Source organism: Triticum aestivum, chromosome 6A (assembly GCF_018294505.1).
Source record: "Triticum aestivum cultivar Chinese Spring chromosome 6A, IWGSC CS RefSeq v2.1, whole genome shotgun sequence".
In the NCBI taxonomy this organism is placed as follows: domain Eukaryota; kingdom Viridiplantae; phylum Streptophyta; class Magnoliopsida; order Poales; family Poaceae; genus Triticum; species Triticum aestivum.
The window spans coordinates 557824374-557896462 of NC_057809.1; the positions used below are offsets into that span (position 1 = coordinate 557824374).

Genomic DNA, 72089 nt, shown 5'->3' on the forward strand with positions numbered 1-72089 from the left:
GGCACAAAAACTACCTCTCCACCAGCGGTGAAACCCCGGCGTCCTCCATCCACCACCCCATTCCACCCATCAACCGCTGCCATCCTCCATCACGTCGGAGCCCATACCCTGACATCGTCATCCACCGCAACCTCAACCGCAACGCCCTCCACGGCTAGTAGTTGAAGCTGAGGCCGAGCCGTCCGTACCTGAGCCAGTTCAACCACGTCGTCCTGCGCCTCACCGCTGCCGCTCCAACTTCGCCACCCTCCACCGCACCGAAGATGTTCCTGCTACGCCATCCTGTTGGGTTTCGTAGTAATTTCAAAATTTTCCTACGCACACGCAAGATCATGTGATGCATAGCAACGAGAGGGGAGAGTGTTGTCTACATACCCAACGCAGACCGACTGTGGAAGCGCTGACACAACGTAGAGGAAGTAGTCGTACGTCTTCACGATCCAACCGATCAAGCACCGAAACTACGGCACCTCCGAGTTCGAGCACACGTTCAGCTCGATGACGATCCCCGTACTCCGATCCAGCAAAGTGTCGGGGAAGAGTTCCGTCAGCACGACGGCGTGGTGACGATCTTGATGCACTACAGCAGCAGGGCTTCGCCTAAACTCCGCTACAGTATTATCGAGGAATATGGTGGCTGGGGGCACCGCACACGGCTAAGGAATAGATCACGTGGATCAACTTGTGTGTTCTAGGGTGCCTCTACCTCAGTATATAAAGGACCAAAAGGGGGGAGGCTGGCCGGCCACAAGGGGTGCGCCAGGAGAGTCCTACTCCCTCTGGGAGTAGGATTCCCCCCCCCCCAATCCTAGTTGGAATAGGATTCGCGGAGGGGGAAAAGAGAGAGAGGGGGCCGGCCACCTCTCCTAGTCCTAATAGGACTAGGGGAAGGGGGAGGCGCGCAGCCCATGTAGGGATGCCTCTTCTCTTTTCCACTAAGGCCCATCATGGCCCATTTAGCTCCCGGGGGGTTCCGGTAACCTTCCCGGTACTCCGGTAAAATCCCGATTTCACCCGGAACACTTCCGATATCCAAACATAGGCTTCCAATATATCAATCTTTACGTCTCGACCATTTCGAGACTCCTCGTCATGTCCGTGATCACATCCGGGACTCCGAACAACCTTCGGTACATCAAAATGCATAAACTCATAATATAACTATCATCGTAACCTTAAGCGTGCGGACCCTACGGGTTTGAGAACAATGTAGACATGACCAAGACACGTCTCCGGTCAATAACCAATAGCGGGACCTGGATGCCCATATTGGCTCCTACATATTCTACGAAGATCTTTATCGGTCAGACCGCATAACAACATACGTTGTTCCCTTTGTCATCGGTATGTTACTTGCCCGAGATTCGATCGTCGGTATCCAATACCTAGTTCAATCTCGTTACCGGCAAGTCTCTTTACTCATTCCGTAATACATCATCTCACAACTAACATATTAGTTGTAATGCTTGCAAGGCTTATGTGATGTGCATTACCGAGAGGGCCCAGAGATACCTCTCCGACAATCGGAGTGACAAATCCTAATCTCGAAATACGCCAACCCAACATGTACCTTTGGAGACACCTGTAATGCTCCTTTATAAGCACCCAGTTACGTTGTGACGTTTGGTAGCACCCAAAGTGTTCCTCCGGCAAACGGGAGTTGCATAATCTCATAGTTATAGGAACATGTATAAGTTATGAAGAAAGCAATAGCAACATACTAAACGATCGGGTGCTAAGCTAATGGAATGGGTCATGTCAATCAGATCATTCAACTAATGATGTGACCTCATTAATCAAATAACAACTCATTGTTCATGGTTAGGAAACATAACCATCTTTGATTAACGAGCTAGTCAAGTAGAGGCATACTAGTGACACTTTGTTTGTCTATGTATTCACACATGTATTATGTTTCCGGTTAATACAATTCTAGCATGAATAATAAACATTTATCATGATTATAAGGAAATAAATAATAACTTTATTATTGCCTCAAGGGCATATTTCCTTCAGTCTCCCACTTGCACTAGAGTCAATAATCTAGATTACACTGTAATGATTCTAACACCCATGGAGCCTTGGTGCTGATCATGTTTTGCTCGTGGAAGAGGCTTAGTCAATGGGTCTGCAACATTCAGATCCGTATGTATCTTGCAAATCTCTATGTCTCCCACCTGGACTAGATCCCGGATGGAATTGAAGCGTCTCTTGATGTGCTTGGTTCTCTTGTGAAATCTGGATTCTTTTGCCAAGGCAATTGCACCAGTATTGTCACAAAAGATTTTCATTGGACCCGATGCACTAGGTATGACACCTAGATCGGATATGAACTCCTTCATCCAGACTCCTTCATTTGCTGCTTCCGAAGCAGCTATATACTCCGCTTCACATGTAGATCCCGCTATGACGCTTTGTTTAGAACCGCACCAACTGACAGCTCCACCGTTTAATGTAAACACGTATCCAGTTTGCGATTTAGAATCGTCCGGATCAGTGTCAAAGCTTGCATCAACGTAACCTTTTACGAAGAGCTCTTTGTCACCTCCATATACGAGAAGCATATCCTTAGTCCTTTTCAGGTATTTCAGGATGTTCTTGACCGCTGTTCAGTGATCCACTCCTGGATTACTTTGGTACCTCCCTGCTAGACTTATAGCAAGGCACACATCAGGTCTGGTACACAGCATTGCATACATGATAGATCCTATTGCTGATGCATAGGGAACATCTTTCATATTCTCTCTATCTTCTGCAGTGGTCGGGCATTGAGTCTTACTCAATTTCACACCTTGTAACACAGGAAAGAATCCTTTCTTTGCTTGATCCATTTTGAACTTCTTCAAAATTTTGTCAAGGTATGTTGTTTGTGAAAGTCCAATTAAGCGTCTTGATCTATCTCTATAGATCTTTATGCCTAATATGTAAGCAGCTTCACCGAGGTCTTTCATTGAAAAACTCTTATTCAAGTATCCCTTTATGCTATCCAGAAGTTCTATATTATTTCCAATTAACAATATGTCATCCACATATAATCTCAGAAATGCTACAGAGCTCCCACTCACTTTCTTGTAAATAGAGGCTTCTCCGAAAGTCTGTATAAAACAAAATGCTTTTATCACACTATCAAAACGTTTATTCCAACTCCGAGAGGCTTGCACCAGTCCATAAATGGATCGCTGGAGCTTGCACACTTTGTTAGCTCCCTTTGGATCGACAAAACCTTCTGGTGGCATCATATACAACTCTTCTTCCAGAAATCCATTCAGGAATGCAGTTTTGACATCCATCTGCCAAATTTCATAATCATAAAATGCGGCAATTGCTAACATGATTCGGACAGACTTAAGCATCGCTACGGGTGAGAAGGTCTCATCGTAGTCAATCCCTTGAACTTGCCGAAAACCTTTTGCGACAAGTCGAGCTTTGTAGACAGTAACATTACCGTCAGCGTCAGTCTTCTTCTTGAAAATCCATTTATTCTCAATTGCTTGCCGATCATCAGGCAAGTCAACCAAAGTCCACACTTTGTTCTGATACATGGATCCCATCTCAGATTTCATGGCTTCAAGCCACTTTGCGGAATCTGGGCTCATCATCGCTTCTTCATAGTTCGTAGGTTCATCATGATCTAATAACATGACTTCTAGAATAGGATTACCGTACCACTCTGGTGCGGATATTACTCTGGTTGATCTACGAGGTTCAGTAGTATCTTGTTCTGAAGTTTCATGATCATCATCATTAGCTTCCTCACTGACTGGTGTAGGTGTCGCAGAAATAGTTTTCTGTAATGTACTACTTTCTAATAAGGGAGCAGGTACAGTTACCTCGTCAAGTTCTACTTTCCTCCCACTCACTTCTTTCGAGAGAAACTCCTTCTCTAAAAAGTTTCCGAATTTAGCAACAAAAGTCTTGCCTTCGGATCTGTGATAGAAGGTGTATCCAATAGTTTCCTTTGGATATCCTATGAAGACACATTTCTCCGATTTGGGTTCAAGCTTATCAGGTTGAAGTTTTTTCACATAAGCATTGCAGCCCCAAACTTTCAGAAACGACAACTTTGGTTTCTTGCCAAACCATAGTTCATAAGGCGTCGTCTCAACAGATTTTGATGGTGCCCTATTTAACATGAATGCGGCCGTCTCTAGAGCGTATCCCCAAAATGATAGCGGTAAATCAGTAAGAGACATCATAGATCGCACCATATCTAGTAAAGTACGATTACGACGTTCGGACACACCATTACGCTATGGTGTTCCGGGTGGCGTGAGTTGCGAAACTATTCCACAATTTTTCAAATGTACACCAAACTCGTAACTCAAATATTCTCCTCCACGATCAGATCGTAGAAACTTTTATTTTCTTGTTACGATGATTTTCAACTTCACTCTGAAATTCCTTGAACTTTTCAAATGTTTCAGACTTATGTTTCATTAAGTAGATATACCCATATATGCTTAAATCATCTGTGAAGGTGAGAAAATAACGATATCCGCCACGAGCCTCAATATTCATCGGACCACATACATCTGTATGTATGATTTCCAACAAATCTGTTGCTCTCTCCATAGTACCGGAGAATGGTGTTTTGGTCATCTTGCCCATGAGGCACGGTTCGCAAGTACCAAGTGATTCATAATCAAGTGGTTCCAAAAGTCCATCAGAATGGAGTTTCTTCATGCGCTTTACACCGATATGACCTAAACGGCAGTGCCACAAATAAGTTGCACTCTCATTATCAACTCTGCATCTTTTGGCTTCAACATTATGAATATGTGTGTTACTACTATCGAGATTCAACAAGAATAGACCACTCTTCAAGGGTGCATGACCATAAAAGATATTACTCATATAAATAGAACAACCATTATTCTCTGATTTAAATGAATAACCGTCTCGCATCAAACAAGATCCAGATATAATGTTCATGCTTAACGCTGGCACCAAATAACAATTATTTAGGTCTAATACTAATCCCGAAGGTAGATGTAGAGGTAGCGTGCCGACTGCGATCACATCGACTTTGGAACCGTTTCCCACGCGCATCGTCACCTCGTCCTTAACCAATCTTCGCTTGATCCGTAGTCCCTGTTTCGAGTTGCAAATATTAGCAACAGAACCAGTATCAAATACCCAGGTGCTACTGCGAGCATTAGTAAGGTACACATCAATAACATGTATATCACATATACCTTTGTTCACCTTGCCATCCTTCTTATCCGCCAAATACTTGGGGCAGTTCCGCTTCCAGTGACCAGTCTGCTTGCAATAGAAGCACTCAGTTTCAGGCTTAGGTCCAGGTTTGGGTTTCTTCTCTTGAGTAGCAACTTGTTTGCTGTTCTTCTTGAAGTTCCCCTTCTTCTTCCCTTTGCCCTTTTTCTTGAAACTAGTGGTCTTGCTGACCATCAACACTTGATGCTCCTTCTTGATTTCTACCTCCGCAGCTTTTAGCATCGCGAAGAGCTCGGGAATAGTCTTGTTATCCCTTGCATATTATAGTTCATCACGAAGCTCTTGTAGCTTGGTGGCAGTGATTGAAGAATTCTGTCAATGACGCTATCATCTAGAAGATTAACTCCCAATTGAATCAAGTGATTATTATACCCAGACATTTTGAGTATATGCTCACTGACAGAACTGTTCTCCTCCATCTTGCAGCTATAGAACTTATTGGAGACTTCATATCTCTCAATCCGGGCATTTGCTTGAAATATTAACTTCAACTTCCGAAACATCTCATATGCTCCATGACGTTCAAAACGTCGTTGAAGTCCCGATTCTAAGCTGTAAAGCATGGCACACTGAACTATCGAGTAGTCATCAGCTTTGCTCTGCCAGACGTTCATAACATCTGGAGTTGCTCCTGCAGCAGGCCTGGCACCCAGCGGTGCTTCCAGGACGTAATTCTTCTGTGCAGCAATGAGGATAATCCTCAAGTTACGGACCCAGTCCGTGTAATTGCTACCATCATCTTTCAACTTTGCTTTCTCAAGGAACGCATTAAAATTCAACGGAACAACAGCACGAGCCATCTATCTACAATCAAACATAAACAAGCAAGATACTAATCAGGTACTAAGTTTCATGATAAGTTTAAGTTCAGTTAATCAAGTTTAAAGAACTCCCACTTAGATAGACATCCCTCCAATCCTCTAAGTGATTACGTGATCCAAATCAACTAAACCATAACCGATCATCACGTGAGATGGAGTAGTTTTCAATGGTGAACATCGTTATGTTGATCATATCTACTATATGATTCACGCTCGACCTTTCGGTCTCCGTGTTCCGAGGCCATATCTGTATATGCTTGGCTCGTCAAGTATAACCTGAGTATTCCGCGTGTGCAACTGTTTTGCACCCGTTGTATTTGAACGTAGAACCTATCACACCCGATCATCACGTGGTGTCTCAGCACGAAGAACTTTCGCAACGGTGCATACTCAAGGAGAACACTTCTTGATAATTTAGTGAGAGATCATCTTATAATGCTACCGTCAATCAAAGCAAGATAAGATGCATAAAAGGATAAACATCACATGCAATCAATATAAGTGATATGATATGGCCATCATCATCTTGTGCTTGTGATCTCCATCTCCGAAGCACCGTCGTGATCACCATTCTCACCGGCGTGACACCTTGATCTCCATCGTAGCATCGTTGTCGTCTCGCCAAGCTTATGCTTCCACGACTATCACTACCGCTTAGTAATAAAGTAAAGCATTACATCGCGATTTCATTGCATACAATAAAGCGACAACCATATGGCTCCTGCCAGTTGCCGATAACTCGGTTACAAAACATGATCATCTCATACAATAAAATTCAGCATCATGTCTTGACCATATCACATCACAACATGCCCTGCAAAAACAAGTTAGACGTCCTCTACTTTGTTGTTGCAAGTTTTACGTGGCTGCTACGGGCTTAAGCAAGAACCAATCTCACCTACGCATCAAAACCACAACGATAGTTTGTCAAATAGACTCCGTTTTAACCTTCGCAAGGACCGGGTGTAGCCATACTTGGTTCAACTAAAGTTGGAGAGACAGTCGCCCGCAAGCCACCTATGTGCAAAGCACGTCGGGGGAACCGGTCTCGCGTAAGCGTACGCGTAATGTTGGTCCGGGTCGTCTCGTCCAACAATGCCGCCAAACCAAAGTATGACATGCTGGTAGGCAGTATGACTTATATCACCCACAACTCACTTGTGTTCTACTCGTGCATATAACATCAACATAAATAACCTAGGCTCGGATGCCACTGTTGGGTTTCGTAGTAATTTCAAAATTTTCCTACGCACACGCAAGATCATGTGATGCATAGCAACGAGAGGGGAGAGTGTTGTCTACGTACCCAATGCAGACCGACTGCGGAAGCGCTGACACAACATAGAGGAAGTAGTCGTACGTCTTCACGATCCAACCGATCAAGCACCGAAACTACGGCACCTCCGAGTTCGAGCACACGTTCAGCTCGATGACGATCCCCGTACTCCAATCCAGCAAAGTGTCGGGGAAGAGTTCCGTCAGCACGACGGCGTGGTGACGATCTTGATGCACTACAGCAGCAGGGCTTCGCCTAAACTCCGCTACAGTATTATCGAGGAATATGGTGGCTGGGGGCACCGCACACGGCTAAGGAATAGATCACGTGGATCAACTTGTGTGTTCTAGGGTGCCTCTACCTCAGTATATAAAGGACCAAAAGGGGGGAGGCTGGCCGGCCACAAGGGGTGCGCCAGGAGAGTCCTACTCCCTCTGGGAGTAGGATTCCCCCCCCCCCCAATCCTAGTTGGAATAGGATTCGCGGAGGGGGAAAAGAGAGAGAGGGGGCCGGCCACCTCTCCTAGTCCTAAGAGGACTAGGGGAAGGGGGAGGCGCGCAGCCCATGTAGGGCTGCCTCTTCTCTTTTCCACTAAGGCCCATCATGGCCCATTTAGCTCCCGGGGGGTTCCGGTAACCTTCCCGGTACTCCGGTAAAATCCCGATTTCACCCGGAACACTTCCGATATCCAAACATAGGCTTCCAATATATCAATCTTTACGTCTCGACCATTTTGAGACTCCTCGTCATGTCCGTGATCACATCCGGGACTCCGAACAACCTTCGGTACATCAAAATGCATAAACTCATAATATAACTATCATCGTAACCTTAAGCGTGCGGACCCTACGGGTTCGAGAACAATGTAGACATGACCTAGACATGTCTCCGGTCAATAACCAATAGCGGGACCTGGATGTCCATATTGGCTCCTACATATTCTACGAAGATCTTTATCGGTCAGACCGCATAACAACATACGTTGTTCCCTTTGTCATCGGTATGTTACTTGCCCGAGATTGGATCGTCGGTATCCAATACCTAGTTCAATCTCGTTACCGGCAAGTCTCTTTACTCGTTCTGTAATACATCATCCCGCAACTAACTCATTAGTTACAATGCTTGCAAGGCTTAAGTGATGTGTATTACCGAGAGGGCCCAGAGATACCTCTCCGACAATCGGAGTGACAAATCCTAATCTCGAAATACGCCAACCCAACATCTACCTTTGGAGACACCTGTAATGCTCCTTTATAATCACCCAGTTACATTGTGACGTTTGGTAGCACCCAAAGTGTTCCTCCGGCAAACGGGAGTTGCATAATCTCATAGTTATAGGAACATGTATAAGTTATGAAGAAAGCAATAGCAACATTAGTTTCCCCGGCAAAAAGAAGAAGATTGGCGCGACATGTGGAGGAGACCACACCGGCAACCGAAAATGGTACTCCTCTTCCCTTATTCGTGCAAATATTACGTGTCTGCTTGCATGGTATTAATCCCACATAAGACACTAGTTGACTGCTTCTTCTTGATACTAGATGTTCCTAGTAACTCGTGATGCACAAGGTTTCTCCTCGTATACTATTTCACCTTAGCTAGAGGTCCGTCGCCCCCCTGAATTTCAATTCCCGGTCAGTTGATTCCCAATTAACGGAAGCATTCCCCGGCGTAACAGGCGCTAGTCTGCCTATTACGACGGGGAAGCAGCGCCTCGGTGTTTAGGAACAATATCTTGGTCAAAATTATGAACCATTTGACATACTCTATTGAGGATCTGCTTAGTGGTTCACATGTGGCTTGGCACTTGAGTTTTGTTCTGTTTGACATGATGAAGATCTGGAAAGTTCTGCCATCTCTGCAGCCAAAGGTGACATGGTTCTTATCTTCTCAAGTAATTTTACTGGAAGTGGTCGTTGTAATTTCTCCTGTAAGAAAATTGTGCTCCTCCTACGAGAAAGCAGTGTTACTTTGTGTTCATCATGTATTGAAGAAAATTGAGTTATGGCAATGGAGAGCTAGTCCTGGACAATGGGAACTGCACATGTGTGACAGGTTGCATACAATTGTTGTTGTTGAAGGCATCACAAGCAGCATGTTTATTGCAAGCCTACTAGCGCATTTGTCTAGTTATGAGGAGCTAGGATATACCTCTGATGGCCAGTTGTCGAATGTTCCCTATGACCTGGCGCAGATTGGCTTGCTTGCTAGGTTTACTACTTCTACAGTATTCTTGGGAGTTACTTTGCTGAATTTCTATGGGTGTTGTTCGTCAGCGTTGGTAGCTACGACCTATTGTTTACTTTACAATAAGAGGTCCTCTTTTTAGGAGCTGAATTGATTGCCTACTCACACATTTTAGCGTTCAAGAAAGCACATTTCTCCGTGAGACCATGGGATCCCGACATTTTACATTTTCTCTCTCGAACTGAGGTCATAACTATTAGGAAAAGAAATGGGTGTTATTATGGTGGACTAGCACATAGTCAGAAGTCTGGTATTGAGCAAGATTGCAACTTGTTCCATCAGATGCTGGTTAACGTGAGTCCCACAACATGTCCAAGTCTAAGAAGTTTCCATTGCCAATAGGTAGCAATTCTTCTCTATAAAATCTGGTGGAAGCGTATGCAACCTGCAGGGACGCGCTGCGTGTTATAAAGGGCTCAAAGGCCGAGGAGTTTACAGGAGATACGATCTGGACGTAGCTAGCTTGATCTCCATGTTTTACAACAACCTACACAATATTATGTACGATGGAGACCAAGCCGAACTAACCCAGATCAGATTACAACTCACACACGCCAAACACCCTACGTTACATATTTCGACATCCCCTCTCAATCACAACTTATCTAAGTTGAGATTGCACCTGAAAGCTTCTAGCTATTTTACAGACAATGCCTTGGTGAAACCATCTGCAACTTGGTCACCTGTAGGAATAAAACGAATGTGCAACAACTTATTTGCTACTCTTTCTCGTACAAAGTGATAGTCCACTTCTATGTGCTTTGTCCTTGCATGAAACACTGGATTAGCAGAAAAATACGTTGCTCCAAGATTATCACACCATAACGATGCAGCCTTTGGAAGATCCACACCCAATTCTTTTAGCAATGTTTGAACCCAAATTACCTCGGCTGTTGCACTGGCAAGAGACTTGTATTCAGCCTATGTACTAGACCTGGAGACCGTCGCTTGTTTTCTAGCACTCTAAGAAATAAGGTTACACCCAAGGAATACTGCAAAACCACCAGTTGATCGTCTATCATCTAGGCACCCGGCCCAATCAGCATCTGAGAAGGCACTAACAAGTGTGGAGTCTGACTGCACAATCCTTAAGACAAGACTTGAGGAATACTTCAAATATCTAAGAATTCTTTTTACCGCGGTCCAATGAACAGTAGTAGGAGAATGCAAAAACTGACATACTTTGTTCACAGAAAAAGATATATCAGGTCTAGTTAGAGTAAGATACTGTAAGGCTCCAACTATACTCCTGTACCTGGTAGAATCCTCATTTCCAAGTGCATCTCCCTCTGTTAATGACAATTTCTCAGAGGTAGACATGGGAGTTGTAACTGGTTTGCAGTTTTTCATACCAACACGTGTCAATATGTCTCCCACATATTTCTCTTGAGTAAGCAAAACTCCACTTTTCACCTTTTTTACCTCTATACCAAGGAAGTAGTGAAGTTCCCCTAAGTCCTTTAATGCAAAATCTTCTCGAAGATTCCGAAGAAGTGCCTCAACAGCCTTTGGTGAGGAGCTAGTGACAATTATGTCATCAACATAAACAAGCATGAACATGACTATACCACTTTTGCTAAAAAAGAACAATGATGTATCACCCTTTGAAGGAACAAAACCTAAGGACTGCAATTTTTCAGACAACCTAGAGTACCATGCACGTGGAGCTTGTTTCAGTCCATACAAGGCCTTATCCAATCTGCATACATACCCTGGTTTCTCTGGATCTTCATATCCAGGTGGTTGCCTCATAAATACTTTCTCTTCCAGAACACCATGAAGAAACGCGTTCTGCACATCTAACTGTCGCATACACCAGTTTCTTGATACAGCAATAGAAAGAACCAACCTGATAGTTGTAGCTTTGACAACAGGACTAAACGTGTCCTCATAGTCAATTCCATACCGTTGCTTGAATCCTTTTGCTACCAAGCGTGCCTTGTACCTATCAATAGTACCATCGGATTTTTTCTTTACCTTATATACCCATTTGCAATCTATTAAATTACTTCCCCTCTCAAAAGGACCCAAATGCCAAGTTTTGTTTCTGACAAGTGCAGAATATTCTTCATTCATTGCCTCTATCCATCTCGGATCACCCAATGCTTCTTGCACGTTCTCAGGTTCACCTATACTGCAAAAATTGCACCATCGTACTGTACCATTAGTATATTTTTTTGGTAGAGATATACCACTTTGTAGACGTGTACGTCCCCGTGCAAACACAAGAGGCGATGGAGATTGTGGTGGTGTGGCCGCAGGGGATCCGAAATCCATAGAGGATTCGGATGGAGTGGAAATGGCGCCTGACACCGCACCTGACGCAAAGGAGGCCTCAACATCCTCCACGCGTTCGCCAAGTGGAGTGCTGGCGCTGGCTGGGGAACCCTCCCCCACGTCGGCCCATGGGCCGTCATCACGTGGCGAGGCGGGTCTGGGAGAACCGCTCGCCCCGACCAAATCCTGCTGGCGCGTGGATCCCAGCGGGGACTTGTCTCCTGAAACGTCAGCGGCGCGAGATCCCGTGCCAGAAACGGCAGGAGAAACAGCTTCGTGATTGGCACCTTGATTGCCTGTGGTGGAATTGGATCCCTGCATAAAATCATGATTCTGCACACTAATATGCTCCAAATTTTGATCAGTGGCATTAGAAATTGACATATTGTCATTAGGCAGATCACCCCTATGATCAAAAATAGGAGAATTTAATAGGTCTGGTGGTAGAAGAAGAATCTCCACGCGGAGTTGAGCACCGGCATTTGGATGAAGTTCGAAAAAGGGGAAAACGGACTCATCGAAGACAACGTCACGTGAAATATAAACGCGACCAGAAGAGATGTCTAGGCACTTGTAGCCTTTATGCATGGGACTATACCCTATAAACGCACACCGGATAGAGCGAAATTGGAGCTTATGTGTAATGCCCTCGATGTGGCTATATCTCCCACGTGTCGAAGCACGACTTAGAGGCATAACCGCATTGAAAGCAATGTCGCAAGTGAGGTAATCTTCGCAAACAACCCAAGTAATACATAAGGGAAAAGAGATACATAGTTGGCTTACAATCGCCACTTCACACAAATACATGAATAAAGCATTACATCAACCAGATACAATCAAGGTCCGACTACGGAACCAAAATAAAAGAAGAACCCCAAATGCGACAAGGTCCCCGATCGACCCCAACTGGGCTCCACTACTGATCAACTAGAACGAAACAACACAAATGACAAGATCTTCATCGAGCTCCTCCTTGAGCTTGGTTGCATCATCTGCACGATTCAACGGCACCTGCAAGCTGGTTTTGGAAGTATCTGTGAGTCACGGGGACTCAGCAATCTCGCACCCTCGCGATCAAGACTATTTAAGCTTGTAGGTAAGGCAAGGTATATATGTGGAGCTGCTGCAAGCGACTAGCATATATGGTGGCTAACATACGCAAATGAGAGCGAGAAGAGAAGGCAAAGCACGGTCGATAAAAGTATGATCAAGAAGTGATCCTAAATCAACCTACGTCAAGCATAACTCCAACACCGTGTTCACTTCCCGGACTCCGCCGAGAAGAGACCATCACAGTTACACATGCGGTTGATGTATTTTAATTAAGGTCAAATTCAGGTTTTCTACAACCGGATGTTAACAAATTCCCATCTGCCCATAACCGCGGGCACGGCTTTCGAAAGTTCAAATCCCTGCAGGGGTGTCCCAACTTAGCCCATCACAAGCTCTCACGGTCAACGAAGGATATTCCTTCTAGCGGGAAGACCCGATCAGACTCGGAATCCCGGTTACAAGACATTTCGACAATGGTAAAACAAGTCCAGCAACACCGCCCGAATGTGCCGACAAATCCCGATAGGAACTGCACATATCTCGTTCTCAGGGCACACTCAGATGAGATTAGCTACGAGTAAAACCAAACCTCAAGTTGCCCTGAGGTGACCCCGCAGGCAGCTCAGTTTGGACCAACACTCAGAGGAGCACTGGCCCAGGGGGGGGGTTAAAATAAAGATGACCCTCGAGAGAGCGACTCCCAAGGGAAAAGTAGGTGGTGGTGAGGCAAATGGTAAAACCAAGGTTGGGCATTGCTAGAGGAGTTTTATTCAAGGCAAACTGTCAAGGGGTTCCCATTATAGCCCAACCGCGTAAGGAACGCAAAATCCGGGAACATAACACCGACATGACGGAAACTAGGGCGGCAAGAGTGGAACAAAACACCAGGCATAAGGCCGAGCCTTCCACCCTTTACCAAGTATATAGATGCATTAATTGAATAAGAGATATTGTGATATCCCAACAAGTAAACATGTTCCAACCAGGAACAACATCTCCATGTTCCAACAAGGCACAAACTTCAATCTTCACCTGCAACTAACTACGCTATAAGAGGGGCTGAGCAAAGCGGTAACATAGCCAAACAACGGTTTGCTAGGACAAGGTGAGTTAGAGGCTTGGTTCAACAATATAGGAGGCACGATAAGCAAGTGGTAGGTATCGCAGCATAGGCATAGCAGAAGAGCGAGCATCTAGCAAGCAAAGATAGAAGTGATTTCGAGGGTATGGTCATCTTGCCTGAAATCCCGCAAGGAAGAAGAACGAGTCCATGAAGAAGATAAACGGACGTAGTCGAACGGATCCTCACACACACGACGTTATCGGAACCAACCCGAAGAAGCAACACCGGAAAGAAAGCAAACAATATAGTAAACAACCACGACATGAACATGGCATGATGCACAATCAAGTATGATGCATGTCCGGTTTAATGAGGCATGGCATGGCAAAATGCACAAACAATCCTACAAATTAAATGGAGCTCAATATGCAAAGAGTTGCATATTGACGAAACACCACGTTCAAGTTATTTAGTTCGATCTCATTTATGTACCCAACAATATTAAATGTTGTTAAACATGGCAAGTGGGTGAAGCAAAGTAAAACTACCTATCTAGTCAAGGTTAAATGAGGCCGGAAGCAACGAACAACAATTCAGGTAAATCCCCATATGCATATATTAGGTTTGGTACTGTTCTGCCCTAAACACAATTTTAGAGTTGTTAAACATGCAAAGATGAGTGCACCATGGTAAACTAGGCATTTTTCTACCCCATTTACATATAAAGTTTATTAAAATCCGAGTTACGGTTATTTAGTTATGAAATAAATCATTTTACCATGGCATTTATGCAAATTAAATGCAAGCAACATTTTAAACATGGATGCAAGCAACATATTATGAAACTAGATGAAATTCTAAGCATTTTACATATATGGTTCGTTTAGTTTGGATGCATGTATATTTAACTATAGACAATGTAAAACAGTGGCAATTCTATAAATATGCAATGCACTGGAAATTAAACAAATCCACAGGCAGAAAAAAAAACATGCACGGGCCCGAAGCATCAAGGTGCAGCGGCCCGGATGAGGATTCGGCCCAAGTGGCTGGCTGTGTGGTGTGCAAAAGATAAATAAGAGGAAACAGGGGCAAAAATTAGGGTGCCTGGGAATTGAACCCAGCACATCACCGTTGAAAACAGAGCGGGCTGACCAGCTCGCCTGGAAGATGTTTGTGATGGATACTGGGCTTGGCCAAACAGGAACAAGAACAAAGCTTGATCTGGTAAGGCAAAAATTGATGAAAAAGAATGTGGCCGTGGGGATTTGATCTCTGGTTGCCTGGGTGCAAACCTGCTAGCCTAACCAGTAGAACCAAGAGTGCACCTGAGATAATTCGCAGGCAAAATATGACTGAACCAACAGTTCGAGCGAGCCTGACAGAAACAAGGCACAAATTGGGGCACCTGGGAATCGAACCCCAGACCCCTCGGATGGCACAAGGAGGGCTCGGTCCAAGATGAAACAGTTGTGCGTGTGAGCGAATTAACAGAAACAACATAAAACGAAAAAAAGGGGGGCACTGGGCTTGAACCCAGGTCCTTTTGGATGGATGCATCGCTACTAGCCACTGCACTAACTGCTCTGTTTATGACTAAACAGGGAGATCATTTCTTCTGAATAAACAAAAGGCAGGAGCCTTCTTCATGGATCACGGGAGAACTAGGTGACGACGCCGGCGAGCAAGACGGCGACCGTCGCGACCACAGGCCGATGGCGGGGGTGCGGAAAAGGCTTGCGGTGGCCGTGGTGGGATGTGTGCATGTGTGGGTGCAGCAAGGGGCGGCCGTGTGCATGCAAAGACTTGCGCTCGACTCGGGCGCGGCCATGGCAGGAGACGGCGACATGCGCTAGGTGGGTATGGGGAGACTTGGGGCCGAGCTGCAGTGCTGCAGCGCGGCGGATGGCGTGTGTGAAACAACGAGCAGAGCAACGGCATGAACACAAGCACGAACTCGAGGCCGTCCATGGCGGATTTGGAATAGGCGGGCTCGGGAAGACGACTACGGCGACAGAATTGAACCGGGGAGAGGCTGGGAGGAACGGCTGCTCACCGAGGTGGTGCTGCTGGAGTTGAACACGGTCGCGGGTGGCCGGAGACGGTGGGAGGACGTGATGATCGACGGAGCCGCTCGGGTCCGTGAAGCAGAGGAAGACGACGAAGATGACGTCTAGGAACTTGGCGATCCGGGCTCGAGGAGTCGCCGGGAGACGTTGCCGGAGTCATGGGACTTGCTGCGGAGGAAGACAACGCATGGGAGATGATGGCTACGCCGGGCTCGAGCTCAGCTCGGCTGGTCATGGCGATGGCGACGGCAGGGCGTGGGGAACTTACCTCGGCGGCGGGAGGAGGCAGAAGAGGGAAAAACGGAGCGAGCAGGTATCCCTAGGGTTGGGACAGGATTATATAGGAGGAAGGGAGCAGCTCCGGCCGTCAAATCAATCGGACTGCCGACGTGGATGCGCTGGATGTCCTGCCGTACAGTACAGGGAGAAGACGATGAACAGAGGAGGTGCTGGTGGGCTTGGCTGGGCTGAAAGGTGAGTGTAGGTGGGCTAGGGGCCGGGAGGAACAGAGGGATATGGCTCTCTCCTCCTGATATGAAATTCTTTCTCTTCCTTATTTCTTCAACCAGAATTTAGGAGAAAAGAAAGAGGTGCTAGAGGTGGAATATTTCAGAAAAGAAAAAATATCCTTGGAGTCTTGAGAATATGCAAAATTTGAATAAATTGGTTTGGCAATTTTTAGAGGAAGAAAAATAATTCAAGTTTGAATTGACTTCAAACTTGAGCCATTTTTGAACCCAACCAAAACATATTTATATGAGCCGAAAATTGGCAGAGAGCGTGTAGGCAATGAGCAGGATTTATAGGGAAAAATGAACATTTATGGAGGATAGAAAAATGGCACTAGCAAAAATGAAAGGAATAAGAAGTAAGAAGGAGGTGTTGATGCATGGGTAGATTTGAGAGACATAGCAAGGGGTTTGGTCACATGCAACATGCATAGAGCAAGACAACATCATGAAGAATGTGATGCGCATGGTGATTATGATGAAATGCAAAAAGACAAAAGGCACAGTGCAGTGAAACCAATGGTGTTCATGAAGCAAGAGGCAAATATGTCAAGGCACTCAACATGATCATGGCATAAACATATATGAATGAAATATGCAGAACAATTATGATAATGCAACAAACATAATAAACACACGTCAACAACTAAAATAAAAGGAAGGCATCTGGAGTATCGGCCTCGGGGCGTTACAACACTCCACCACTACGAGAGGATCTCGTCCCGAGATCTAGGATGTCACCGGAGGGAAAACAGAAAAGAAAGAGAAGAGGTAAACTAAGTTGCTTCTTTGACAAACGAGTGAGACCAAAGAACCCTGAAAAGGTTAAGCCATTTCCAAGAATAGAATAAACGGAGATGAACGAAGTTGAAGACACTCCGTTATGAAAGAGGAAAAGAAAGAACAACTTCGGGCAGCACTCTGATTGAAAAGAAATGGAATTGAATAAGAACTTTATAAGATGAGAAGATACTTGATGAAAACACAAAACACTGCCTCCGTAACTATTGAATGAATGGAACAAGGGGTAAGAAAGATCTCGGACAACACTCCGGTTTGAAAGAGATGAAAAACTTGATAAAAAGAAAGAGCTTGAGCAAAGGGACACAATACTCCAGTTAAAAGGATAAGCACGATCAAAACATGGTCCCGACAAAGCGAGAAGATGGGTTGAGGAGAGCAACATCACAATGCCTTCGGAACGGAGGAATAGAAGATAGATAATTGAAATAGGAGAAATGAGGAGAAAATGCCAACTTCTGCCAAAAAGAGCTTGAGAAGGCATCCTTAGGAGAAGGGTCGAACGGAGTTGTTGGAAACCCAACAACGAAAAGAATAAGCTTGATATGGTCTTATGGAATACATGTCAAATTATGAGGTGACAAACTGCCACTCACGGGAAAAGAATTTGATTGGTATGACCGATGAGAGGAGAGAATTATTTCACCGGGAGGATAGATGAAGAACTTGGATCATATATTAGCACCATTAATAGAAAAATCCTTAGGGAAAGATTTAGGTGAAATATAACCCAAGATAACTCAAATGACGAGATTGATGGGTTTAAATATCTCAATCTTGTGAATGAAGAATGATATATTACCACCTCAAAAGATAAGGGAGAAACAATTGCACTCCGGATAGAAAGATGAAGAATGCTTGATCTCCTTAGAAAAAAATCTCAATGAACACTTCGAGAATGAATTAAATCATAGATGAACCATCATGTAGAACCTCCGGTAATAAAAGGATGATCAAACAAAAGGAAAGAGAAATTGAAAACACAAGGTGAAACCTCGTAATGATTAGATGGAGCTTTGCGACGAGATAAAGAGAAAACTTGGAACTCCGGAAAAGAAAGATGAACACATGGAAACGAGAATTTGATGAACCTCCGGAATAAGGAATTAATCGCTTGGATGAAACAAGAATAAGAATTATGTTATGTGTATCCTTCACCAATTTAATTGATGACAAGCAAATGGATTTGGCACACAACTTATTCTCGTAGCAAGGATAGCGCAAACTTGAGAAGGTCTTCAACGAACCACCGGTAGGATTCGAAACAACGAATGAATTGGTATGATAAAGAAGGAAGAGAAACTCTTGAACGAACCACTATAAGAATTGAAAATGAACGAAGGGAAGATAAAGAAACTCCGGGAAGAATTATAAAATGAACGAAGATGCTTGAGAGGATTTAGATACATGAGAACGAGGAGATCATGAGCCGAATAGAGATCACTTGAATGAAGCACCGGTAAGATTGGAGAATGATAACTGAAAGCTGAGAATGAATAAACCTGAATTGATGGACTCCGGATAATCAACCTGAAAAGACTCTTGAATTGTACCGGATGGGTGAAAAGAATTCCCACAATCGAAAATAATTATGAGAGGATGGCAACAAGCTAGAATCACGAATCTTGAAGAGAATGGAGCAAGATTTAAAAGAAACTCTTCTTCGGTCTTCAAAATATGAGAATGACGATGAGAAACACCATCAAGAATCATTTAGGCACTCCGGAAGAATCAAAAGCGAAGAGATTGAGTCAACGATGAAAAGAATTTGAAAGATCTTGGAGAAAAACATTTGACTGATGACAATTCATTCTTATGTCAAACTTTAGAAGATTTGAGAATAACTCCGGGAGAATAAGATGAGTCAGGTAAGATCCTGGAAAAAGACCTGTGGGTTAGGGCCCACTCAAAAGAAACACCATTGAAAAGGTTGCTTGGAAGATAGATTGCACCGGTTGAATTAAAAGACTTGAATGAGAGAACATTCTCGAAAGATCTTGAACGAATGCAGAGTGAAAACACGAATCTTCGAGATATCTTGAACACTCCAAAACAATTGAATAGCGAGAAATGAATGAATATGAGGAGCACCATCAAGAGAAGGTATTTGAAATGAGGAAAGGTGATATAATCGACAAATCTTGACTTGAATCCACCGGAGAAGAAAAGAATGAAGAAAGATGAACTTGAAGCTCCATTAGAATCTTCATGAGAATCACCGGGTACGAACATTCAAAGATAAGAATGAAGAGACTTCACAGGAATAAAATGGATACTAGATTGAGATATAAGAGTCTTCGGAGAAAACAAGGGAGGGAGGGCGGGAAAAACAAAGGCAACTTGGGACGAATGAAACAAACACCATTGAGAAGAACTGATAATTGATCTTGCGAATGTGACAAATGATAGGAACATCTTGAAGAGAATCGCACCGGCTGACAAGGATTGACAAGACAAACTCGATGATCGAGAAGGATTAGTATTCACATGAGAACACCGATTAAGAAAAGGCATGGAATCAACATTTGACTTCGAAGCAACTCGAATACCACATCTCAAAACAAACAAGGATTGGCTTGCAGAATAAGCCGGAACAAACATATGATAGAGATTTCGTCCAAAGTTTTCGTGGTGGGGTCTACACGGGCTCGATCGTACAGCACCATCATGTACAAGGCAGTGCACATGACATACGAAGCGTCCCCGAGTCGGCATAGCCAAGGACTCTTTAAGACACAACGAGACCACTGTAAAACCAACCGTGGATAGGCGGACCACTAGACGTCGAACCCCAATTTCATATCATACATCTGTCGGAAAGATATCCTAAGAGCTACTTGAATTCCCACCTATGAAACTCCCGAAACTTTCCGGTTATGCAATCAGGTGTTGGGGATACAGGGGAAACATAATATCTCACCCAAAACTAGCAAATCCTACATCCAACTGTATCCATCCTTCAACACATAACCAAGAAACCTTCGGAAATCATCTACCTCAACCTTCGAAAAGCATCCGTTATACGAGTTATGGCAATACTCCTGAACTCCCGCCCCGGTACTGGGTGGCGTCGAGGTTATCTCACCAACAACTGCATAAAAGAGATTTTCGATGTTGGCGAACTAAATTCAGGTATTTCAGAACTGCAACGATAAAATTGTGACGACAACACCTCGGAGCTCAACTCCCGGGACACTGCCACAACCCCTAAATGACAGGAGGCACCAAGAACAATGTTCTCATCACAAAACCATCGGAACGATTCCAAGATACCCGCGTGATCCTAAAATTTTTTTAGTGAAATTTGAGAAGAGAAGAGTCAAAACTCTACGTCAGGATGCCTTACCAGAGCGATGAAGGGACTGGGGAGTAAAAAGAATTCCTAAACTCTCCGATATAATACCTAAATGACTCAAAACATTTTTCTAGACTCAACTCGTCCGCTAATTCGATCAAGCAGTGGGGGCTCCTAAGGTCGGGGAAGGCTCTGATTACCAACGTGTAATGCCCTCGACGCGGCTATGTCTCCCACGTGTCGAAGCACGACTTAGAGGCATAACTGCATTGAAAGCAATGTCACAAGTGAGGTAATCTTCGCAAACAACCCAAGTAATACATAAGGGAAAAGAGATACATAGTTGGCTTACAATCGCCACTTCACAAAAATACATGAATAAAGCATTACATCAACCAGATACAATCAAGGTCCGACTATGGAACCAAAATAAAAGAAGAACCCCAAATGCGACAAGGTCCCCGATCAACCCCAACTGGGCTCCACTACTGATCAACTAGAACGAAACAACACAAATGACAAGATCTTCATCGAGCTCCTCCTTGAGCTTGGTTGCGTCATCTGCACGATTCAACGGCACCTGCAAGCTGGTTTTGGAAGTATCTGTGGGTTACGGGGACTCAGCAATCTCGCACCCTCGCGATCAAGACTATTTAAGCTTGTAGGTAAGGCAAGGTATATATGTGGAGCTGCTGCAAGTGACTAGCATATATGGTGGCTAACATACGCAAATGAGAGCGAGAAGAGAAGGCAAAGCACGGTCGATAAAAGTATGATCAAGAAGTGATCCTAAATCAACCTACGTCAAGCATAACTCCAACACCATGTTCACTTCCCGGACTCCGCCGAGAAGAGACCATCACAGTTACACATGCGGTTGATGTATTTTAATTAAGGTCAACTTCAGGTTTTCTACAACCGGATGTTAACAAATTCCCATCTTCCCATAACCGCGGGCACGGCTTTCGAAAGTTCAAATCCCTGCAGGGGTGTCCCAACTTAGCCCATCACAAGCTCTCACGGTCAACGAAGGATATTCCTTCTAGCGGGAAGACCCGATCAGACTCGGAATCCCGGTTACAAGACATTTCGACAATGGTAAAACAAGTCCAGCAACACCGCCCGAATGTGCCGACAAATCCCGATAGGAACTGCACATATCTCGTTCTCAGGGCACACTCAGATGAGATTAGCTACGAGTAAAACCAAACCTCAAGTTGCCCTGAGGTGGCCCCGCAGGCAGCTCAATTCGGACCAACACTCAGAGGAGCACTGGCCCGGGGGGGTTAAAATAAAGATGACCCTCGAGAGAGCGACTCCCAAGGAAAAGTAGGTGGTGGTGAGGCAAATGGTAAAACCAAGGTTGGGCATTGCTAGAGGAGTTTTATTCAAGGCGAACTGTCAAGGGGTTCCCATTATAGCCCAACCGCGTAAGGAACGTAAAATCCGGGAACATAACACCGATATGAAGGAAACTAGGGCGGCGAGAGTGGAACAAAACACCAGGCATAAGGCCGAACCTTCCACCCTTTACCAAGTATATAGATGCATTAATTAAATAAGAGATATTGTGATATCCCAACAAGTAAACATGTTCCAACCAGGAACAACATCTCCATGTTCCAACGAGGAACAAACTTCAATCTTCACCTGCAACTAACTACACTATAAGAGGTGCTGAGCAAAGCGGTAACATAGCCAAACAACGGTTTGCTAGGACAAGGTGGGTTAGAGGCTTGGTTCAACAATATAGGAGGCATGATAAGCAAGTGGTAGGCATCGTAGCATAGGCATAGCAGAAGAGCGAGCATCTAGCAAGCAAAGATAGAAGTGATTTCAAGGGTATGGTCATCTTGCCTGAAATCCCGCAAGGAAGAAGAACGAGTCCATGAAGAAGATAAACGGACGTAGTCGAACGGATCCTCACACACACGACGTTATCGGAACCAACCCGAAGAAGCAACACCGGAAAGAAAGCAAACAATATAGTAAACAACCACGACATGAACATGGCATGATGCACAATTGAATATGATGCATGTCCGGTTTAATGAGGCATGGCATGGCAAAATGCACAAACAATCCTACAAATTAAATGGAGCTCAATATGCAACGAGTTGCATATTGACGAAACACCACGTTCAAGTTATTTAGTTCGATCTCGTTTATGTACCCAACAATATTAAATGTTGTTAAACATGGCAAGAGGGTGAAGCAAAGTAAAACTACCTATCTAGTCAAGGTTAAATGAGGCCGGAAGCAACGAACAACAATTTCGGTAAATCCCCATATGCATATATTAGGTTTGGTACTGTTCTGCCCTAAACACAATTTTAGAGTTATTAAACATGCAAAGATGAGTGCACCATGGTAAACTAGGCATTTTTCTACCCCATTTACATATAAAGTTTATTAAATCTGAGTTACGGTTATTTAGTTATGAAATAAATCATTTTACCATGGCATTTATGCAAATTAAATGCAAGCAACATTTTAAACATGGATGCAAGCAGCATATTATGAAACTAGATGAAATTCTAAGCATTTTACATATATGGTTCGTTTAGTTTGGATGCATGTATATTTAACTATAGACAATGTAAAACAATGGCAATTCTGTAAATATGCAATGCACTGGAAATTAAACAAATCCACAGGCAGAAAAAAACCATGCACGGGCCCGAAGCATCAAGGTGCAGCGGCCCAGATGAGGATTCGGCCCAAGTGGCTGGCTGTGTGGTGTGCAAAAGATAAATAAGAGGAAACAGGGGCAAAAATTAGGGTGCCTGGGAATTGAACCCAGCACATCACCGTTGAAAACAGAGCGGGCTGACCAGCTCGCCTGGAAGATGTTTGTGATGGATACTGGGCTTGGCCAAACAAGAACAAGAACAAAGCTTGATCTGGTAAGGCAAAAATTGATGGAAAAGAATGTGGCCGTGGGGATTTGCTATCTGGTTGCCTGGGTGCAAACCTGCTAGCCTAACCAGTAGAACCAAGAGTGCACCTAAGATAATTCGCAGGCAAAATATAACTGAACCAACAGTTCGAGCGAGCCTGACAGAAACAAGGCACAAATTGGGGCACCTGGGAATCGAACCCCAGACCACTCGGATGGATACTGGCTGCGCTAGCCACTGGGCTAGCTATCTGTTGGTGGTGCATATGGAGATCGACAGAAGATAACTAGCATCGCGACCAGGACCAAAACTGAAGCGCTAACCACTGCAATGGATGGGTGTTTATGGCACAAGGAGGGCTCGGTCCAAGATGAAACAGTTGTGCGTGTGAGCGAATTAACAGAAACAACACAAAAAGAAAAAAAGGGGGGCGTTGGGCTTGAACCCAGGTCCTTTTGTATGGATGCATCGCTACTAGCCACTTCACTAACTGCTCTGTTTATGACTAAACAGGGAGATCATTTCTTCTGAATAAACAAAAGGCAGGAGCCTTCTTCATGGATCACGGGAGAACTGGGTGACGACGCAGACGAGCAAGACGACGACCATCGCGAAAACAGGCCGACGGCGGGGGTGCGGAAAAGGCTTGCGGTGGCCGTGGTGGGATGTGCGCATGTGTGGGTGTAGCAAGGGGCGGCCGTGTGCATGCAAAGACTCGCGCTCGACTCGGGCGCGGCCATGGCAGGAGACGGCGACATGCGCTAGGTGGGTATGGGGAGACTTGGGGCCGAGCTGCAGTGCTGCAGCGCGGCGGATGGCGTGTGTGAAACAACGAGCAGAGCAACGGCATGAACACAAGCACGAACTCGAGGCTGTCCATGGCGGATTTGGAATAGGCGGGCTCGGGAAGACGACTACGGCGACAGAATTGAACCGGGGAGAGGCTGGGAGGAACGGCTGCTCACCGAGGTGGTGCTGCTGGAGTTGAACACGGTCGCGGGTGGCCGGAGACGGTGGGAGGACGTGATGATCGACGGAGCCGCTCGGGTCCGTGAAGCAGAGGAAGACGACGAAGATGACGTCGAGGAACTTGGCGATCCGGGCTCGAGGAGTCGCCGGGAGACGTTGCCGGAGTCGTGGGACTTGCTGCGGAGGAAGACGACGCATGGGAGATGATGGCTACGCCGGGCTCGAGCTCAGCTCGGCTGGTCATGGCGGTGGCGACGGCAGGGCGTGGGGAACTTACCTCCGCGGCGGGAGGAGGCAGAAGAGGGAAAAACGGAGCAAGCAGGAAACCCTAGGGTTGGGACAGGATTATATAGGAGGAAGGGAGCAGCTCCGGCCGTCAAATCAACTGGATTGCCGACGTGGATGCGTTGGATGTCCTGCCGTACAGTACAGGGAGAAGACGATGAACAGAGGAGGTGCTGGTGGGCTTGGCTGGGCTGAAAGGTGAGTGCAGGTGGGCTGGGGGCGGGAGGAACAGAGGGATATGGCTCTTTCCTCCTGATATGAAATTCTTTCTCTTCCTTATTTCTTCAACCAGAATTTAGGAGAAAAGAAAGAGGTGCTAGAGGTGGAATATTTCAGAAAAGAAAAAATATCCTTGGAGTCTTGAGAATATGCAAAATTTGAATAAATTGGTTTGGCAATTTTTAGAGGAAGAAAAATAATTCAAGTTTGAATTGACTTCAAACTTGAGCCATTTTTGAACCCAACCAAAACATATTTATATGAGCCGAAAATTGGCAGAGAGCATGTAGGCAATGAGCAGGATTTATAGGAAAAAATGAACATTTATGGAGGACAGAAAAATGGCACTAGAAAAAATGAAAGGAATAAGAAGGAAGGAGGAGGTGTTGATGCATGGGTAGATTTGAGAGACATAGCAAGGGGTTTGGTCACATGCAACATGCATAGAGCAAGACAACATCATGAAGAATGTGATGCGCATGGTGATTATGATGAAATGCAAAAAGACAAAAGGCACAATGCAATGAAACCAATGGTGTTCATGAAGCAAGAGGCAAATATGTCAAGGCACTCAACATGATCATGGCATAAACATATATGAATGAAATATGCAGAACAATTATGATAATGCAACAAACATAATAAACACACGTCAACAACTAAAATAAAAGGAAGGCATCTGGAGTATCGGCCTCGGGGCATTATATTATGTTTATTGGAAGGACGAAGATTGGGCCAAACAGCACACCCAAAGACACGGAAAAAAGTATAGTCTGGTTGAAGATTGAAGAGGCGCTCTAAAGGTGTTTGTGATTGGATAACTTTACTAGGAAGACTATTATCAAATATACTGCTGTAGTAAAAGCTTCATCCTAGAATTTCAAGGGTATAGATGCATGGGCAAGTAAGGCAAGACCAACTTCAACTATGTGTCTGTGTTTGCGTTCAGCAGAACCGTTTTGTTGATGTGCATGGGGGCACGAAACATGATGCGAAATGCCAATGCGCTCAAAAAAGGAATTTAACTTGCGATACTCGCCACCCCAATCTATTTGGATGGCAAGAATTTTTCTATCAAACAAGCGTTCAACGCGTTGTTGGAAATCATGAAATTTCTGAAAGACATCAGACTGGTGCTTTATCAAATAGATCCGTGTAAATTTACTGAAGTCATCAATAAAGCTAACATAATAGGTAAACCTTCCAACAGAAGGAACAGCAGGACCCCAAACATCCGAAAATATGAGCTCTAAAGGAGCACTTGAGACACTAGTAGACCGAGGATACGGAAGTTGATGACTTTTTGCCTTTTGACAGGCGTCACAAACAGACTCATGACTTTTATTTGACACAGGAAGACTATGTTTCTTGACAACTTGATCGACTATGGTGAACAAAGGATGCTCTAAGCGTCCATGCCACCGAGAAGACGACACCCCGAGAGCATGCTTTTGATGGATGGATGGTGTATGACCTAGAGGATAAAGGACACCCCTACTCCGAGTGCGCAGCAGCGTTCTCCCCGTTCCCTGTTCCTTGATAGAAAAGAACTCCGGGTAAATTTCAAGGGAAGTATTGTTGTCATGAGCAAGTTTGTGAGCAGAAATTAATTTTTTGTGGAACTTGGGACATGCAAGAAATTTTTAAGATGAATGGGACGATCATGGGTATGAATCTGAGAATGACCAACATGTGCAATTTCCATACCTATCCCGTTTGCTGCGTGGACTTGTTCATGGCCGGTGTAGCGTTCACGAACAGTAAGCTTGTCCAGGTCAAGATACCAATTGGTATCAACACCATAGGAGGTAGCCGCTGCATTGGCGGATTTTTCTTTCCTCTTGTAGTTTTTCTTGAACCTGTTCCAACAGTTGTATGCATCATGGCCCTCCTAGCCACAAATCTGACACACAACGGTGTTCTTATTGCTGGAGAAGTTGGAGGAGCCGCCACCATGGTGTTGCTGCTGGTAGTGATTGGGCGAGTAGCCGCCTCGGCTATCACGGCCATCACCGCGGTTGTTGCTGTTGGAGTAGCTGCCCCCATTGCGGCTGTTGTTGGAGTAGTTTGGGGGCGCGCCACGGTTGCCGTAGTTGGTGTAGTTGCTGTTGCAGCCTCCTTTTGCAGCGAGGTTCACCGAGTACTAGACGTTCCGTGCTTCCAGCCGTCCCTCCGCCACAAGGAGATGAGAGAAGAGGGCAGGGAGCGTGCTTGGCATGGTGGCGTTGTTGGTGGAGATTGCCTGTACGAGAGGGTTGTAGTCTGCATCTAAACCTGCAAGAATTTGTGAGATTAGATCATCTTCGTCCATCTTCTTGCCCGCTGCAGCAAGTTCATCCGCCAAACCCTTCATCTTCGTGAACTAGGCGGAGGCAGACAAGTCTCCCTTCTTGGTGTTGGTGAGCTGCGTCCGAAGCTGGATGACACGGGCGCGAGACTGCGATGAGAACATCTCCTCGATCGCCTCCCACAAGCCGCATGAGGTGGTTTTGTCCATCACTTGCAGTAGGACATCACGGGAGAGGGAACGGAACAGGTAGCCAAGGATCTGCTGATCCCAAGACACCCACGCCAAGTACTCTGGGTTTGGCGCCTTGGCAACGGTCTTGTCCGCCTGGGTTTGATCAATCTCCTCTGTCGGAGCCGCTCGTGTGCCATCAAGGTATCCCATCAGATTGGCACCACGGATCGAGGGCAGCACCTGAGTCTTCCATGGCAGGAAGTTATCACGGGTTAACTTCTTCGTGACTTGGTCGCTGAAGGGGTTGGGGAGGGCTACCGAGGAGGACGATGAGCTATGCGACATGTTCGTAGATGAGGAAGAGACGTGGCTCTGATACCATACAAAATCTGGTGGAAGCGTATGCAACCTGCAGGGACGCGCTGCGTGTTATAAAGGGCTCAAAGGCCGAGGAGTTTACAGGAGATACGATCTGGATGTAGCTAGCTTGGTCTCCACGTTTTACAACAACCTACACAATATTATGTACGATGGAGACCAAGCCGAACTAACCCAGATCAGATTACAACTCACACACGCCAAACACCCTACGTTACATATTTCAACATTCTCGATGGTCATGCTATTCTGGTGACTTCATGGTTTGTAGTTGCCGAGGCCAGCTTCACTAGAGTATTGCACTTGAGACTAGCACAATTTCGACGGTGGGGAAGTGTCATGTCCTGGGTACATGACCCGTCAGTCTGTAGACTTGGTGTATAAGGAGTGAGGCCCGGAGGGCAGTGTGTGTCCTGGCATACTTATAAGCCAACCATGTATCCAGATGTATTATTGAATTAATGAATGAACTGAGCTGCTCAAGCTCCTTCGTTCTCGGTCAATCCCCTTCCCATTACCTCACTTCGTCCTGTGATTCTCGAGTTGCTGCTCGGGACATCACAGAGGCGGTGAAGGGCGGCGGTGGCGGCTCCTTGCTCCCTCGGCGGCGGCGCGCGCAGCACGCTGTGGACGGCACATCGGGATTCCAAGGTCACGACGGCTCCTGCTCCCTCGTGGCACGGCGGCGCGGCATGCTGCGGGCGGCACGAGGCCGGGGGCGCGGCGGCTCCTGCACCCTGGGTGGCACGGCGGTGGCTAGGAGGGACCGCGGGGATGAGCGATTTTCCTTTTGAAGTTTAACCGAGGGTGCGTGATTACAAGAGATCGTTGCCTGATTATCCGAGGGGTGGGTGATTTATTTTTTGCGTGCCTCCCGTGATTATGGGGATTTGTTTGCGGATGCGGGACCTGCAATTTCCAGTCGTTGGAAATTGTTAAGTGTACACCATAAAAGTATTACATTAATAATAACGGTTAGATTGAGAGTTGTGGGCCTAATCGTGTGGTACTGATTGGTTCATGCGGTGTTGTGGGACTAATGGTGGGGTGCATTTAAGAAAGTTCTTGTTTGTTTATTTAATGTAAATAAAAATAAATAATAGTAGTAGAGATATGGGAGCATGCGTACCAATCATAGCCGAGTGCTCCTCATGGCACCGAAGTTTGCTAGTATCACTTTTGATCTCCGTAGTAGAGAGGCCAATTCGGTCATGGGTGATTTAGCAAAATATTATATTAGTTCTGGCAAGTCTGAAGTATGGAAACTGTCATCCTTGACTTTATTTTTCACCATTATGTAAATGATATGGCTATCATTTGATGAATAAAGTTTATGATGCTAAAAAAATCAAGGGAAATCTGCCGTCCGATTAAGCGTGGGGCGTTCGCCACCTCCCTTACTCAATACGTGGCCTACGGCACAACGTCTTCTTCCTCATTTTATCTCTGCAACAACGGTGGTGTTGCAGAACGATGACAACAAATGATGACTGCGCAAGTGCATGACGTGGTCAGAGATGTTTTTCAGTTTTTGCAACATGGATCTTGTTGTAGAAATTTAGATGCGGTGGATATGCGTTTGTAACATTTGCAATAAGGGTTTTGTTGGAGAAAATTGAAGAAGAAGAAGAAGAAGAAGAAGAAGAAGAAGAAGAAGAGGTTTGTGTAATATGGGTCTTGTTGCAGAAATTTAGAGAAGAAAAGGTTTTCTAACATGGCTCTTATTGCCGAAAAATAGAGAAGAGAATGTTTTGCAACAAAGGTCTTATTAAAGAAAATTAAAGAAATAACGATTTTGTAACAAAAGACTTGTTGCAAGAGGAACGATATATACAACTTGCATCAACACATCCGATGGCTCACTGCGGGCCGACACGTAGCACGCCTCTAAAAACAAACTTATGATTCCTCGTTTTGCTTCTCTAACCGCACATAAATAATCTTTCAAACTGTTAGAGGTGGAAACAAAAAATAACAATTCGTGGCAAAAGGTAGCCAACTCTCTCAAATATACTTAACCAATCCCTCTCAAAGTAAAACTCCAGATCCTCTCCCTTCCCGCCCAAACGGCCACCACTTTCTGCCCGCTTCCGCTGCCAACACTGATGCCTTCGATTTTGGTCGGAATGGAACTGCAAGATCCTTCTGCCACCCCGCCAGCCATCGCTGACACGACATCATCAAAAATGACCCACACGCCGCCGCCTGTACAAAATAAGGTTGGGAAACAAAAACCTCTTTCGGGCAACCACACCGGCAACAAAGGCCGGTAGCAAGGCCACAAACGACATCGGGCGACAATTGGTAGTCCTCCCGCTGCTCCAACTGTCGGCAACCGCGATGGTGCTCGTTGAGCAGGAGGCCAACGAAAAGAAGAAGAAGAAGAAGAAGAAGAAGAAGAAGAAGAAGAAGAAGAAGAAGAAGAAGAAGGCTCCGACGCCTCATTCTCGCCAACGTCTTGTACCCTGTCTCCGGCCACCCCTACGCCCGCTCGTCCGGCACGACCGACCGTCGTTGCCATCATCGTATGTGGCCACCAACTGGTTGATGAAATGCCATCAAGGTAAAAATTGTTTATTTCTGCTGGTGCGGTGTCCCGGCTAAGGGGTCTCTCACCATGTCAACTCCTTGCCTAGTGGGCCGGGTTGAGGACCCCTTGTCGGTACCATCTTGGGCCGCATCGAGCAGCACATGAAACATAAAAAGAAGATCCAAAAGACTTGACGTATACTACCAGACGCTAGATTGCTAGAGGATTCTATGTCCTCGTAAGTAGCTGGCGGTGTCCTGGCCTAGCTAGTCTAGTCCATGGGCCGGACTGACAGCCCGTTGATGAGGAAGGACTCTGGAGGCTTCTAACCTATGGCGTTAGCATATCGGGCTTCATTGAGGACTTGGTGTGTACTCCAAGTATATCTATTACGATCAACGTGTAACCCCTAGATGGCAACCGACCATGTGCAACCTTAGATACCACTGGTGTTTATATAAGCTGAAGGGTTTAGTCCGTAGAGACACATTGATCATCGTCACCATTACCCTTAGGGTTTAGTCCACAACTTATGATCTCGAGGTAGATCAACTCTGTACTTTGATACATCCACAATATAAACAAGAGCAGGACGTAGGTTTTTACCTCTTCGAGAGGTCCCAGAGCTGGGTAAAAACATTGTGTCCCTTGTCTCCTGTTACCCATCGATCCAATCTCATAGCTCAGGCCCCCTACCCGAGATCTACCAATTTTGACACCGACATTGATGCTTTCATTGAGAGCTCATTGTTGGATCGCCAAGGATTGATGGCTCGCTTGTAGATTGATAGCAGTATTGGTTGCGGTGACATCTTTGTCCCCGACCAGCTTTTCGCCTTTGGTAGCATCATGTTGCACGCTGATATGACCGGCCGCTTGGGCCGTTTTGAGAACTTCGCCCTAAACCAGGTCATCATGTTTGGAAGCCTGGAGTACATCACGAACGCCTGAAGTGATCTAGTCCTCTCAGGACAGATCTTAGATCGGCTCAAAGATCCCTCCGACGTAGGAACTCTGGAACAGCGAATCCGACCTCCTGATGGAACCAACCCTGTAGATAGATCTGGTGGTCACCACCGCCAACCTAACCCCTACCTCCTAGGATGACGGCCTTGATCCGAACTTGTCCTCAGACCCGTCAGCGGCCTTTGATGCAGCTTCTCCGCTTGTTGACCAGGGGTCGGCCCTGAGCGGCCGAGATGACGGGCCTGCATCAAGTGGCCCAAACAAACTATTTCACATTAGCCCGACTTATAGCTAGGCCCTTGACACCAAGGAGCTCTCGCATATAAATGAGGTGCTAGATCGAATCCAAAATTTGGTGATCTCCTCTGCCGTTTATGATCAGATCGGATGTAAAGTCGATGACCAGGAAATTTTCATCCCTCTCACCATGCGTGTTCGCCGCGTCCGCCCCAAACTGTATATTTCCATGCGTCATCCAATCATTCATGCATGAACCGTCTTTTGTACTCCGTATGTATTTTGTTTCAGTATACTGGTTATTTATTAGCTAATTAATTCTCTATGCTATGCTATGCATGCGACGCCGACCATGTAGCTAGCTCGAGTGACGAACGTTCGGATCGACATATATTTGACCCGCGCCGGCCGATTAATTAGTTGCCGTGTTAATAAGATGGTCTGGGTCATATATAGATATTATTCACCCAATCTATTTAATTAGCAAACACGTAGCCGCACGCACCGGAAGTATTGCGTGTGTTCATGTACTCCCTCTGTAAATGTTACAGAGATTGTACTATAAAATTAGTACTCCCTCTGTCTCAACGCTCTTACATTATGAGACGGAGGAAATACAACTTTTGACATTGATACACATTTGGCTACAACTAGCAAATTCGACAACCTTTGTTAACTTTGGGGCCATTACGTATAAATTAGGTAGTTTTCGTGACAGCGCTAGACATACACTACACGCACGCATGAAACCCTCTCCATTTGTGCTGATCAATGGATGGACGGCCGTGATCATGCATGCATGCACATAGTAGTAGGAACATGACCGGTAACTGCTGGCCGCACGCACTGGAAGTACAAAGGTTTACTTGAAGATTTTACGTACAAACTTATGTGAAGGATTATAATTGTTAATATGGGGATGAGGGGGTTCATCCCACTTAAAATCAGGGGAGAGAGAGAAAATAAGTTTGGAAGGTTATGCAAACCTTTGTAGATCTTTGTAGGTGTATCATTATTGCTAATTAATTGTACCACTCTTCCCCGATTTGGAAAATGATGTATACTCCTGCCCTACTGCTTAATAGTGTGTGCACAAGACAAACGCCTTTTTGTGGCGAAATGTACCAGACAAACACTTGACAGAATTGGAAAGTTCGGACAAGGATCAGTTGGTCTGTGCTTTGATTAGTTGGGTGAGTGTCCTGACAGCTAGCTAGCGCTAAACACGCCAACTGTACTGCTAATCGAACGAGATCTGTCTGTGTGTCAATTTGGAAAGCCACACCTACTCTTGTGAGAGCACAAGAAATTAGTAGTACCACGTACTTCTAATGACTGCGATGCTAGTAAATTTTACTGCTGCGAATAACCGAGATGGTAATTAATAGTAACCGAGATAACGTCTCTTCCCGTCGATGCATGCATGCAGTATATGGAACGAACAGTATCCCATGCATCCATTTTTCTGGTGTGTCCTGGTCATTTCTCTAGCTGCCTAGCTAGCTTGTTCTTCTTGCACTGATTAATAAGTTCCTGCCTAATTGTTTTTTTTATGGTAATTAATTAAATAAATTGTTGCAGGGAGATGTGGAAGAAGGTGAACCCGCGAGTGCTGGGCTGGATTTCCCTCAACGCAACGCTCGGGTTCGCACTACAACCACTCCCAATCTATTCTTACAACTACCCCTAACAAAAAATCTATTCTTACAACTAGTAGTAGCTAGCTTGTATTTTGCGCAGCCAGCAGTTCTATATTTAGAAATGCATTTGTGATTTGCCCGTTTGCAAACTTCTGCAAAGACACAAGTCACCTTAGTTATAATTAAACAGCAAATCTGAAGAAAAAAATACATCATGTTTTCAAGGGAAAAAGCATAATCTTGTTCTGAGTAGAAGAAAAGTAATACCTTCATCTCGAAATGTAAGACATTTTTGTAGGCTAATTAGCACTACCTTCGTCCGGAAATACTTGTCATCCAAATGCATAAAAGGAGATTTATCTAAAGATATTTTAGTTTCAGATACATCACTTTTTATCCATTTTGATGACAAGTATTTTCGGACGGAGGGAGTACGTATAACTGGAATTGAGATGTACAGAGGCGTACATATTGTGCATAAACTCATTCTTAATTATTTTTAATTTATATTAATATTCCTCTCGCAAGCTTATATATGTATACGTTTTGTAGAGTGCTGCTGGCGATGGGGCTGTACTACTGCGGCCTGCGGGCCACCAGCGCCGCCTACGCCGTCAACTTCCTCTACCTCATCCCCATCGCTACCTTCATCATCGCCGTTGCGCTCCGAGCCGAGCGCCTCTCCCTCGTCGCTTGGGCCAGTAGGATGAAGCTCCTCGGAGCTGTCGTGGGCGTGGCCGGCACCATGGTCGTCACCCTCTGCAAGGGCACCCATCTCCTGCTGCCGCACCTCCGGCAGTCCTCCCACGCCAACCCCGACGTCGCCTCGCCCCACGGCGGCCGCGACATGGCCGTCGGCACGCTGTTCCTGTACGGGAGCTGCGTCAGCTACGCGCTCTGGTTCGTCGTGCAGGCCAAGGTCACCAAGGTGTTCCCGTCCCGGTACTGGGCCACGGCGCTCACGTGCGCCGCGGGCAGCCTGCAGTCTGCCGTGGCCGCGGCCATGGCGGTCGTCCTCGCCCCTGCCGGCGACGGACATGGATGGGCGCGCACGTGGACGCTGCGCTGGGACCTGCAGCTGGCCACGGTGGTCTACTCCGGGGTGTTCAACACAGGCGTCACGTTCGTGCTCGTGTCGTGGGCGGTGGAGCGCCGCGGCCCGGTGTACCCTCCCATGTTCAACTCCCTGTCGCTCGTCGCCACCACCGCCGTCGACGCCGTCATGCTCGGAACCGACGTCTACCTCGGCGGCGTGATGGGAGCGGCGCTCGTCGTCGTCGGCCTCTATGCGTTTCTGTGGGGCAAAAGCAAGGAGCTCGCGGCCGCCAAAGCGGTCAACGCCGAGCAGGAGCTGCGGTGTGCAGGAGACACCGACGATGGCATTGCCTAGCGATTTTATCCAGCTTGGGTACAGATATCGATGGAATTAATTGAACTATTGACCCGTATAGGAATCTGAGATCAGGGGCGAAGCCAGGATTTAGGCATAGGGGGGGGCGAGACAACAATGAAGGCGAAAAATATTTTGTCTCACAAACTACATAAGAGTTTTAATCCCGATATTACTTGCTGTCGGTGCAGGTCTAGCTATAGCTTATAGTATTGAACAACTCCACATGCACGCCATGTAGATGAAGTTGGTAATCATATTATTCTGAAATACAGCATAAAGTACGTTGGTACGGAACATTATCATCATATGTATGTTTACAAACATGACCGATCATTGTCTAACTAAATAGCAGGATTTAGCTTGCATTCATATAGTTTTGCATGGAAAATCAATCGACAACGGACATACTTAAGCATCTAGAACCAATATGCGTTGTATTTGAAAAAAAGTGACCAAGTTGCAAGAATGCATACCTAGCTAGAGTATGGAATTAAGGCCCAGCTCGTCCCATCTGCTCGTCATAACGGATGATCGTTGTTTCCGTAGACCACAGGCATGTGGTAACCATCGATGGTCAACGTTGCTCGACGAAGCATGAAAGGATTCGCGCTTCCGAAAGATAGTGTGCGCCTATTCCCTAGCATGGCGATGATGGCCGACGTCAACGCTTGATTAAGCCCTAGCCTGTCGTGGGCGGCGGCGGCGGCGACAAGAGATCAGTTGGAGCGTGGTTAGGTCAAACGACACAGAATGGAAACGAACGGCTGTACGTGTAGATGCCTGTATTACATATGGTCTTCGATCGATCGCGTGAATCACGTGATTGGATTGATGCGTCTAATTCACTCACGGGAACCATTTGTTTTGGGCTTGGGCCAGCCAACAATGTTGAGACGCACAGAGAAAAGGCCTATACTTTGCTAATGGGTGAGGTACTAAGTAACAATTACACAGAAGATTAGTATTAGCCCCCGCTAAAAATCCATGGGGGTGGCCGATCCATAGGGGGGGTCTGGCCCCCGCTCGCCCCCCTACTGGCTCCGCCCCTGTCTGAGATCACATCGCACACAGTTATTCCAATGCGTCCGGGACATAAGACAAGGCAGAGTTATACTGTTACTACCTCCGTCCAGATTTATTAAGGCTTCTAATATTTTGAGCCAAACTTTAATCATTCATAAGATTAATGAAATATACTCTCCCCGTTCCTAAATATAATAAGGGGGTGTTTGTTTCCAGGAATTTTTTTGTGTAGGGACTAGAAAAAGTCCCTCTTAGAGACTTTTTTACCAAACGGGAAGGACTTTTTAGGGACTAAACTAGGCATTTGGGACTAAATGAAGAAAACTCTCAAGAAGAGTCTTTTGGGGACTTTTTGGGACTTTTTCAACAATGCCCCTCCATGCACCCATTGCCCGCCACCACATGGTGTTGTTTGATTGTTATTTTTCTATATACCAGGGGCAACATGGTCATTTAGTAACCTCTAGGAAGGGACTAGGAACTTTTTAGTCTCTGCAAACAAACAAAGAGAGACTTTTTAGGAACTAGGGACTTTTTAGTTGGGACTAGAAAAAGTCCTAGGACTAGAGAACCAAACACCACCTAAGTCTTTTTAGAGATTCCGCTATAGACTACATGCTGAAATTTGAGATGGGCTTTATGCCCATATAGCAATTTCTGAAAATCTCTAAGGGCCCATGTGGGTTTATTGGCACTAGGTGGAGTTGGGAAGTGATTTCTCAAAAAAAAAGGTGGAGGTGGGAAGTTTAGTCCCACCCCGGAAGTGGAAGAGGAGTTGGACCTCCTTATAAGGAATGTTCTTTCACATGCTATTGGAGCTTGAGAAGAGAAGAGACCCTCGCGCGCTCCTCCTCCGCCGCGCGGCTACACGCTTATTTTTGCCAGTCACTAATGAAGAGTTTCTGACAGCTGGGCCACGATCTGAGACGTCGGGTCGTGGGCTGTCATGAACTCGGATTTTTTCTCAGTGAAATTGAAATTGCACATCTTCAGATTCATTTGAAAAGATGGTGATGTATGCCAATTTTTTCTCAGTGACTATACTGTTTTACTTTGGAAAGATGATGTGTATGCCAACATTTTCTTAGTTACTATAACACATCATCAACTTTATTTGCGCGTATTATATATGTTTACTGCCACTAAGAAAAGTTGATACCCTCGTGCCATGGTATAGTCAATGCGTGCAGCAATCTTAGCAACACAGTACATGGAGGTAATGGCCCCAAAAAATTGGTATTCAAATAATATATGGAGATAGTGAACCCCATACAACAAAGATCTTACAACTAACAAACACAACTTGTTGTGACACTATGCATATCATTCAATATCTACATTAAGATGGACATGGCTGCGCTGGAACTTGTGAACAACAAAATGGTAAGTATATGCATACGTTGGACAACCCAACCCTCAAAGTATATGATGCAACAGGTGAAGAACAAAATGGAAAATGTATATATGAGACAAAGACAACATTCAAAAGGCAATTGGAGGTATTGATCTGAGACGTCTCTCCACGCGGCTGCACCTATATAAGTGTGCGGTGTCTCCCAACCCTAGCGGCCACGAACAGGTCACATCTGCTCCACGTGCAAGCCCATCGTCGTTCCCTTGCTACTGCTGCCGCGGTGACTCCATCCCGTCCGCCGCGTACACGGTCGACGGAAGAGCAGGTCTCCGAAACCACGCCCTTCTGGTTCCTGTACGGGGTGAGGGGCGAATAGGTTTTTGGGCAGCGATTACGTGACTGCTCGCTTCCGATCGTCTACTTCCTCTACGTCCGCGTCGCCTTCATCGATCATCACCATGTCCACCGACGCCGAACGTGCCGCCATCTAGAAAGCTGAAGCCGACAAGAAGGCCGCCAAGGACGCTGTCGTGGTTCTAAGTCTGACAGTAGAATGGGGGGTAGGTATGTAGAGGCAAGATCTTAGCTATGGAGGAGTTGTACACGCGAGTTTTACGAGTTCAGGCCCTTCTCGGAGGAAGTAACAGCCCTACGTCTCGGAGCCCGGAGGCGGTCGACTGGATTATATGCGTGTGAGTTACAGGGGGTGTGAACCCTTGTCCATAAGGAGGGGGTGGCTTATATAGAGTTCGCCGGACCCCTCCCGCCCTCAGTTACAAAGGGTTTAAGGCGCATAAAGGTAGGGACGTTACTGGTAACGCCTGTAATAAAGTACATAAATGACCATTAAAGCTATGACTTAAATACCGACCGTTGCAGAGTGAGTGGCTCTTAATCTCCTGGTAGTCAAGTGGTTGTTCATATGGTCGAGTGTCTTCAAGATAGTCGAGTGGAATATGGCTTTATGGTCGAGTCGAAGATGATTTTTCTTCGACTGCTTCTAGTTCTTTTAGAGATGTCCTTGGGGAGGGTATCTTGATCAGATCCATGACCCTACCCTAGGTACATAGCTTCATCATTAGCCCCCGAATGGATCAGGGTTTGAGTGAGGAAGGAGTTGAGAACACTTCCGACTCATTCTTCATGCCATGAGTATATCTTGCTCTGGGTCAATGAACTAAGGGGATAACATCAACTTCTTTTTCAGTCGCCTTGGTCCATTCTTGGTTTTTGTCGAGTGAACTTTCACGGTAAAGTTCCGAATGATGATGTGGAGGATGTTTTCAGTCTGGCGAGCTGCTCTGCTCTCCGCGGATTTTGCGGGGTTCGAATTTTGGGAAGCGCACCGGACGGGCGAGGCCGTGGTAATCGGGGCGGATTAGGCAGGTCGCCTCGATCCCCGCACCACCTTTTTCGCCATGTATCACGCGCGCGACTGTTGCGGGATTTGTTTAGATCGTCTCGGAATGACCTTATAAAAGGCACCGGACCGGGCTTTTGAACAGTGCGCTCCCGTTCTCTTTCTTCATCCTCAGACTTCTCCGCTGCGCCCGCTTCCGCTCTCGGTGTCGTAACCTCGCTCGGACTTGATCCGCCGCCATGGGAAAAGAGAAGATGGTGGTGTTGGAGCGCGCGAAGAAGGCGACCGCGAAGGCGAAGGGCAAGAGGACCAGCCGGGGCGGGTCCTCGTCAAGATCTGGCCTGCCGCCGGGCTGGATCCAGGGCGACTGGATCCGCTCGATGATTAGCTAGGATGACCTCGACGACCTGGTGGAGGGGGGACTGGTCCCCCACGAATCGGTGCGGCTTCCCGGGAATGAGACCGAGCCGCAACCGTGGGAGGGTGAGTGCGTTCTCCTCGCCACTCACGTCGACCGCGGGTTTTCTTTGCCTCCCCATCCTTTCTTCCGTGGCTTTTTGAACTTCTTCGGGGCTCAACTCCACCACTTCACTCCAAATACCATAGTTTATCTGGCTGCTTTTGTGTCAATGTGCGAAAATTTCTTGGGCTGTCGACCGCACTGGGGTCTCTTCAAACAAATATTCATGTGTCGCTCCCAGTCGGTCAAGAAGGCCAACCCGAGTGATGAGAGGACGCACGTGATCCAGATGTGCGGGGGCCTTGGGATCCAGATGAGGAACAAGAGTACCTTCCCAGCGATGATCCTTCCTGACTCGGTCCGGGGCTGGCAGTCGACTTGGTTTTACTATAAGGTCCAGCCGACCCCGGGTCAGTCGACTAGACTTCCCCCCTTTTCCCTGGCTCGAGTGGAGAAGCCCTCCTCCTTGAGGGTGATCCCTGAAGAGAAGGCACAGGTCAAGGCATTGGTCAAGCAGGTCGTCCAACTTGTCCGCGACGGGGTGACTGGGATGGACCTGCTGGAGGTCTTTCTCAGTCGACGCATCCAACCGCTTCAGGCCCGTGACCATCCGATGTGGATGTACTCGGGACTCGAGGACTCCACTCGGATCCACCCGGAAGACGTCAGCGAAGACATGGTGGAGAAGTGGCTGAGGGGAATCACCGGCAACAAAGACAATCCCAGGGGGTCTAGGAGGGTGATTCCATTCGACCACTTGCGCCAGCCGGAACAGGTATGACTCTGCTTTGTCAAGTATCTTCTTGATTCACTGTGTGACACCTTGTTGATGGTCGATTGTCTTTCTTTTGCTCATTGCCCTTTCAGGCTGTCATTGATATGTACTCGATGCCCAATGGAGTGCAGGGGCAAGACGTCGAGGAAGGAGCGAGCGGGGGCGAGAGTGGCGAGTGGCACTCGGATGCAGAGGAGGACGAGGAGAGTGACGACTCGAGTGATGACGAAGAGGTCGACTCGCCTCCTCGCAGAGAGAGAGAAGATCCAAGCACGCTCACGACCCGGCGAGCACCCCGGCCCTGGCGACCACGCCGACTGGACAATCTTCGAAGCGCCCCCGGACGTCTTCCCCAGCACCGATTGAGAAGGCTCCGAAGTAGCTCAACATTGTGTCGCCTCCTGCGCCAAAAGCATCGAAGGCCACCTCCTCCAAACTACCGAAGGCTTTGCCCAGAATCAAAGTGACCGTCCCCACCATCTCCGGGTAATCATCTGACCTGTTCTTTTTGTTGACTCGAGCAACAGAAATTAACCGACTGAGTGCGGACATTTGCAGTGCTGCTACATCAGGAACCTCTTCCTACCAGTACCGAGACGAGGAGATGGAAGATGAAGTTACCTCCAACCCAGGTAAAAACTCTTATGATCTTGTTCTTGATTACTCGGTCGATTGAATTCTAGCGGTTCACTTGGGGTTGACTGATCTTCTCTGCAGCTCCACCCAATGTCATCGATCTCCCAGATGACGATGAAGATGTGGCTCCTAGGCCCAAAAAGAACAAAAAGGTAGCGGTTGGTAAGGCGTCTCAGTAGGGACCAACGACAACACCAACCATCCGTCAATCTGAAGACGCGGGCGGGGCCTCTGTAACCTTCGTTGTACCCTTGTCGAGTGAGCGCCCTGCACCATCGACTGTGCCAGTGACTCCTTCAGTCGTCCAATCTCACGCCCCGGAGCTCGTAGCTGCCGCACCTGGGTCGTCTGCCCTCTTCTTCACCAGCTACCCCGTTCAGGAAAACCAGTTAGATGCGGCTGCGGAAGCCATCCGTCAGGCTAACGTGATGATGGAGCGGATGAAGACGGTGCACGAGAATAGCCAGGCTGCTTACGATGCCAGCGCTGCTCTCCGGGCCAATGTCCAGGTGAGTAAACTTTCGACTGACCTTGTTCTATCAGGATATGCTACCCGAAATATTTTCTTCCATACAATCTCTTATTGTTTGCGTCGAATCTGTACACCCACTAGGCGTTTTGTTGTTTTTGGTATTTGCGCTCTTCCGCTCGGTCTGGGAGAGTAGGATCTGAACCGGTGGGGGCACGCTAAGTGCACCCACTGGGTGTAGTCCCCGAGACCGCAGTCGACTGGAGTCTGAGTTCTTTTTCTTTTCTTTTCTTCCATTCGACCCAGGCGGACCGGTCGAATGAGATTCAAATCGGTGGGAGCACGTCAAGTGCACCCACTGGGTGTAGTCCCCGAGACCGCGGTCGACTGCTGGCAGTCGACTAGGGTCTGAATAGTTTTTTTTACTTGACCCAGGCGGACCGGTCGAGTCGGGTCTGAATCAGCGGGGGCACACCAAGTGCACCCGCTGAGTGTAGTCCCCGAGACAGCAGTCGACTGCGTGCAGTCGGCTGGGGTCTAAGTGAACTCTTTAAGTTTTATTCACTCGAAAGTAAATAACCTTTGATCTTGTCGATTGACACGTCTTTTGCCTCCTGGAGAAATCTTGTACTCTCATTTCCAAGTTTGCTGAACTTGAGGAGAAGCAGAGGCAACTGAACCTCGACTTGGAGCTGGCCCAACAGAATCTGAAGAAAGCTCAAGATGAAGCTACTGGTATGGAAGGTAACTGCCTGTCGTCTGTTCACGTCGACCGTCTTTTTAAAATATTTCTTCGAACTCTTGTTTGATATGATTGCTTCTTTTGCAGAGAAAATGAAGTTGGCTCTGGAGAAGAAGGACTCGGACCTCGCAGCTGCGCAGAAGGAAGCCCAAGATAAAACTGCCCTTGCAGACCAGAAGCTGGCTTCTGTCGGAGCGCTGGAAGGGGAGGTGAACAAGCTGAAGTCTTGCCTCAATGAATCTAACCGAGAAGTGACTCGTCTGAAGAAGGATAAACTTGTCCTGAATGAAAAGCTGGAGTCTGTGGTCCACAAGAGGAATGATACGGAAGCTTATCTGAGGACTCTTGCCAAGAAGCTCTATCTTATGCTGGAATGTACTCCTTTTAAACTGACTGTGTTGATGTTTGCAAATGAATCCTGACTGGTCGACTCACCAATTTTTTGACTGTAGAATTCTATCAAACTTTGACGAGGAAACCGGAAAGGTCGAGACGGGTCTAGACCCTATCGCTTCTCCAGTTTGCGACGAAACTGCCATGAACGTGCTCCGACTGGAGTCTCGTGTCGCTAGCGTCACAAGTTACCTCGCGCGTCCGAAGGTGGCAGTCTCACGAGTCGACTCATTGCTCTGGCCAAAGCCGATGCTTCAAAATGACCCGGAATCTCTGATGGCTCGACTCGACGAGATCCCTGACCGAGTGCAAGAATGGAAGAAGTCCTCTGCCCGGTGTGGTGCTGACGTGGCGATGTCCTTGATGTGAGTCCACTGCAAGGAAGCTCGTGAAGACAAGCTGGCGGCGATCAAGGTCGCCAACACCAATAGGCATGACTTCCAGTCCTTTATGAAGACTTTCGTCACTGCTGCCACTCGGATTGCGGATGGAATCGACTTGGACGAATTCGTCGAACCTGCCAGCCCTCCTCCTACCGAATGAACAAACTTATGAGACTTGAATATGTCTTAAATTTGCCTCGGAATGCCGAGTGATTGTTGTAACCGTTAAACTCCTTCGGGCTTGATGCTCGAATACTTTTTATTTGCTGCTTGGATCTTTAGGATTTATCCGAATTGGGTTTATTTCCGAATATGCTTGCGTTTTGCCTTTAAGTGGACTTTGTTCTTTGCTCGGAATAATCTTTGTGCTTGAGATGTAGCTCTGAGGTGGTGACTCCAGTCGACCTGCACTTCATCGTCCTTGTGAATAGGGATGGAGCACGCATTGCAGTCGACCTGCACCTTGTCGTCCTTGCAGATAGGGATGGAGTGCACGTTGCACTTGTGGCGTAGCTCCGAAGGAGAAGGTTGCAGTCGATCTGCACCTCATCGTCCTTGCGGATAGGGATGGAGCGCGCATTGTACTTGTGGCGTAGCTCCGAAGGAGAAGGTTGCAGTCGACCTGCACCTCGTCGTCCTTGCGGATAGGGATGGAGCGCACATTGTACTTGTGGTGTAGCTCCGAAGGAGAAGGTTGTAGTCGACCTGCACCTCGTCATCCTTGCGGATAGGGATGGAGCACATATTGTACTTGCGGCGTAGTTCTGAAGGAGAAGGTTGCAGTCGACCTACACCTCGTCGTCCTTGCGGATAGGGATGTGTTTCGAACTTAGGCGAGTACTCGACTGCGGCTAAGCCCCCGAGTGGGAGGATTGCTCACCACTCGGTAAGATTTTACAAACTTAGGCGAGTACTGGACTGCAGCTAAGCCTACGAGTGGGAGGATTGCTCACCACTCAGTAGGATTTTACAAACTTAGGCGAGTACTGGACTGCAGCTAAGCCCCCAAGTGGGAGGATTGATCACCACTCGGTAGGATTTTACAAACTTAGGCGAGTACTGTACTGCAGTTAAGCCCCCGAGTGGGAGGATTGCTCATCACTCGGTAGGATTTTACAAACTTAGGCGAGTACTGGACTGCAGCTAAGCCCCCGAGTGGGAGGATTGCTCACCACTCGGTAGGATTTTACAAACTTAGGCGAGTACTGGACTGCAGCTAAGCCCCCGAGTGGGAGGATTGCTCACCACTCGGTAGGATTTTACAAACTTAGGCAAGTACTGGACTGCAGCTAAGCCCCCGAGTGGGAGGATTGCTCACCACTCGGTAGGATTTTACAAACTTAGGCGAGTACTGGACTGTAGCTAAGCCCCCGAGTGGGAGGATTGCTCACCACTCGGTAGGATTTTACAAACTTAGGCGAGTACTGGACTGCAGCTAAGCCCACGAGTGGGAGGATTGCTCACCACTCGGTAGGATTTTACAAACTTAGGCGAGTACTGGACTGCAGCTAAGCCCCCGAGTGGGAGGATTGCTCACTGACGTTGTCCTGGACTAGGGGGTACTCACCACGTCGTCTCCCGATCTATTAGATTGGGCCGAGGCCCCCCATGGCCGTATACTCATGGGCCAGTTCGGACAGCTGTCGCATACAAGGAAGATTCCACAAAGACTTGGCGATCAAGACAAAGACTTCTCCCCACCGGCGTATTCGGCTAGGACTCTTTTTAACCTAGGCCTCTGGTGCATTATATAAACCAGGGCCAGGCTAGTCGATACAACATACAGAACAACAATCATACCATAGGCTAGCTTCTAGGGTTTAGCCTCCTTGATCTCGTGGTAGATCTACTCTTGTACTACCCATATTATCAATATTAATCAAGCAGGACGTAGGGTTTTACCTCCATCAAGAGGGCCCAAACCTGGGTAAAACTTTGTGTCCCTTGCCTCTTGTTACCATCCGGCCTAGACGCACAGTTGGGGCCCCCTACCCAAGATTCGCCGGTTTTGACACCGACATTGGTGCTTTCATTGAGAGTTCCGCTGTGTGATCGACAAAAGGATCGATGGCTCGCCTGCAGATCAACTGCGACTTTGGCATCTTCGTCACTAGTTCGACTGGTCACCTTGGTTCGACCAAGAATTGCGCCCCGTGTTCGGATCACCATGTTCGGATGAGGGCCTTCATCAAACATCAACTCCGATCTCTATCAAGATCACGGAGGAATCATCTATGGAGCTCGGGGGCTCAACGTCAACATTGCCCTCAAGCGACCGTGCTGTTTTTTTGGACAGCGAACTCGTATCTGCCGCCACCACCTCCTCGAGTATCGCTTTGACGATCGCTTTGGTGGAATTGTGCGGAATTGAGTCTGTAACAACCCTAGAAAATTTCGTCGAGTTCCGATGGAGGAATCTCTGGCAATCCACGATATACCGGAGCCCTGTCAAATCTGGATGGGAATTTGGATGAGTTTAGGGCGTGGTGTCCAGCTTCTAGCTCGGACGTCCTTTGGAAGATCCAACCATTGATCGGCTGCGGAATTCCTATATCTACCACCTCTCAAAATTTCAGCTCGATCCGACCGTCCAAACTCCGGGAACCTTCCGATTAGTGCATCACTTTTCGGATCTGTTTTCTGCGCGAAAACGAATCCGACCCGAGTTCATCTTTTTTATGAACGGGATTTCGGACATCCCTTTTGAAGGAAGTTTTGTATGGGGTATTGTGTTTTGTTCCCGAACACATCCCACTAACTTTAAGATCTTTTGAACATGATCTTCAACATCATGCTGGTGTCAAACCAGTCCGGCAATATTACTCCACGGCTGCCGACCTGCGCTAGACACGTCGTCACTTTAGCCGAGCTCAACTTCTTCGGATCATCATCTCGGCAAGCCGAACAAGAGTCCGGCATCGCGAAGGATAAATCATCATCAACATCGCCGCCCCACGGATTACACGGAGCGGGCATACCGGCATCGCCGCACGGTCGCTTCATCAAGCCGGCATCGACCACGTCACGACCTGCATCGATAGGGCCGCACTATTGCTTCTTCAAGCTGGTGTCCATCACGCCGACCTACTTCGACTCATCGGCTGACGTCGAGGCTTCGACATCTCGGCTGGACCGGGGGCTTCGCCATCTCTTCATCAACCTACTTCGGACACTTCGGCGTCACTAGCCGACCAGCTCCGTCACGTTAGCTGGGCGAGGGCTTTGCCTCGGCGAGTCAACCTTTACCAGCATTGCCATGCCGTCGTTTTATCGCCCATCAGGCAATGGGTGTGCGGAGCGAGTCCCAATTTTGGGAATCACCTTCCTTCGGATTGCTACAACAAATAAACCAGGTGCTATTAATCCCAGTATTTTTTGCTTGTTTGGGTTCATTTTTCCCAAGGAATTATTACTCTGGTTTGTCCATGATATGTACACAGGTCTATCAAATGGTGACCGCATTAACGACGGTCGCGTGGTGGTTCGATCAGTTTCCGTACATAGTCCGGCGAACGCCGCATCCGGAGCTCGGACCGACCTGTGAATTCAGGCTTTGCCACGCCTTTACTACATCACGCCGACGCCCTGCATCGACATTGACTTCGGCGCCAGGCCATATTTCTTCTATTCCTCACTTTGCATAAATTATTTATTATGCAACATTTTTTTAATTATCATTATTACTATTATCTCCGGTTTGCACTATTTTTTGTGCACAGGAAAATGATCCGGGGACTTCGGCGTCACTCTGCCGGTCTGCATTGACCGTGCTATGTCACCACTTCGGCGTGTCGAGCTCTCCGCTCCGCCACCTCGGGACCAGCTTGGGGATGGAACCTTGCCCCGCATCAAGCTCGGACCGCGTCATCAATACCGAACACATTAACCAGCTAAGTCGCTTTCATGCTCAAAGCTTTAATTTCTAACTTGTGTTCGGTTCGACCAAGCATTATACTTTTTTGGAAAAAAGTTGCTTGTAAAAAATTTCCTTGTCCAAACTTTGTTTGTGACGCATAAATTCAAATACCCAATTCATTTGGGGGCTTCCTTCATGAAGCTTTTCCACTTGCATATGATTATACTTGTACGGCTTCGTTCCTTGTTCGTGTATTACGCCACAATATGCACCATATTGACTTAAGCGATTTGCAAGCTGGGTTGCCTCGCTCCTGTGTTTACCCCTACGTTCCCGATTGTTCGGCTAGGGAGTAAAGGGAGCACCTCTGCGATTGTCACGATCGGGTCGCCCGAGCCGGACCTCAGACTGGGTGAAGCCGAAAGCTAGCGCTCTTATAGTTTTCAATGATGGTCGGCACACAACGGAACTCATGAGTACAAAAAATCTATTGCACAAGTCTCATAATAACAATGAGCACCGAAGAAAGGTATCGGTGGGGGTACTATTTTCTTCGAAGATGCTTCTTACACTTCACGGTAATATAGCATAAGTTCCCTGAGCGCGCTTTGTCTGTTACAGCCTTATGGCCTGATTGCCTGGTTATTGGAAACACCGTCGATATTCTCGACCGATGGAGTACATAACACTTTTCGGTCCTTGACCGAAGAGGGAGAAGCTGACGGTCGGTTAAGACGCGTTTAAAGTTCGGTTGAACATAGATATGATATAAGTACTTCGGTACATGCAATCATTCTTCTACCCAAGTCACTTGGGGGCTCTTAAGTTTATTTGAGCCGTTTTATAATAAGTGTTCTTCTTCTTAGTCGTTGCAAAGTTTTATTATTATTATTTATCACTCCTTTTTTCGACACGAGTGTGCGGTCACTAGCCGGGGAGCCTAATTTCTCTCTCAAAGCCGCTAGAGTTTAGTTTGCTAAACTGGCCTGATGAGAAGTACTCCGCCCTCGGGATAGGAGGTTGAAGCCGTAGGCTGACCCGCTCGAAGTCTTGAGATAGGATGTATCATGTTAAAGCACGACAGAAGCACTTCTTTTTTCTAAGACCAACTTTCGGATTGGCACCGAACACTTGATATTGTTCGGACGTCATGTTTTTACTGACGTTTCTTGGTTTTCCAAGCTTTTTGGCACTTTTAAACTATTTGTGCTTTTCCAGCATTAGTCTCGCAGTGCAACGCCGGACACCTTTAGGGATTCGGCAAAAACATTCTCAGATATTGCTATATATGCATCGGTTTCGAATTGTGTCTTCGGTCAATAGTTGGGTTGCCCGGCTCCTGCACTTGCTTCCTACGTTCCGTTTTGTTCGGCTAGGCGTGCAAAGGGAGAACCACTGCGATTGTGCTTCCAGCTCACATGGTTAAGCACCTCAGTGGAGAAAGCCGAAAACTGACTTTCACAATAAGCGTAAACTGGTCAGCGATCCGATGACTATGTTAAATGATGGGCCGTTCATAACATTGGCCGAAGTGTTTACGGCTTGACCCCGACTGTCGCCGAACACTACCGGGGGCTATTAACTGGCCTCCCAAACTAAATCCTCAATATTTTGCTCTTACATTAGAGCTGAGGTTTAATGATCATGCTTAGCATGACAACCCAAAGAAAGGAACCGATAGCGGGACTATTTTCTTTGGAAGACATTTCTTCTGTTAAACAGTAATATAACTCTCTGCGTACCTTTGTTTATAAAACCGTATGGCCAGATTGCCTTGTTTGTTGTAAATCTTTGCCCTCATAAAGGCTTTATAAAGTAGGACAAACACTCCTCGGCTACTGGCCGAGGAGGTGGAAGCCGATGGTCGGTCAACAAAGTTTTGTACAATGCGGATCCGAGCATTAATGACGTAAAGTACTTGGATACATAGAGTCATTACACATAATTTGTGATTTTACTATGGATATTGATCCTTAATTCGGCCACCCGTGCCCGCATTAAGGCTCAGGGGCTACTGGGCTTCGGGCTTATTATTTACAAATATTAAAGGGGCACATTGATCCCCTGATCTGGTGTTACCACACGACCAGTGTCTCGGGGGCTACTGCATTGCTTGTCCAATGCAGAAAATTTTATGTGCAATATAGTTCCGAGGATATTTTGATCCTCAGGATGGTCGGCCGCACCCAACCTGAGTCTTGAGGACTGAGCACGCCGCTTTAGTGTCCCGAAGTATTCTGCCGAGCTTGGAATTGATCCTCAGGCCGATTTTACAAATCAACCTGAGTCTCAGTGGCTACTGGGATGAGCGGTCTTACGTCATCCTTCAGGTGCATCTCGGGTTTTAGACCGATACACACCTTGAGGGCTACTGCCTATATATCTCGGCAGGGAATAAATTGCACCAATAAAAAATATTCACAGAAATCGGCCCACATTCGGGGTGGTGCACCACCTCGGAAGCAGCCCGGCATAAAGCTCGGGCGCTAGTTGCTGGCTCCATAGAGGGCATTTCCGGCATTAAGCTCGGCTAAACTCCTTCAAATTTTTTGAACCAAGGTGATATGACACCTCGGATATAGTCCGACGTTGGAGCTGGGACACTGTTTGGCGTTGGAGCTCGGATATAGTCCGGCGTTGGAGCTCGGATACAGTCCGGCGTTAGAGCTTGGACATAGTACGGCGTTGGAGCTCGGATACATTTCGGCGTTGGAGCTCGGAAGCGGTCCGGCATTGGTGCTCGACCGCAAAAGATACCTCGAATGCAGTCCGGCGTTAGAGCTCGGACGCAAGAGGACACTGCCTCCCGGGAACAACTTCAAACCCGAGGTGTGGCATAAAAATAACAAGGCATTGGTAAAGGCCGGAAACTTAAAGGGGCTCCTCGGATACCCGACGTGTAAACTCGTCGAATGCATTTCGGCGATCCTCAAGATCGAAGATAAAGAAGATTTGTTGAACCAGTTTTCAAGACCGACGACCGAAGATGAAGAACAGTTTGGAAGAATCGAGGAGCGTCCCTAACTTGAAGACTGGTTCAGGGGGCTACTGATGGTGTCCTGGACTAGGGGGTACTCACCACGTCGTCTCCCGATCTATTAGATTGGGCCGAGGCCCCCCATGGCCGTATACTCATGGGCTAGTTCGGACAGCTGCCGCATACAAGGAAGATTCCACAAAGACTTGGCGATCAAGACAAGGACTTCTCCCCACCGGCGTATTCGGCTAGGACTCTTATTAACCTAGGCCTTTGGTGCATTATATAAACCAGGGCCAGGCTAGTCGGTACAACATACATAACAACAATCATACCTTAGGCTAGCTTCTAGGGTTTAGCCTCCTTGATCTCGTGGTAGATCTACTCTTGTACTACCCATATTATCAATATTAATCAAGCAGGACGTAGGGTTTTACCTCCATCAAGAGGGCCTGAACCTGGGTAAAACTTCGTGTCCCTTGCCTCCTGTTACCATCCGGCCTAGACGCACAGTTCGGGACCCCCTACCCGAGATCCGCCGGTTTTGACACCGACACTCACCACTCGGTGGGATTTTACAAACTTAGGCAAGTACTGGACTACAGCTAAGCCCCCGAGTGGGAGGATTGCTCACCACTCGGTAGGATTTTCTTTCAAGCTTAGGCGAAACGAATTCGCGGCTAAGCCTCCCGAGTGAGAGGCTTGCTCATCACTTGGTAGGATTTTCTTTCTAACTTAGGAGAAACGGATTTGCGGCTAAGCCCACCCACTGGGGGATTTCGGAGGTAAATAGAAACAACAACAATCATGCGATAAGACCGCAAAGCTCTTGTCTTTGACGAACAAATTGCAAATGTACTTCTTATTACATTTTATTCGAACGAGTGCTTAAGTATAAAAGGGGCGAAGCAGCTCCGCGTTCCAGGCCCGTGGCTCGTCCTTCTGATGCTCAACGCTGTAAAGATGGTATGCTCCATTGTGGAGAACTTTGGTGATGATGAAGGGACCTTCCCAAGCCGGGGCGAGCTTGTGTGGTTTCTTTTGATCCACTCGAAGAACCAGGTCTCCTTCTTGAAAGGTTCGACCCCTCACGTTTCTGGCGTGGAATCGACGCAAATCTTGCTGATAAATGGTCGACCGAATCAAGGCCATCTCTCTTTCTTCCTCTAAGAGATCGACTGAATCTTGCCGGGCCTGCTCTGCTTCCTCTTCGGAGAAGAGCTCGACTCGGGGTGCATTGTGGAGCAGGTCACTTGGCAGAACAGCTTCGGCTCCATAGACCAAAAAGAAAGGAGTTCGTCCAGTCGACCAATTGGGAGTTGTTCTCAAACCCCAAAGAACTGACGGAAGTTCATCGACCCAAGCGCCTGCTGCGTGTTTGAGATCACGCATCAGTCGGGGTTTCAGTCCTTTGAGAATTAGGCCATTCGCTCTTTCTGCTTGTCCGTTCGACTACGGGTGAGCGATTGAAGCATAGTCGACTCGTGTGCCTTGAGAAGCGCAAAAAGCTCTAAACTCATCAGAATCAAAGTTCGACCCATTGTCAGTGATGATGTTGTGTGGAAATCCATATCTGCATGTCAATTCTCTGATAAAACTAACATCGGTGCTGGCTTCAAGATTCTTGATAGGTTTAGCTTCGATCCATTTGGTAAACTTGTCGACTGCTACGAGCACATGAGTGAATCCGCTCTTACCAGTTCTCAGTGGTCCAACCATATCCAATCCCCAAACAGCAAAGGGCCAGACGAGGGGAATGGTCTTCAGGGCCGACACTGGCTTGTGAGACATGTCAGAGTAAAACTGGCAGCCTTCACATCTGTCAACTATATCTTTCGCCATTTCATTTGCTCATGGCCAATAGAATCCGGCTCGGTATGCTTTAGCCACGATGGCCTGAGAGGACGCATGGTGACCACAGGTCCCCGAGTGGATGTCATCGAGGATCATTCGACCTTCTTCTGGCGTTATGCATCTCTGACCGACTCCAGTCATGCTTTCCCTGAACAGTTGTCCTCTTATCACAGTAAAGGCCTTGGATCGATGGACGATCTGCCGAGCCTCTTCTTCGTCCTGTGGGAGTTCCTTCCTAAGGTTGTACGCAATGTACGGCACTGTCCAGTCGGGAGTAATGACTAGAACCTCCATGATTAGGTCGACCACGGCTGGGACCTCGACTTCAATCGGATCTGTGGCGCTCTTAGGCTGCGGGGGCTCTTCAGTAAAAGGATCTTCCTGAACTGTCTGAAGGAAATATGCCCTAGAGGCAATAATAAAGTTATTATTTATTTCCTTATATCATAATAAATGTTTATTATTCATGCTAGAATTGTATTAACCGGAAACATAATACATGTGTGAATACATAGACAAACTTAGTGTCACTAGTATGCCTCTACTTGACTAGCTCGTTAATCAAAGATGGTTATGTTTCCTAACCATGAACAAAGTGTTGTTATTTGATTAACGAGGTCACATCATTAGTTGAATGATCTGATTGACATGACCCATTCCATTAGCTTAGCACCCGATCATTTAGTATGTTGCTATTGCTTTCTTCATGACTTATACATGTTCCTATGACTATGAGATTATGCAACTCCCGTTTGCCGGAGGAACACTTTGGGTGCTACCAAACGTCACAACGTAACTGGGTGATTATAAAGGAGCATTACAGGTGTCTCCAAAGGTACATGTTGGGTTGGCGTATTTCGAGATTAGGATTTGTCACTCCGATTGTCGGAGAGGTATCTCTGGGCCCTCTCGGTAATGCACATCACATAAGCCTTGCAAGCATTACAACTAATATGTTAGTTGTGAGATGATGTATTATGGAACGAGTAAAGAGACTTGCCGGTAACGAGATTGAACTAGGTATTGGATACCGACGATCGAATCTCGGGCAAGTAACATACCGATGACAAAGGGAACAACGTATGTTGTTATGCGGTCTGACCGATAAAGATCTTCGTAGAATATGTAGGAGCCAATATGGGCATCCAGGTCCCGCTATTGGTTATTGACCGGAGACGTGTCTCGGTCATGTCTACATTGTTCTCGAACCCGTAGGGTCCGCACGCTTAAGGTTATGATGACAGTTATATTATGAGTTTATGCATTTTGATGTACCAAAGGTTGTTCGGAGTCCCGGATGTGATCACGGACATGACGAGGAGTCTCGAAATGGCCGAGACGTAAAGATTGATATATTGGAAGCCTATGTTTGGATATCGGAAGTGTTCCGGGTGAAATCGGGATTTTACCGGAGTACCGGGAGGTTACCGGAACCCCCCGGGAGCTAAATGGGCCATGATGGGCCTTAGTGGAAAAGAGAAGAGGCAGCCCTACATGGGCTGCGCGCCTCCCCCTTCCCCTAGTCCTATTAGGACTAGGAGAGGTGGCCGGCCCCCTCTCTCTCTTTTCCCCCTCCGCGAATCCTATTCCAACTAGGATTGGGGGGGGGGGGGGAATCCTACTCCCAGAGGGAGTAGGACTCTCCTGGCGCACCCCTTGTGGCCGGCTAGCCTCCCCCCTTTGGTCCTTTATATACTGAGGTAGAGGCACCCTAGAACACACAAGTTGATCCACGTGATCTATTCCTTAGCCGTGTGCGGTGCCCCCAGCCACAATAGTCCTCGGTAATACTGTAGCGGAGTTTAGGCAAAGCCCTGCTGCTGTAGTGCATCAAGATCGTCACCACGCCGTCGTGCTGACGGAACTCTTCCCCGACACTTTGCTGGATCGGCGTCCGGGGATCGTCATCGAGCTGAACGTGTGCTCGAACTCGGAGGTGCCATAGTTTCGGTGCTTGATCGGTTGGATCGTGAAGACGTACGACTACTTCCTCTACGTTGCGTCAACGCTTCCGCAGTCAGTCTGCGTGGGTACGTAGACAACACTCTCCCATCTCATTGCTATGCATCACATGATCTTGCGTGTGCGTAGGAAATTTTTTGAAATTACTAAGAAACCCAAAAGTGGCATCCGAGCCTAGGTTATTTATGTTGATGTTATATGCACGAGTAGAACACAAGTGAGTTGTGGGCGATATAAGTCATACTGCCTACCAGCATGTCATACTTTGGTTCGGCGGCATTGTTGGACGAGACGACCCGGACCAACATTACGCGTACGCTTACGCGAGACCGGTTCCCCGACGTGCTTTGCACATAGGTGGCTTGCGGGCGACTGTCTCTCCAACTTTAGTTGAACCAAGTATGGCTACGCCCGGTCCTTGCGAAGGTTAAAACGGAGTCTATTTGACAAACTATCGTTGTGGTTTTGATGCGTAGGTGAGATTGGTTCTTGCTTAAGCCCGTAGCAGCCACGTAAAACTTGCAACAACAAAGTAGAGGACGTCTAACTTGTTTTTGCAGGGCATGTTGTGATGTGATATGGTCAAGACATGATGCTGAATTTTATTGTATGAGATGATCATGTTTTGTAACCGAGTTATCGGCAACTGGCAGGAGCCATATGGTTGTCGCTTTATTGTATGCAATGCAATCGCGATGTAATGCTTTACTTTATTACTAAGCGGTAGTGATAGTCGTGGAAGCATAAGCTTGGCGAGACGACAACGATGCTACGATGGAGATCAAGGTGTCACGCCGGTGACGATGGTGATCACGACGGTGCTTCGGAGATGGAGATCACAAGCACAAGATGATGATGGCCATATCATATCACTTATATTGATTGCATGTGATGTTTATCTTTTATGCATCTTATCTTGCTTTGATTGACGGTAGCATTATAAGATGATCTCTCACTAAATTATCAAGAAGTGTTCTCCCTGAGTATGCACCGTTGCGAAAGTTCTTCGTGCTGAGACACCACGTGATGATCGGGTGTGATAGGTTCTACGTTCAAATACAACGGGTGCAAAACAGTTGCACACGCGGAATACTCAGGTTATACTTGACGAGCCAAGCATATACAGATATGGCCTCGGAACACGGAGACCAAAAGGTCGAGCGTGAATCATATAGTAGATATGATCAACATAACAATGTTCACCATTGAAAACTACTCCATCTCACGTGATGATCGGTTATGGTTTAGTTGATTTGGATCACGTGATCACTTAGAGGATTAGAGGGATGTCTATCTAAGTGGGAGTTCTTAAGTAATATGATTAATTGAACTTAAATTTATCATGAACTTAGTCCTGGTAGTATTTTGCAAATTATGTTGTAGATCAATAGCTCGCGTTGTTGCTTCCCTGTGTTTATTTTGATATGTTCCTAGAGAAAATTGTGTTGAAAGATGTTAGTAGCAATGATGCGGATTGGATCCGTGATCTGAGGTTTATCCTCATTGCTGCACAGAAGAATTATGTCCTTGATGCACCGCTAGGTGACAGACCTATTGCAGGAGCAGATGCAGACGTTATGAACGTTTGGCTAGCTCAATATGATGACTACTTGATAGTTTAGTGCACCATGCTTAATGGCTTAGAATCGGGACTTCAAAGACGTTTTGAACGTCATGGAGCATATGAGATGTTCCAGGAGTTGAAGTTAATATTTCAAGCAAATACCCGAGTTGAGAGATATGAAGTCTCCAACAAGTTCTATAGCTAAAAGATGGAGGAGAATCGCTCAACTAGTGAGCATGTGCCCAGATTGTCTGAGTACTACAATCGCTTGAATCAAGTGGGAGTTAATCTTCCAGATAAGATAGTGATTGACAGAATTCTCTAGTCACCATCACCAAGTTAGTAGAACTTCGTGATGAACTATGATATGCAAGGGATAACGGAAACGATTCCCAAGCTCTTCGTAATGCGGAAATTGACGAAGGTAGAAATCGAGAAAAACATCAAGTGTTGATGGTAGACAAGACCACTAGTTTCAAGAAAAGGGCAGAGGGAAGAAGGGGAACTTCAAGAAGAATAGCAAGCAAGTTGCTGCTCAAGTGAAGAAGCCCAAGTCTGGTCCTAAGCCTGAGACTAAGTGTTTCTACTGCAAAGGGACTGGTCACTGGAAGCGGAACTACCCCAAGTGATTGGCGGATAAGAAGGATGGCAAAGTGAACATAAGTATATTTGATATACATGTTATTGATGTGTACTTTACTAGTGTTTATAGCAACCCCTCAGTATTTGATACTAGTTCAGTTGCTAAGATTAGTAACTCGAAACGGGAGTTGCAGAATAAACAGAGACTAGTTAAGGGTGAAGTGACGATGTGTGTTGGAAGTGGTTCCAAGATTGATATGATCATCATCGCACACTCCCTATACTTTCAGGATTAGTGTTGAACCTGAATAAGTGTTATTTGGTGTTTGCGTTAAGCATGAATATGATTTGATCATGTTTATTGTAATACGGTTATTCATTTAAGTAAGAGAATAAATTGTTGTTCTGTTTACATGAATAAAACCTTATATGGTTACACACCCAATGAAAATAGTTCGTTGGATCTCGATCGTAGTGATACACATAATCATAATATTGAAACCAAAATATGCAAAGTTAATAATGATAGTGCAACTTATTTATAGCACTGTCGTTTAGGTCATATTGGTGTAAAGCGCATGAAGAAACTCCATGCTGATGGGATTTTGGAATCACTTGATTATGAATCACTTGATGCTTGCGAACCATGCCTCATGGGCAAGATGACTAAGACTCTGTTCTTCAGAACAATGGAGCGAGCAACAGATTTTGGAAATCATACATACTGATGTATGTGGTCCGATGAATATTGAGGCTCGCGACAAGTATCATTATTTTCTGAACTTCACAGATGATTTGAGCAGATATGAGTATATCTACTTGATGAAACATAAGTCTGAAACATTTGAAAAGTTCAAAGAATTTCAGAATGAATTGAAAAATCATCGTAACAAGAAAATAAAGTTTCTACGATCTAATCGTAGAGAAGAGTATTTGAGTTACGAGTTTGGTCTTCAGTTCAAACAATGTGAAATAATTTCACTACTCACGCCACCTGGAACACCACAGCATAATGGTGTGTCCGAACGTCATAACCGTACTTTATTAGATATGGTGCGATCTATGATGTCTCTTACCGATCTACCACTATCGTTTTGGGGTTATGCATTAGAGACAGCTGCATTCACGTTAAATAGGGCACCATCTAAGTCCGTTGAGATGACACCAATCTGAACTGTGGTTTGGCAAGAAACCAAAGTTGTCGTTTCTTAAAGTTTGGGATTGTGATGCTTATGTGAAAAAGTTTCATCCTAATAAGCTCAAACCCAAATCGGAGAAATATGTCTTCATAGGATACCCAAAGGAAACTGTTGGGTACACCTTCTATCACAGATCCGAAGGCAAGACTTTTGTTGCTAAATTCGGAAACTTTCTAGAGAAGGAGTTTCTCTCGAAAGAAGTGAGTGGGAGGAAAGTAGAAAACTTGATAAGGTAATTGTACCTTCTCCCTTATTGGAAAGTAGTTCATCACAGAAATTCTGTTCTTGTGACTACTACACCAATTAGTGAGGAAGCTAATGATGATGATCATGTAACTTCAGATCAAGTTACTACTGAATCTCGTAGGTAAACCAGAGTGAGATCCGCACCAGAGTGGTACGGTAATCCTGTTCTGGAAGTCATGTTACTAGACCATGACGAACTTGCGAACTATGAGGAAGCGATGATGAGCCCAGATTCCGCGAAATGGTTTGAGGCCATGAAATCTGAGATGGGATCCATGTATGAGAACAAAGTATGGACTTTGGTTGACTTGCCCGATGATCGGCAAGCCATAGAAAATAAATGGATCTTCAAGAGGAAGACGGACGCTGATAGTAGTGTTACTATCTACAAAGCTAGAATTGTCGCAAAAGGTTTTCGACAAGTTCAAGGTGTTGACTACGATGAGAGTTTCTCACTCGTATCTATGCTTGAGTCTGTCCGAATCATGTTAGTAATTGCCGCATTTTATGAAATCTGGCAAATGGATAAACAAAACTGCATTCCTTAATGGATTTATTAAAGAAGAGTTGTATATGATGCAACCAGAAGGTTTTGTCAATCCGAAAGGTGCTAACAAATGTGCAAGCTCCAGCGATCCATCTGTGGACTGGTGCAAGCATCTCGGAGTTGGAATATACGCTTTGATGAGTTGATCAAAGCATATAGTTTTATACAGACTTGAAGTGAAGCCTGTATTTACAAGAAAGTGAGTGGGAGCACTACAACATTTCTGATAAGTATATGTGAATGACATATTGTTGATCGGAAATAATGTAGAATTATTCTGTAAAGCATAAAGGAGTGTTTGAAAGGAGTTTTTCAAAGAAAGACTTCGGTGAAGCTGCTTACATATTGAGCTTCAAGATCTATAGAGATAGATCAAGATGCTTGATAAGTTTTTTTCAATGAGTACATACCTTGACAAGATTTTGAAGTAGTTCAAAATGGAGCAGTCAAAGAAAGAGTTCTTGCCTGTATTACAAGGTGTGAAGTTGAGTAAGACTCAAAGCCCGACCACGGCAGAAGATAGAAAGAGAATGAAAGTCATTCCCTATGCCTTGGCCATAGGTTCTATAAAGTATGCCATGCTGTATACCAGATCTATTGTATACCCTGCACTGATTTGGCAAGGGAGTACAATAGTGATCTAGGAGTAGATCACTGGACAGCGGTCAGAATTATCCTTAGTGAAATAAGGATATGTTTCTCGATTATGGACGTGACAAAAAGGTTCGCCGTAAAGGGTTACGTCGATGCAAGTTTTGACACTGATTTGGATGACTCTAAGTCTCGATCTAGATACATATTGAAAGTGGGAGCAATTAGCTAGAGTAGCTCCGTGCAGAGCATTGTAGACATAGAAAATTGCAAAATACATAACAGATCTGAATGAGAAAGACCGTTGACTAAGATTCTCTCACAAGCAAAACATGATCACACCTTAGTACTCTTTGGGTGTTAATCACATAGCGATGTGAACTAGATTACCGAATCTAGTAAACCCTTTGGGTGTTGGTCACATAGCGATGTGAACTATGGGTGTTAATCACATGATGATATGAACTATCGATGTTAATCACATAGTGATGTGATCTAGATTATTGACTCTAGTGCAAGTGGGAGACTGAAGGAAATATGCCCTAGAGGCAATAATAAAGTTATTATTTATTTCCTTATATCATGATAAATGTTTATTATTCATGCTAGAATTGTATTAACCGGAAACATAATACATGTGTGAATACATAGACAAACAAGTGTCACTAGTATGCCTCTACTTGACTAGCTCGTTAATCAAAGATGGTTATGTTTCCTAACCATGAACAAAGAGTTGTTATTTGATTAACGAGGTCACATCATTAGTTGAATGATCTGATTGACATGACCCATTCCATTAGCTTAGCACCCGATCGTTTAGTATGTTGCTATTGCTTTCTTCATGACTTATACATGTTCCTATGACTATGAGATTATGCAACTCCCGTTTGCCGGAGGAACACTTTGGGTGCTACCAAACGTCACAACGTAACTGGGTGATTATAAAGGAGCATTACAGGTGTCTCCAAAGGTACATGTTGGGTTGGCGTATTTCGAGATTAGGATTTGTCACTCCGATTGTCGGAGAGGTATCTCTGGGCCCTCTCGGTAATGCACATCACATAAGCCTTGCAAGCATTGCAACTAATATGTTAGTTGTGAGATGATGTATTACGGAACGAGTAAAGAGACTTGCCGGTAACGAGATTGAACTAGGTATTGGATACCGACGATCGAATCTCGGGCAAGTAACATACCGATGACAAAGGGAACAACGTATGTTGTTATGCGGTCTGACCGATAAAGATCTTCGTAGAATATGTAGGAGCCAATATGGGCATCCAGGTCCCGCTATTGGTTATTGACCGGAGACGTGTCTCGGTCATGTCTACATTGTTCTCGAACCCGTAGGGTCCGCACGCTTAAGGTTACGATGACAGTTATATTATGAGTTTATGCATTTTGATGTACCGAAGGTTGTTCGGAGTCCCGGATGTGATCACGGACATGACGAGGAGTCTCGAAATGGTCGAGACATAAAGATTGATATATTGGAAGCCTATGTTTGGATATCGGAAGTGTTCCGGGTGAAATCGGGATTTTACCGGAGTACCGGGAGGTTACCGGAACCCCTCGGGAGCTAAATGGGCCATGATGGGCCTTAGTGGAAAAGATAAGAGGCAGCCCTACATGGGCTGCACGCCTCCCCCTTCCCCTAGTCCTATTAGGACTAGGAGAGGTGGCCGGCCCCCTCTCTCTCTTTTCCCCCTCCGCGAATCCTATTCCAACTAGGATTGGGGGGGAATCCTACTCCCAGAGGGAGTAGGACTCTCCTGGCGCACCCCTTGTGGCCGGCCAGCCTCCCCCCTTTGGTCCTTTATATACTGAGGTAGAGGCACCCTAGAACACACAAGTTGATCCACGTGATCTATTCCTTAGCCGTGTGCGGTGCCCCCAGCCACCATAGTCCTCGATAATACTGTAGCGGAGTTTAGGCGAAGCCCTGCTGCTGTAGTGCATCAAGATCGTCACCACGCCGTCGTGCTGACAGAACTCTTCCCCGACACTTTGCTAGATCGGAGTCCGGGGATCGTCATCGAGTTGAACGTGTGCTCGAACTCGGAGGTGCCGTAGTTTCGGTGCTTGATCGGTTGGATCGTGAAGACGTACGACTACTTCCTCTACGTTGCGTCAACGCTTCCGAAGTCGGTCTGCGTGGGTACGTAGACAACACTCTCCCATATCGTTGCTATGCATCACATGATCTTGCGTGTGCGTAGGAATTTTTTTGAAATTACTACGAAACCCAACATGTCGGTGTGTGAATATGTTCCAAAAACACAATGCTGGGGATGGCTTCTCTCTTGGAACCTATCTTTGCCAAGTCATCGGCTGCTTGATTTTTCAGTCTGGGTATGTGATGGAGCTCTAACCCCTCGAACTTCTTTTCCAACTTCCTCACCGCATTGCAGTAACCAGTCATAGCTGGGCTTCTAACGTCCCATTCTTTCATCACTTGATTGACCACCAAATCTGAGTCGCCGTAAACCATGAGGCGATGGATGCCGAGTGAAATGGCCATACGTAACCCATATAGGAGTGCTTCATATTCTACTTTGTTATTGGAGGAATCGAAGTGAATCTGGAGGACGTATCTGAGCTTGTCTCCTCGGGGGGACACCAGTACCACCCCAGCACTAGGACCATTCAGCATTTTGGATCCATCAAAGAACATGGTCCAGTGCTCCGAGTGAACTTGAGTCGATAGTTGTTGTTCGATCCACTCGGCGAGGAAATCTGCTATTGCTTGGGACTTAATAGATTTCTTTGCCTCAAACTTGATATCTAAGGGAAGGAGTTCAATCGCCCACTTTGCCACTCAACCGGTTGCATCTCTATTGTTCAGAATCTCTGATAATGGGGCGTCGCTGACGACTGTGATGGAGTGATCAGAGAAGTAATGTGCAACCTTCTTCGCGGTCATATAGATCCCATAAACAAGCTTCTGATACTGTGGATATCTTTGCTTTGATGGGGTCAAAACTTCAGAGATATAGTATACTGGGCGCTAAACTTTGTAGATTTTTCCTTCATCTTCCCGCTCGACCGTAAGTACTGTAGTGACGACTTGTCCAGTGGCTGTGATGTAAAGCAGTAAAGGCTCTTTGCTGATTGGAGCAGCAAGCACCGGCTGGGTGGAAAGCAGGGCTTTAAGCTCTGCAAACGCTGCATCAACTTCAGGAGTCCACTCGAACTTATCTGACTTCTTCATCGGTCGGTAAAGAGGCAGTGCCTTTTCACAGAGGCGAGAAATGAATCGACTTAGGGCGGCCAAACAACCAGTAAGCTTCTAGACATCGTGCACACGCACAGGGCGTTTCATCCGGAGTATGGCACCCACTTTCTCTGGGTTGGCATCGATCCTTCATTCGGAAACGAGAAAACCGAGTAATTTTCTGCCTGGAACTCCAAATGTGCACTTTGATGGATTATGCTTGATATCATACCTTCTGAGGTTGGCAAAGGTTTCGGCAAGGTCAGCTAGTAGGTCAGAACCTTTACGTGACTTGACCACAATGTCATCTATGTATGCTTCCACATTCCGACTGATCTGAGTGAGCAGGCACTTCTGAATCATCTGCATGAATGTGGCTCTAGCGTTCTTCAAGCCGAATGGCATGGTGACGTAACAGAAGCACCCAAATGGGGTGATGAAAGCTGTTTTTATCTCGTCGGGTCCGTACAGACGGATCTGGTGGTACCCGGAGTAGGCGTCCAAAAAGGACAAACGCTCGCACCCCGCAGTCGAGTCGACTATCTGGTCGATGCGAGGGAGAGGAACGTGATCTTTCGGGCAGACTCGATTGATATGTTTGAAGTCGATGCACATGCGAAGTGAGTCGTCCTTCTTTGGGATCATGACAACATTAGCTAACCACTCGGAGTGGTAAATCTCACGGATAAACTCAGCTGCCAAAAGCCGAACCACCTCTTCACTGATTGACTTCCTCTTCTATACGGCGGACCGTCAAAGATGTTCTTTGACTGGTTTCACTTTTGGGTCGACTCGCAAACGATGCTCAGCCAGTCCCCTGGGAACACCTGGCATGTCCGAAGGTTTCCATGCAAAGATGTCCCAGTTCTCATGGAGGAACTGGGTGAGCGCTTCTTCCTATTTGGAGTTGAGTGTTGTTGAAATGTGAGTCGGAGCAGCATATGGATCCGCCGGGTGAATGTGAATCGACTTTGTTTCACCAGACGACTGGAATGCTGAATCCGTGGCGGGCTTCTTGGCTCGCAACAAATAACTTGGATCTGCATTTTGTTGATATTCTTGCAATTCTACTACGGCCATCTGTGCATCGGCGATCTTTGAGCCCTTCTGGAAGCACTCTTCCGCTTTCTTCCGACTACTAGTGATAGTGATCACCCCTTTGGGACCAGACATCTTCAATTTGAGGTACACGTAACATGGTCGAGCCATAAAACGTGCATAAGCTGGCCTTCCCAAAATAGCATGATAGGCACTCTGGAAATCCACAACTTCAAATGTCAACTTTTCTTTGCGGTAATTCTTGGAATCACCAAAAACCACGTCGAGTGCAATCTGGCGGAGTGATGCAGCCTTCTTGCCTGGAATGACCCCATGGAAACTCATATTACTTTAACTGAGTCTGGACATTGGAATGCCCATTCCTTTCAACGTCTCTGCATACAGTATATTCAGGCCACTGCCACCATACATCAAAACCTTTGTCAGTCGGGTGCCTTTGACTACTGGGTCGACCACCAACGCTTGCCTCCCGGGGGTAGCTATGTGTGCTGGGTGATCGGACTGGTCGAATGTAATGGCAGTCTGGGACCACTTCAAATAACTGGGTGTCACCGGAGCGACCATGTTCACTTCTCTGTTGATGACTTTCAATCGGCTTTTACTCTCAACGTCAGCGAAAATCATCAGAGTGGAATTCACGTGGGGATATCCATCATCATCCTCTTCCTCATCCTCAACCTTGTCTGCTTCTTTCTCCTTTTCCTTGGGTTGTTTCTCTTGGAATTGTTGGATTAGGAGTCGACACTGCCGAGTGGTATGCTTCAGGTAAATGAAATTACCCTCTTCATCTTTTTTGGTGTGGATGTGGCATGGCAAATCCAGCACATCATTCCCATCTTGATCTTTTACTTTCTTGGGGTTCCACGGCCCTTTGGGCTTCCCCTTGAACTTTCCTTGAGTTACGGCTAAGGCTTCACCAGGAGCAGCTGGCTCGGCTTTGCGCTTCTGTTTCTGACTGGAGTTTCCTCCTCCGGTCTCATGGGCGACTGTTTTGTGCTTGCCACTCCAGAGTCGGTCTTCTTCTTCACCGTTGGTATACTTGGTGGTAGTTTCCATCATCCGAGTCAGAGTCATATCTCCTGTCCGACCGAATTTCAGATTCAACTCCTGATACTTGACGTCTTCTTTAAAGGCACAAATTGCCTGATGATCAGACACATTCTCCACCGTGTGGTGCAATGTGATCCATCTCTGGATATAATCCCTCAAAGTCTCATTCGGTTTCTGAACGCAACACTGTAATTCAGTCAACCCTGCTGGCCATTTGCAAGTACCTTCAAATGTTCTGACAAATACTCGGGCAAGATCTTCCCAAGTATAAATACTACTAGGTGCTAACTAATTCAGCCACGCTCTAGCCGAGCCCTCCAACATCAAAGGAACATGTTTCATGGCCACTTCATCATTGCCGCCACCAATCTGGACAACCACTCGGTAGTCTTCAAGCCAAGTGTCAGGCTTGGACTCACCAGTGAACTTACTAACTCCAGTCGCCAACCTGAAGTTGGGGGGAATCACTGCAGCCCTGATGGCTCTGCTGAAGCACTCTGGACCTGAGACATGCATCCTGCTGCTGGCTAGTAAATCTCTGTCACGACCCTCTCGGTGAGCTCTATTTCTATCGACCAAGCCCTGAACAAGAATAGATCTCGCATCAAAGCCTGGCTCCCTGGGGTCGACTGGAATTCCTCGCCCAATACTGTGAGGGCGCCTGTCATCATGTTGCCGACGCACGTACGACCCACTCCTTGGGGGAGGCGTGGGCACTCGACGACGATCATCGCGATCGACTCGGGGATCATACTGCTCACGGTTTATGTACTGATCTCGTCGATCTCCACGTCCCTCACGCCTCGGGGGCGATCTTGGGCTGTGAGCCGACTGAACTATGTCTGCAACCACAGATCTGCTATGGATCCTATTCCATGACTAAGATACTGCTGTATTCTGCTCTCCTGCCGCATGGAGCAAAGCTCGGATCTGCACCAGACCTCGGCCAGCTTCTGACTGGGAAGGTTGGATCGACTCCTCTATCCGGGTTGCAGCTGCGAGATTCTGGATCGGAGTTCGATATACCTGAGTCGGAGGCGGAAAAAGTTGACGTCGACTGGATTCGGGAGCACGCTGTCGAGCACGCTCGTCGAGTGCGCGCTGAAGGTTTTCCAGTCGAGTGCGCTCAGCCAAGTTGGCCAGGCGCACCTCCTCCAAGGCCTGGGCCTCAGGGGTTCCTCCTATGATAGGAGTGTGCAGTGCATCCATGTTCCAGCAGCGAAGTTCTTCTCTCCGCTGTGAAGAGAGGGGTTCAGGGCGGTACTCTTCATGAACGCGCGACGGATCGCCGTCCCCATCGCCTCCGTCTTCATGGGTGAAGCCAGGAGGACTGTGTGGTCCACTGACCATCAAAACTTCTGCCGCAAGGTCGCCGCTGTCGCACTCGGATGCAGTTTCTACGGAGCCAGTCGATAGATCGAACATGCCATAGAGGGTTTCGTCGGGCTCGATTGCCGCGACTTGAGGGGTGGCCGATTGGCGAGCCACCGCATGCTTCACCCACCGCTGAAGCCTCGATCGACCGGAACGTTTGCCCCGGTGGGCCGCAGGGAGGGGAAAAGCTACATGAGCCGACTGATACTGGGTCGACGGCTGCCACAGGAGGACACCACGGACGCACGCGCGGAAGTGCGTTGCTCCGCGGGTGGGGAGTGTGTCGATGTCGAGTGGAGCCTCCTGAAGCCAAGCGGAGTCGTCGACGACAAACACGAGCGCGCCGAGACGAATCTCGCGGCCCTCAGCCAAACCTCCGCCTGAAACCATGATGAAGGGGAACGGAAAAATTGCAACCTCTCCAACAAGTCGCTAAGACACCTGCCCCGCGGTGGGCGCCAACTGTCGTGGTTCTAAGTCTGACAGTAGAATGGGGGGTAGGTATGTAGAGGCAAGATCTTAGCTATGGAGGAGTTGTACACACGAGTTTTACGAGTTCAGGCCCTTCTCGGAGGAAGTAACAGCCCTACGTCTCGGAGCCCGGAGGCGGTTGACTGGGTTATATGTGTGTGAGTTACAGGGGGTGCGAACCCTTGTCCATGAGGAGGGGGTGGCTTATATAGTGTTCGCCGGACCCCTCACGCCCTTAGTTACAAAGGGTTTAAGGTACATAAAGGTGGGGACATTAATGGTAACGCCGGTAATAAATTACATAAATGACCATTAAAGCTATGACTTAAATCCCGACCGTTGCAGAGTGAGTGGCTCTTAATCTCCTGGTAGTCAAGTGGTTGTTCGCATGGTCGAGTGTCTTCAAGACAGTCGAGTGGAACATGGCTTTATGGTCGAGTGGAAGATGATTTTTCTTCGATTGCTTCTGGTTCTTTTAGAGATGTCCTTGGGGAGGGTATCTTGATCAGATCCATGACCCTACCCTAGGTACGTAGCTTCATCAGACGCAGTTGCTGCCACCAAAGCCGCGGACTCTGCATGGCCTACTGGAGGGTATAACTCGTTTATCCCGCTTCTACTATTTTCTGTTTTAGCATAGTATGTGCTAGCTTCACTGAATATCAGTATGCGTTTATTTGTGTCAATGCCATGCTAGTGATTTACTCGTGGATTAATTTAATCAAGAAATTTCCTATTTACTTAAAAATACATACGGATGTATATAGACATATTTTAGAATGTGAATTCACTCGTTTTGCTCCGTATGTAGTCTATAGTGAAATCTGTAAAAAAGACTTATATTTACGAACGGAGGGAGTAGAATACTGAGACGGACATTTAAGAAACTAGATGGCGGGCTTCCATATCACTCTCTGTGGATTGGTTGAGTAGATACCGTGTCCGTTTTAGGATTGGCCTTAATCCACGCCGAGCATGACGAACTACTACCTCCATCTGGGTTTATTAGGCTCACTCTCATTTTGGGCTAATATTTGACCAAAAAATTTAACTAATAAAATGTAAACTACTCCCTTCGTCCCATAATATAAGAGCGCTTTTTACACTAGTGTAGTGTCAAAATGGTTCTTATATTATGAGACGGAGGGAGTATATGTCACAAAAATTATACCTTGGGGAAACGCTTTCAAATAGAAATCCAACAATGTACTTTCTCAAATAGAAATTCAACAATGAATTAACCAGCATGTACACAAAGCAAAATTTACGATCTTCGCGGCTGACTAGCCCGATGGCCACATTGCCTCCACTGCAAAACTTCATGATGGAGTTGCAGATGGTGGACCGTCTATGCGATATCGACTTCACTTGCGTTCATGGATGACATGCATGTCATAGAGCGTGAAATACTTTCGCCCATGAAATGAAGCATGCATGTGCTGCCAAAACATCGAGCCTCTTGAGTTCCTTCCTACAAAGTCCGCAAATACGACCAACCATGCATCCCACAACAAGTCATCCTCGTTCACTGAGTACCCCCACCATCATGCTTACTCTAGAAAATAACAAGAAGTTAGAAAAAAAGCTCAATGGCATTTGACTGAACACCTGCTGGGCATGGTATTCGCCATGGACGTTGTCAGCAGGGGCAGAGGGACCTTGGGTGGATGGTGGTGTAGTCCAAGGAGGGCAGGCACATTGGTGTGGGCTGCATACGTCCTGTGATGCCTAGGCGGCATCCGAAGAGCTACAACCATAATGTTGGATGAGGAGGGTGACACTAGTAGAAAAATGGTCAGATTTGAAGCACATTAGTGCCGGTTTGATTTTGAGCCGGCACTAACGTGTGCATTAGTGCCGGTTCCAATGGCTAGCCGGCCGCTCTCATTAGTACCAGTTCGTGGCTAACCTTTAGCACCGGTTCGTGCCACGAACCGGTACTAAAGTGAGTGGTGACAGGATGTTGTCAGTCTGGGGCCCCTCCGGCACCTTTAGTACCGGTTCATATCACGAACCGGTACTAAAGGTCGTCCTACATAAACCCTTCGTCTACCCGAGCTCACTCTGTTCTTCCCCTTTCCCCTCTCCTCTCTGTTCTTCCCCTCTTCCTCTCAAGCTCATCACACATTTTGCCCAAAATTTGTCAAGATTTGAAGGCCCCCGTCCATTCAAATGATCACAAAGGTTAGCAACTTTGTCCTTTCATCTCTCATTGCTAGATTAGCTCTTGCAATGCTTTATATAGTGATTGATTTGTGAGTTTAGTAATTTGGGAGGAATTATATGTGCTAGTATTTTATTTATATGAAATTTGAGGTCAAAAATAACACTTAGTTTGCATATGTAGGTGTGGTTTACTTAGTGCCTTCTAAATCTCCGTCGTAACCACCGTCGATCGCCCGCACCGTCCCGTCGCCGGCACCAACTTGTGGCGAGCCTCTTGTTCATGAATGTTTTACATTACCAAATTGATGTTTGTGTGATTTGGATATATAGTTACTCGTATAATTATCTTACCCGTACGTTGTTTGTTATACATAGTGCCATGGTTTTGATATCCGTCCGCGTTGTCCCTCGTCCTTGTTATGATTCGGATGTGGTATATTCTCTTTTAAAACTAGTTGTTGCATTTCGTGTTTATGACAAATTATGCCCATCAAGTTGACATAGATATTTTTATGTAGGAGGTATGTGAACCAGAAATTCCAACCGACCCTATTGTCGAGAGGTTAAATTTAGTTGAAAGAGAAAACGAGTATTTGAAAGAAAAATTGAAAAGAATTGAGGGGGAGAAGATGGAATTGGAGTTGCATGTTGCCGATGTCGTCGATGGTCACAAGATCAAGATGGAGAAAATGCGCTTGAAGATTAGAAAGATTAGAAAATATGCGATTGATAGTGAGGCTTGGTATCATTATGTTGTTGGATCAATTGTTACCTTAGTTGCGATCTTGATCGCATTTGTTGTTGCATTTAAATGCTTTAGCTAGAGAGTTATTTGTTTGTTGCATTTAAGTGTTGTATGAACTATATATATGTATGAACTTCATGTATGAACTTGTATTTATTTGGTCTTTTCGGTGTTGTGTAATGAAGATGAGCCGACAATGGATGTATGATGACCGATGCTCTCCCGAGTTCATTAATGGTGTGCATACTTTTCTGCTTGCGGCTGAGGCAAACAAGCGGGCAGATGGTTTTATGTCTTGTCCATGTGCTGGCTATAAGAATGATCACAATTACTCTATGCTACCTCTTGAGCACTTGCGTTGGTTTTCCCTTGAAGAGGAAAGGGTGCTGCAGCAAAGTAGCGTAAGGATTTCCCTCAGTTTTTGAGAACCAAGGTATCAATCCAGTAGGAGGCTACGCGCGAGTCCCTCGCACCTACACAAAACAAACAAATCCTCGCAACCAACGCGATAAGGGGTTGTTAATCCCTACACGGTCACTTACGAGAGTGAGATCTGATAGATATGATAAGATAATATTTTTGGTATTTTTATGATAAAGATGCAAAGTAAAATAAAAGCAATGAAAATAACTAAGTATTGGAAGATTTAATATGATGAAGATAGACCCGGGGGCCATAGGTTTCACTAGTGGCTTCTCTCAAGAGAATAAGTATTTTACGGTGGGTGAACAAATTATTGTTGAGCAATTGATAAAATTGATCATAGTTATGAGAATATCTAGGTATGATCATGTATATAGGCATCACGTCCGAGACAAGTAGATCGACTCCTTCCTGCATCTACTATTATTACTCCACACATCGATCGCTATCCAGCATGCATCTAGAGTATTAAGTTCATAAGAACAGAGTAACGCCTTAAGCAAGATGACATGATGTAGAGGGATAAACTCATGCAATATGATGAAAACCCCATCATGTTATCCTTGATGGCAACAATACAATACGTGCCTTGTTGCCCCTATTGTCACTGGGAAAGGACACCGCAAGATTGAACCCAAAGCTAAGCACTTCTCCCATTGCAAGAAAGATCAATCTAGTAGGCCAAACCAAACTGATAATTCGAAGAAACTTGCAAAGACAACCAATCATACATAAAAGAATTCAGAGAAGATTCAAATAATGTTCATAGATAAACTTGATCATAAACCCACAATTCACCGGTCTCAACAAACACACCGCAAAAGAATATTACATCGAATAGATCTCCACAAGAGAGGGGGAGAACTTTGTATTGAGATCCAAAAAGAGAGAAGAAGCCATCTAGCTAATAACTATGGACCCAAAGGTCTGAGGTAAACTACTCACACTTCATCGGAGAGGCTATGGTGTTGATGTAGAAGCCCTCCGTGATCGATGCCCCCTTCGGCGGAGCTCCGGAACAGGCCCCAAGATGGGATCTCGTGGATACATAAAGTTACGTTGGTGGAAGTAGGGTTTTGGCTTCGTATCTGATCGTTTGGGGGTACGTAGGTATATATAGCAGGAAGAAGTACGTCAGTGTAGCAACAGGGGGGCCACGAGGGTGGAGGGCGTGCCTGGGGGTAGGCGCGCCCCCCTACCTCGTGGCCTCCCTGTTGGTTGCTTGACGTAGGGTCCAAGTCTCCTGGATCTTGTTCATTCCAAAAATCACGTTCCCGAAGGTTTCATTCCGTTTGGTCTCCGTTTGATATTCCTTTTCTTCGAAACCCTAAAATAGGCAAAAAGACAGCAATTCTGGGTTGGGCCTCCGGTTAATAGGTTAGTCCCAAAAATAATATAAAAGTGGATAATAAATCCCAATAATGTCCAAAACAAAAGATAATATAGCATGGAGCAATAAAAAATTATAGATATGTTGGAGACGTATCAAGCATCCCCAAGCTTAATTCCTGCTCATCCTCGAGTAGGTAAATGATAAAAACAGAATTTTTGATGTGGAATGCTACTTGGCATATTTTTAATGTAATTCTTGTTAATTGTGGTATGAATATTCAGATATGAAAGATTCAAGACAAAAGTTCAATATTGACAAAAAATAATAATACTTCAAGCATACTAACTAAGCAATTATATCTTCTCAAAATGACATGGCCAAAGAAAGTTATCCCTACAAAATCATATAGTCTGGCTATGCTCTATCTTCACCACACAAAGTATTTAAATCATGCACAACCCCGATGACAAGCCAAGCAATTGTTTCATACTTTTGGTGTTCTCAAACTTTTTCAATCTTCACGCAATACATCAGCGTGAGCCATGGACATAGCACTTTAGGTGGAATAGAATGGTGGTTGTGGAGAAGACAAAAAGGGAGAAGATAGTCTCACATCAACTAGGCGTATCAACGGGCTATGGAGATGCCCATCAATAGATATCAATGTGAGTGAGTAGGGATTGCCATGCGACGGATGCACTAGAGCTATAAGTATATGAAAGCTCAACAAAAGAAACTAAGTGGGTGTGCATCCAACTTGCTTGCTCACGAAGACCTAGGGAATTTTGAGGAAGCCCATCATTTGGATATGCAAGCCAAGTTCTATAATGAAAAATTCCCACTAGTATATGAAAGTGATAACAAAGAAGACTCTCTATCATGAAGATCATGGTGCTACTTTGAAGCACAAGTGTGGTAAAAGGATAGTAGCATTGTCCCTTCTCTCTTTTTCTCTCATTTTTTTATTTTTTTGTTTGGGCCTTTTCTATTTTTTATGGCCTCTTTTTTTAGTCTGGAGTCTCATCCCGACTTGTGGGGGAATCATAGTCTCCATCATCCTTTCCTCACTTGGGACAATGCTCTAATAATGATGATCATCACACTTTTATTTTCTTACAACTCAAGAACTACAACTTGATACTTAGAACAAAATATGACTCTATGTGAATGCCTCCGGCGGTGTACCGGGATATGCAATGAATCAAGAGTGACATGTATGAAAGAATTATGAACAGTGGCTTTGCCACAAATACAATGTCAACTACATGATTATGCAAAGCAATATGACAATGATGGAGTGTGTAATAGTAAATGGAGCGGTGGAAAGTTGCATGGCAATATATCTCGGAATGGCTATGGAAATGCCATGATAGGTAGGTATGGTGGCTGTTTTGAGGAAGGTATATGGTGGGTGTATGATACCGGCGAAGGGTGCGCGGTATTAGAGAGGCTAGCAATGGTGGAAGGGTGAGAGTGCGTATGATCCATGGACTTGATGTCTACTACACAACCTTCTTCTTGTAGACGTTGTTGGGCCTCCAAGTGCAGAGGTTTGTAGGACAATAGGAAATTTCCCTCAAGTGGATGACCTAAGGTTTATCAATCTGTAGGAGGCGTAGGATGAAGATGGTCTCTCTCAAGCAACCCTGCAACCAAATAACAAAGAGTCTCTTGTGTCCCCAACACACCCAATACAATGGTAAATTGTATAGGTGCACTAGTTCGGCGAAGAGATGGTGATACCAGTGGTATATGGATAGTAGACAATAGTTTTTGTAATCTGAAAATATAAAAACAGCAAGGTAACGAATGATAAAAGTGAGCGTAAACGGTATTGCAATGCGTTGAGACAAGGCCTAGGGTTCATACTTTCGCTAGTGCAAGTCCTCTCAACAATAATAATATAATTGGATCACATAACTATCCCTCAACATGCAGCAAAGAGTCACTCCAAAGTCAATAATAGCGGAGAACGAACGAAGAGATTATGGTAGGGTATGAAACCACCTTAAAGTTATTCTTTCCAATCAATCCGTTGGGCTATTCCTATAAGTGTCACAAACAGCCCTAGAGTTCGTACTAGAATAACACCTTAAGACACAAATCAATCAAAACCCTAATGTCACCTAGATACTCCAATGTCACCTCAAGTATCCGAGGGTATGATTATACGATAAGCATCACAAAATCTCAGATTCATCTACTCAACCAACACATAGAACCTCAAAGAGTGCCCCAAAGTTTCTACCGGAGAATCACGACGAAAACGTGTGCCAACCCCTATGCATAGGTTCATGGGCGGAACCCGCAAGTTGATCACCAAACCATACATCAAGTGAATCACGTGGTATCCCATTGTCACCACAGATACGCACGGCAATACATGCATCAAGTGTTTTCAAATCTTTATAGACTCAATCCGATAAGATAACTTCAAAGGGAAAACTCAATCCATTACAAGAGAGTAGAGGGGGGAAGAAACATCATAGGATCCAAATATAATAGTAAAGCTCGCGATACATCAAGATCGTATCATCTCAAGAACATGAGAGAGAGAGATCAAACACATAGCTACTGGTACATACCCTCAGCCCTGAGGGAAAACTACTCCCTCCTTGTCATGGAGAGCACCGGGATGATGAAGATGGCCACCG

General features: G+C 46.2%; 1 protein-coding gene and 1 pseudogene across 1 annotated transcript; one reads left to right on the forward strand and one right to left on the reverse strand.

The window, feature by feature from the left end:
• Positions 1-27252: 27252 nt before the first annotated feature.
• On the reverse strand, positions 27253-27336 carry LOC123132818 (uncharacterized; annotated as a pseudogene).
• A 500-nt stretch (positions 27337-27836) lies between these two features.
• On the forward strand, positions 27837-35501 carry LOC123129690 (WAT1-related protein At5g64700-like). The gene is made up of 3 exons (XM_044549756.1): positions 27837-27961; positions 33176-33238; positions 33787-35501. The coding sequence occupies exons 1-3, from the start codon at positions 27837-27839 to the stop codon at positions 34622-34624; spliced, it is 1026 nt and encodes a 341-aa protein (XP_044405691.1). The 3' UTR covers positions 34625-35501.
• Positions 35502-72089: the final 36588 nt, after the last annotated feature.

Bases quoted from the DNA above. Each gene is read 5' to 3' on its own strand.
- LOC123129690 (XM_044549756.1), top strand. From the start codon at position 27,837: ATGAGGAAGAGACGTGGCTCTGATACCATACAAAATCTGGTGGAAGCG. The intron at 27,962-33,175 runs GTAGCTAGCTTG...AAATTGTTGCAG, and splicing joins ACAGGAGATACGATCTGGAT to GGAGATGTGGAAGAAGGTGA. The intron at 33,239-33,786 runs GTTCGCACTACA...TACGTTTTGTAG, and splicing joins TCCCTCAACGCAACGCTCGG to AGTGCTGCTGGCGATGGGGC.